We start from the raw sequence: 72,089 nt of genomic DNA, 5'->3' as shown, positions 1-72,089 counted from the left end.
TCACTGCCCACACAAACGCCACTGAATACTTTGATTACTTGCCAAAAAATGCATTATTCCTGACATGCCCGAAGAAACAGAACAAGTTTACCCATATGAACATAATGCTTACTTTTCATGGAAAATATGCAGCCAGACAATAGACATAACATTTTCTTTCTAAAAATTCACTCTATTTTAAATGAATTAAATACAATGTATGTAATTTTTGTACACGTTCAAACTAAACTATCAGAGAATAAAAAAAGTGTAGAGCATCCTGTTTTAGGCTGTTCAGGAAACAGTAAACAGTACACACATTAAAATTTAAATTTAAGTAGTACATGTACCCGGTTACAACTAGATGAATAACGAATCCTTCATTTTAACAAAAATATTGGTATTTATTACTAGCAATGTACATGGTGTAGTGATACTTTATCTAATGTTCACACGGTTACATCTAGTGAAAAACGATGTTATGTACATATGTAAGATTACTGCCCTTTGTCAAAGGGCTTTGATTACAAGTGTTGATAAAATGTGATCAGCAGTGAATAACATGTAGTACATGTAAGAAAAACCATCAATGCTCCAATCTTAATGCTGTACACTGTGTAATTAAACAATAAAACTGATATACTGGTAGCAATTTAATGTTCCTAAGCAACTGAGTTTATCCTCAGTTAATACTGGCAGTTCCTGCAAAAAGGATACTGTTAAAAAGTCTTTTTTTGTTTGAGAAGAGAGATAATACTGTATATTTATTTGCAGGTCTCAAATTTCAGATGAAAATCTACCAAAGTTCGGGGCTGGTAGCTCAAAACATTTACAAGAAACATTTACAATACTCATTTTCAGTTTGAATTAAACCAGTGCTTTTAAAATTCAGTTTAAACGCCAGTAATGAACATTCTTGTTCGTTGTTAGAAATTGTAATTGGGAGACAAAGATGTTAACAGCCTCAACTGTAAGGGCCTACACTGTAATTCAATGTACAGTTTTTATGTACATTATGTCTGTATGCGGGCCTGCATTCACTTTTTGTGATTTGCACATACATGTATAATGCAGAGATGAACAAAACACCTACGGTACTACAAGTACTGTATACATACATTTAGTACATCATTTGTCATTTGTGCATTTTTTTCGTTTGAAATTAAGCAACAAACGTGCTCAAAATGTAAAGAAGGGTGCTTAACGACTGTCCTGATGAAGTTTTAGCTCAGTAAATGCTGTACATGTAGGCCCTAAATCTCGAGAAAACAATTTTCTAGGATCTCAATTTAATTCAAAAGTTGCCGAGTCATTTTTTGAATTGAGCCGGAAATCAGCGTCTGGGACACGTTCTCATTCAGCCGATTGCAGCTACATGTACATGTACGCGATATCAAGCACTGAACCAAAGAATTGTAACAACCGCACGCAAATGTGCTTCATGTTAACGCTTGTGCGCACCAGTCGCAGAATTGAAAATGAATTACATGTACTAGTAAATGGTAAAACGGAAATTTCCAAAAATGCGTCTTTCCAAAAAAAGACGGATCTTTGGAAATGACCTTTTTTATGGTTTTCTTCAAAATGACAGCATGCCAGAAAGAATAATTTCACAGGGAGTTAAGTGACACTACTATCTTTACACCAAGTAAGCTTTTCAACAATGATTTTCTCATTTACTTTTTGGATAGCTGCATTCTATGATGTCCTCTACCTTTAAAACAACAACTGAATCCATTTACTGTATTATGATCTAAAATAATTAAATTCTATTAAATCTTACTTTAAAAATTGTACCGGTACCTGCTCCAATTTGGTCATTGCTGACTTGTTTTTTTAGCAACAAAGATAAGTAATCTCGAATTGATGAGACTATCAGTTTACTTTGTACATACGCTACTGGTAGGACACTACAGGCTCTCTGGCATAACTCATTAATCTAAAATGGTTGGATTGATCGATGGGAAAGTGCAAGGGTACTGTGGTGCCAGTAACTGCATCATTCCATGCATTCAGGCCATACATGGAATTGAAGTGCCTGCAAAATCATCCACAAAAACTGTACTAACATCACCGATATCGGTCATTCCACCGGGTTGGGGAACAATGTGTGACATAAGACCATATTAACAAAAGCATAAATGCTTTGCTAGCAGTTGCGCTACATAATATTTGTTGTTGGGTGTTTCACGACTGCAGAAAGTTTGAAATGATTTCAATGTATTTTGCCAAAAATATGAGCAAAAAATGTCATTTTGGATGTAACATTGACACCGTGTCAGTGTTACCGGTACGTCCAAATGTGACATTTGTACCTTTTTTTTAAATTTCTGCTAAACATCACCCAAATTCACTTTGCTTACTTCTTACTATACATGCAACGCAATAAAAAAAGCTTTTGTTACGGTAGTCAGGTATCAAATGGAGCAGAAATGATAGCTTGGTTGTGTGGACGTAACATTGACACGGTGTAAAACCCAATGTCACACTTCCATTGAGTGATTTTACACTGTTACATCCACACTAGAGGTATTGTTTCTGCTATATTTGAACTCTGACTATACCAAAACAAAAGCTTTTCTCGGTGCTTAGGTGTCCAGTTGTAAATATGCAATGTCAGTTTCGGTAATATTTACATATGTGTAAAAAATGGCAAAAAAATAACATTTGGATGTAACATTGACACGGTGTCAATGTTACATCCGAATTAATACATTTTTGCTCATATTTTTGTCAAAGTACAACATGAAGTACTTTCAAATGATTTCAAACTTTCTCAAGTATTGAAACACCTTAAGACAAATATTATGTTGAGCAATTGTTTAGAATGCATTGATACTTTTAACCAAATATATGGATGTAACATGCACTGCTTCCCAACCCGGTGGAATGACCCATATGCATACAATTATTACAACACGTTCTATGTTACATATTATGGCATAATGATGGTACATGTAATTCGGTATGTGTCCAAACAGTTTTACCCGCTGATCATCACACAAATGAACACTGAATTTTATAAGCAGACTGAAGATTACAATAGGTCAACGTATGTTGTACACGAGCACTGAAACACATGTACTACATTTACATGTATAGTAAAATTTTGCTGTGATTTTTTTTTAAATTAATGCATCTCAGGCATACAGTAATTGTATTGCTCATGAAATGTCTTTCACCACTGGGAAAAACACATGAATACATGTATGTAAGTTTGTATGAATTACCGTATGATTTTTTCTTCATGGCAATCAATGTTATGTACAAATTTGCATAATAATTTTGGCATCATCCTTTCAACATACATGTAATTTACTTTAAATACTAAAATAGATTTTTTTTTGGCCACTTAATGAATCTAAGGTTTCATGAAAATATCAAAGGATTTATCCTGTACATTGGACATATAGATGTACATTTAACATTACATTGTAGCCCGCAAACCAGGAAAAACTTAGCCTTGGTCAATGCTCTCGTCGTTATTCGTCCCGTACGCGGTCAATCGTCGGCATTAATCCTCACGCGCTATGTATGCATGTAAAAATACAGCGCGAACAGCGACCTCACACGGCCACTATTTTTATATGCAAATCAGTTGGGGACGATCGAGAGCCTTGGTTCAATCGTCCATGTGAGGTTTTGGGGGTGGTGCTCATTATGTTAATAGCCTTAGCTGACCTTAAATGTCGTTTTCTTATTGGTCGATCGTTGCGTGGAAACTTGCATAGTGAAACGTGGCACCGTACATAATCCATACACGTACACGTTGTGTGTCTCTGCACACGGCACCAATGCACAAAAACTGTGGTTCCTGTCATGTCCGCAAAAGGCGAATAGCTGCAAATAATTTGATGACGTCCGGATTTACTAAGGTGTGATTGGACACTCCACATATTAGCCCCGCCTACACTTATCTGTATTCGCATACGAGGTCGTGCGCTAGAAATCCAGCGCAAAATAAAGAAAAACATAAGCTTTTGCCGACGATTGAACCAAGGCTCTCGATCGTCCCCAACTGATTTGCATAAAAAATAGTGGCCGCATGAGGTCGCTGTTCGCGCTGTATTTTTACATGCATGTGCATAGCGCGTGAGGATATATGCCGACGATTGACCGCGTACGGGACGAATAACGACGAGAGCATTGACCAAGGCTAGGAAAAACTTGGAGAAAGATGACGATGAAGAGATGGTCGCTTTGTTAACAATAACAATGCATGTTAATGTTTTTGTATCAACTCAGTTGGTTGTGCACACTGTTTAGAGCTGTTCTGATAAATCTTCTTTGTTGAGTGATCCGGCACAAGTCGACCGCTGTTTGAATCGTTACGATAATTCTTTGTCGAGTGGTCAAAAAGTGATTTTGTTTGAATACTGGGTATGACCATTTTCTGTCATTTAGGCCTACACAATGTAAAACTCATGAACAAAATAAACGATCACGTTCATAATTTGTGATCTGGTGCACCATACCTTGACAAGCATTTTTATTTTGAAAGAAAAGTCGTCCGACCTTTCCTTCCAGGGCTGCTGGAAGGTCAAAGTGGTGAATTCGAAATACCGGTATGTGACCCGCTCCACGAAAACTTCCAATGTACTGGTAGAATGTATATTATGCAAGTGTTCAAATCCAAATGCATTGCCTACTAAAGTGTGTAAATAATGTAATGTACATTGGTGTCATTCAGAAGTTGATGCACATTTTAAGATGTACATGTACAATCGACGAAAGTTACTAATATTTTAACATATTTAAATACATGTACCAAAAGACCACAATGATTAGTCTACGGTATGATGCAGTTAAATCAAATGTACACATATGTATAGTACCGGTTTCAAACTTTACATGCTACAATGTTTAAATTAGAATCCTCAATGCTGATTGGTTAATCCATAGCAACACACCATGCTACATTATCCCATGGTAAGCACGATCCAAACCGTACTCCGCATATCGCGCTATTCTGAGATGCCCACGCAATTCCTGCTCTACACACTTTTAATAGGCACGGAGCGTCAAGTTTGCTTGAGTATACCGGTAGGCCTACATTTCCAAATCCCACTCGCACTCGTGAAAAACAACGAAATTAGTACATGACGTATCGTATACACCTGACACAGACGCACTACTGGTACATTATTCCATGTTCCGCTGCAGGTGCTCACAGGATACAATGTACACGTATGTACCAGGTATGTACCGTACCGGTAACTTACCGGAAATGGTACTTTCATGTATCAACATTCATTAAGGAATTCAATGAACATGATGAACATACAATGTACATTTGTAGTTTCCATTACATGTAATTGATTTTATTTCAAATCAGAGTACTACATCCATCAGGCATGCAACTTTTCCTCGGATCTGCTGATTTCCTCTTTTTTCACTTCCAATGTGTGCCATTGAAAACAGAAAAACACTGTACTACATGTAAGTCTTGGAAAGATTTGAATTTCCTCTGTTTTTGTGACTTCCCAGTTGCATACCTGATCCATGATTCTTACCGATAGTCAAGATTGCAGATTTACTCTCTACAATGCACATGTCAGGGGGGTCAGGTTGGCGTAGTGGTATTTCCTCGCCTTCCACCACTGTGACCCGGGTTCGAATCCCGCCCGGGCAGATAAGTGGATTGGGTTTTCAGTCCCTACCGGTACCTGATTCCGTGGGTTTTCCTCAGAATATTCCTCTGGGTTTTTCCTCCCACCTCTAAAACTGTAATTTCTTCTCATTGTCTTCTCTCTATCCATCCTGTTATTGGCACTCGCGCTTTTGGATGTAGCTGAAATAAAATAAAATGTACCGGTAGCTCCTAAAGGGCCATATAAAATTTACAATTTCCCCTTCAACATGTGTTCAAGTAACCATCGTAGCAGTTGTAGATGTGCATAGTGGCCATTGTAGCTGTTGTTGCTATACTATGCATATAGGTTGCAGTCATAGTCATACATTGTAATAGTCATCATAGCTCATAGTCGTTGTAGCCATAACAGATGTTGTCGCAGTCATTGATGTCATAGCCGTTTGTTCCTGTCATAGTCGTCATAGTCATTGTAGCTGTCATCGCAGTCATACTCATGGCAACCATCATAGCGGTCTTTTTTGTCATCAAACCCATAGTACTTGTCGTACATGTAGTCATATTCCTCATAGCAATCATACCGGTAGCTGTCATAGTCGTCATTGTCATAGTCGTCATGGCCATCATAGCAGTCATTCCTGTTGTCGTCGCTGTCATAGTCGTCATCGCAGTCATAATCGCCATAGCCATCATAGCAGTCATTGCTATCATAGTCATCATAATCATAGTCCCTGTCATCGGAGTCATACTCATAGCTGTTGTCGTCATCACTATTGTCATAGCTGCTGTCACTGTCACCATCGACCGGTGACGTCGGCACATGCCGTCGGTTGGCAAAATCATGTAAGACCAGTGATCGGGAAGAAGCTGCTGGCAGTGAACTGTAGCGAGGCTGAGATGAGCTGCTCAAACGATCATCAACGTTGTTCCGGTGGTGTGCACCAGGCTGAATCCGGTCAACCGATGAACCAGAATGTTGAAGTGGGATTCGGTTGTTTCGGTCCTGGGAGATGACGCATGATCTACTAGCTGGCTGAACCGCCAACTTTTTGTAAAGCTGGATCAGGACTTCGCAGCTACTCATTGGTTTGTAATTTAGATCGCGACAGTACCTTTTCACGGTGCTGGAATACTGTCCAAAAGGTAAGGTGGATTTGCCTCGGAATTCAAACACCTTACCCAGTCCAATTGGAGATGCAAAGTCTTGCTCGAACTGTGTGTCACTATTGTGTTGATTGTCAATGAACAGCACAAAGCAGCCCGGCTTTAATTCATGAAGAAATGATCGAAGGAGGTCGCCACACCCTGGTTCATCTCGGAAGAAAGCAGATACTGTGGAGAAGAACTTCACCATGGTTAGCATGTCGGCATCTCGGATGAATCGACGAGTAGAAATGGACGTAAGAGCGGTATCTCTGACAATATCGCATCTTTTGTATTGTACTCCAAAACGCTCGGGAATACGCTTGTATATCATGTCCCAGGTGTCTTTCCAGTTGGGATATAGATCCAAGACCAGGCATTCCAACAAGGGCGGGAAGATTCCTTTCTTACGGAGGAAGGTTGTCAAGCCAACCAGGTCTGACCCAGGCCCGCCTCCGATGCTGCAAATCTTCAAGTTACTCTTGTTTTGCCAACTGTTCAAGATCTTTGATGTGTACTGAAGTGAGGAGAACACGAGATGACAGTGCTGCATCAAGTACAGGAAGACGTAGGCGCAGCGGTTTGCTGGGTCACTCCAGTCGGAACGACACTGGCTAGAAGCGTTTGAAAGTCCCCCTTTGTACATCTGGGAGATCTTTCGCAACGCTTTTTTGACCTTTTCAATCTTCGTTAAACCACCAACCTGATCCATAAGATCATCTAAGACCTCTGTCAGTACATGACGATAGAAGTCAGCGGGAGATTCCATAGTTATCCTGTGAAGCAAAAGTTTTGAACTTTCAATACCAGCACGACATGAATTTACACAAATGTACTTGTACATGTATGTGGGTCATTCCCCTGGGTTGGGGAACAATGTGTGACATACCGGTATGACCATATGAAGAAAAGCATGAATGCCTTGCTACATGTACATGTACATACATCAGTCGCTCTACATAATATTTGTTATTGGGTGTTTCACTGCAGAAAGTTTTAAATAATTTCAATGTATTTCATGTGTATTTTGCAAAATATATGAGCAAAAATGTCATTTCGGACGCAACATGGACACCGTGTCAATGTTACATGTACATTGTACGTCCAAATATGACATTTGTCTGTGAAACATGACATATCTGTGAAACATTACCCAAATTCACTTTACGTACTTCTAACTATACAATGTACATTGTACCGGTACATGTACATGTATGCAACACAATAAGACAAGCTTTTAGTCAGGTATCAAATGTCGGGTTGACCAGGCCAAACCGACCCAAAACATTAGAGATACAGGTATAATCCGAACCGAAACCAATCTTAACTCCCTCAAACCGATCTGATCCGACCCGACAAAAAAGGTAAAACCAACCCGAACCGACCCGACCCGAAAAAAAAAGCGAACAAAACAAAATATCTGACTTGGACAAAGTGATCACTTTTTTTGTGCCTGCCCTTAGCCACGTGGCATGAATTCTTTTGTAAAACCATGGTCTCTCTCGGTCATACTCAGTGGGTTGATTGAGAGTACTCCACTCGATATGAGTGAAAATTCACTCCCAATGACTGAAATTATAGTGGACCATGGGTGATCTATTTTATATATTTCCCTAGAAAACGTCTGGTCAACAAGTACATGTATTCAATCTGAAATTGGAGTGATTTTTACTCTAAATTCTCTAGTCCCTACATGTAGGTTCATTGGAAATTGGAGTGATTAAGACTTTATTCAACTCACCTGAAAAGTTGCTTACTTGTTTCAAGATACCGTATATATCCTGACCAACTTTATTATGGAATATATAGACCTCACATAGTAGTTCCTGTTTTACTTGAGGGAAGCCACTGTACCAAGATAGTCCAACAGGGCGTTGTGTACAGTATTCCAGGAGAAGCAGAAACCAAAATGTTCTTTTTAGCTCAGTACTTGTAACAGTGCCATTCAGTTATTGTGCAACATTCCCTGAAAAAATGTGGGGAAATCCCGATGGTGAACTTTTAATTATTAATGCGGGGATCTGGTGATTTTTCAGTCAGGCAGGCCTAACCTTTGAGCTTTATCTGCATAACATTAAAGTACCGGTGTAGCGTGAATATCCGACTCCATGAAATGTGGACTCATTGGTACAATGTAGTACTGCGCACGCGTGAGTACGATACTATGCTATTTTTAGGATAGTTTCGGGAGAGTGACCTGTCACGTGCGAGGGATCAACCAATAATAGGGAAATAGGGGTCCGATTTTCATAGGAGTCGGATTTTCATGTGACACCGGTATGTTCGAGGGACTTAATACAAAAAAAAAAAAACCACACAAAATTTAGTTATAATTATGACTTCTTTTTTTTTTCTTTGGTTGCTTTCTTCAGTTTGGTCCCTCTTACAAACAAAACTGCATCAGTTTCAATCAATAGCCTAAACACTTCAGAAAGATTTTGATAGTGCCACATGAAGTAAAAAAAATACCCTTTTCTGAATATGTCCGAAACCGAGTGGTTTTTCGGACCTATCTTGGTTATCAAGAATGATTTTGCAAATAAATTTTTAAGAACTACACTTCTACCAGGGATGCTTGAAAACCATGTGTTTCAACTTGACAGCATTAACACAGGAAAAATTACAAGCCCCCAAAATGTCTAAAACGTACGTCCGAATTTCCGGCATTATTTCACATTGATGAGAGAGTTGTGTGATCGAGGTGATTAACCTTTGGTTTTCTATGCCCTCTAAAACACTCTTGTCATGCTCGTTAAAAGTTGAAATAAATCAGATGTTCGACTGTAATTCCACACCTTGTGGTCATATAATGACAGTGGTGAAGAGCAAATCCAATATAAAAGAGTATACAAATATTGAATGCTTCGAGCCTCCCGAGGTGATCCATGGACTTCCTGAGGCGAAGCCGAGGGAAAATAGAATGGTCCATGGATCACCGAGGGAGGCTAGTTTTACTTTACCACGAGATAAAGCATTCAATATTTGTTTTATAACACTTCACCCACAGATTCTGCTTGATTTTAATATTTTAAATTATTTAAATCTGAACACAGTTGAAATAAACTTCAATTTCAATACAAAATTGGTGGAAAATATATTTCTCTCTTCCAAACTACCCCTTCACGAAATGTATGAACCCAGAAGACTGCGGCGCGCTCTCTTTGGAACAATACGCGCAACGCGCACACCAGCATCCATTTGCACACAAATACCGCGCCATGGAAATAGTACTTTGGTTGCTAATGGTATAGTACTTTTGACCGTGCACAGAAAGATAGCAAAATTAGAAAGTAACATGTGACTCGCTCTCGGCCAATCAAGACACAGAATCTGTGGGTGAGGTGTTATAATACAGTTTATTGTTTAGGTTTGTGCTAATTTGGAACCTTAATATTATAGACATTTCTTTTTTTTAGATTGCTCTTTTTTTAGCAATACAATTTAGGTTACTTCTCTTTTGAATTAGACATGTTAGATGTGGACCAAAAAAAAAAAGACCTACATTTAGTTATAAATGAAATTATTACTTCACAAATATTAAATTATATGCGGTATTGCAGATTGGTTTGCACCATAATAAAAGCTCCTTTTCAGAGGATTACATTCATGTATATGCCCAAAGTAGAAAAGTATATTTTTATTTGTTCCGGTTAAAAATGAAACATAAAAGATTTAGATTTGAGTAGAGAAAAAAAGAATTGCTTGTTCTAAAGAGCGTGGAGAGTACCGTACCGGAACCTTTTTAGCCCTAACGTTTCCAACTCCATCCAAACCCATCCCCCATTTTGGTGGTTTGGTTTTGTGGGAATTGGTCCTGCAGGCTTGGTTTGACTTAATGTTAATTGAGTATGATGGACTTGGGCCTGGAAGCCTAAAGCAAAGTACAGGGTATGCATTGAAAGCATTGTGATTGATGGATTTGGCAGACATGTATATTTGTCCAGTACTAATACTAGGGTAAGACAGTAGGGAGTTTTAAATTAAGAGTGCATGTATAGTACATGTACCTGTATACACAAAATTGGCATACATAAAAAAAAAAAAACCTGAACTACCAATTCCGTACTTGATTGTACTGTAAGTCTCAAGCACCCTGTGAAACTATGGCTCCTGGCGTGCTTTCATTTTGTGGATTTTTTTTTAAATTTCCAATGATGGTTGGTCAACCATCGTTGGGGAAAAAACTGAGGTTTTTTTCCAAATATTGCCCCAAATGACAAATTTAGTTTGTCCACATTTTGTTCGCAACTGGTTACACATCCGTGAACGGGTGCATGCCAGCAAGTCTGGTACCCGTACCTGATAATTCCCCGACCTCCATAAATTGCTCTGTTTTGTCTGAAGTAGGGTCGGGGAACAAGGCTGCAAGAAGAATTTTTTTAACTTGGTTTTTCCAGCATCTATGGACTCGAAACTTTAAACATGCTAGTGTAACAATATTTGCGATGCAATCAAGCAAAATGAGTCGTTTGTTGACCCTGGTAATCTTTTTTTATACCGGTAGATTTGAAGCACAATCTTGAGCAGCGTTATTAGGGTACATGTACCTGTAGGCCTACTGCTGTGAAGACCGCATGCTAATACCATCTTTAGTTCAAAAATTATGGAAGTCGAAACACCAAGAGATGTGATGAAGTGATGTGATGAAGTGGCCCTATTTTGGGCCTGGACTAATTTTCAATGTCCAAATGAAAATTCCTGACAAATGACTCATTTAGCTTGACCCCATCACATTTGCCACAAAAAAAACACTACATGTTACCACCAAATCCATATTTTCTGAAAATTACAGCAAAATTAAGGATTTTGTTTACGTATGTAGACCTATTGCCTTTAAAATTAACATTTCTCAAGCAAAGCTACTGGTACAGTATAATAATTTCAACACCCCCCCTTAAAAAATGTATGTCTTGATTTTGTACGGTAGCATCTCGTTGGGTCCAAATTAAATAAGGATTGTTAGCAGAGGCTTGACCTTCAATGATGCATCAGCTGCATAGAGCAATTTTACTTACACATGTACATGTAGCATCAGAAGTGGCTGAGTGACTGGGCGATGATGTGAGGCTTCATTAGATATTACACCACTGGAGATTACATGTAATTGAATAGAGATACGGTACCTCAGCAACCTACATTTAACCACACAGTTTAAATACAACAAACAGTTCTGTACTGAACATTTTGCCCCTGAATTTTATGTTACATGATTATTATACATGTATGGACGGGGTCTACCCGATGTTTCAGAATACCTACATGTACATGTATGTTCCCCAAAATCCTTAGGGTTAGGGTTAAGGTTTAGGGTTGGATGTTAGGGTTTAGGGTTGGGGAATATAGGTATTGGGGAACATAGGTACCGGTACATGTACAATGTACAATTGTACCCCCAGAACATTGGTGGTTAAAAATCGCTATAACAAATTACTGCTGTACATGTGGCAGGGCCCAAAATGTAACGAAGAAAAACGGTTCACTAAAGAAAATATCTGTAAAGGCCTGGTTCAAATTGATAAGTCGCGAAAAATTTAATAGCAAACTGGGACCAATTTTTTAAAAAAGAAAGAAACAGACTGAATTGGGATGGAACTTTACCCCCCCAAAAAATTTAATCCAGGATTAACTGCAAGTTTTACATTCACAAAAAAAAACTTGAAATGTGACCAAAACAAAAAAAATTCCTTTTGGGAAAACAAAACCAGAAATTAATAAATTTGGAAAATTAAATCAAATTGGAAACAAAAAGTAATTGGAAATGAAAAGTAAATAAACCCAACCAAAAAAACTAAAGAAGACCAAAACCAACATAAAGGGGGGGGGGGGGAATCTTGAGTAACTAAAATGATTTCTTTTTCATGATGGGAGCTACCGGTACTCCTATTTAATACACTATACATTGAATACATGAAAATAAACAACTAAAACTGGGCCCTGCCACATACATACCAAACAATTTTTGTGAAACATTTTGTTGTTATCTAAAACATTATCTAAAGCAGCATCTTAATTATGGAACACTTGCTCCATCTTGTGATGCATAAGACAGTGTAATGCACCCTTGTCAACATGAAACTAGTTATAATGACTGTGCATCTTGCACATTAAGTGCATAATTTTAACATGTACAAACAAAATGTACCACCTACGTACGTGCTTGTACATGTACTGTAAATGTGATTCTAAATATTATGCTTACAATGTACATTCTGATGTTCATGTATTTCCCTGAAATTTACAAAACATTGCTGAAAATATTCAAGTTTGATAAGGCCAAAAAAAAAAGGCTCCGGTTTCTGGTATGCACGCGCGTCGCTGTAGCCATGCGCGTCGGCAAAAGGAAAAAGTGTTTTTCAATGAAAGATGATGTCTCAAAACCGCCAAACTCACTGGTTTGACTGGAATCCTGCTGCTGCACAATTTTAACGTGTTTTTAGATTGGGTTATGGGTGAGAATAAGTTTTATGTGGCCTCTCTGGACTCCCATATATTTGCACTAAGTTTAGTCGGGCACCATTTGCAGTCATCAGCCGACATTTGAAGCAAAAAAATCGGGTAAAAAAAAAAAAAAAGCCGCGTCGCCGCACCACTTTTTGGGCAAGCTCCATACCAGAAACCGGAGACTTTTTTTTTTGGCCTAATCCATGTCCATTTCAATGAATTGCTGCAGGCATTTCTTCATAAAATTTAAAGAACTGTATGCACGTGTACATACATGTAGATGTATACGTTTTTGAAACAGATACTGGTAAATGAGCAGTACCTGAAGCTTTCAGTTGTCATTCGTCATTGTCCATGTCCATCTGTCAGGCAGTCTTCTAGTTTGCATTATTGATGTCCATGTATCAATTCAATTTTTAATAGAAATATGAATATTGTGGTTTAGAAGTATTTTCATGTGGCATTGTTGCTGACTGCTTACAGATGTTTCTGTCCCTAGTCCTGTTTTTACCACACCACGAAAATACTCTAAAATTTACAGTTTTCTTTGTTAACAAAATGTGTAAAGCATTTTTCTATTTCTAAAACTACATGTATGTGCATGTATTTGGTCTTCCATAACGAGCAGTGTAAATTGACCTCCATTCGTGTACATGTTCATTTGGGGTGTGGCACCTTGAAAAATAGTTTTTCAAATTGAATTGATAATTTTCTAGCAGTACATTTCATTGTGAGCTTTCCAGTGAGACATCGCACGAAAAAAATCAGCCCACAACACGTAATAAATTAATTAATTTCAACTTTTGAATTAAGAGCGGGACTCTCCTAATTCATTCTGAATACTTACCAGTACATGTATGTGCGCAAATTCTGAACTGGAGCGCGCCATTTATAACCACTTTTCAGAACTGTATGAAGGCCTGCAAAAATAAACAAGCAAATTTATTTGTTGCATGACATTATGTTCCTTTAAACTTCGTTTGGAAAGAAAATCGAAATTTTGAAAAAGCACTCACATACCACCTTTAATATTGTTATGTTTCATTTTCCTCTTGCTATGGAAAGTTATTTACCCATGTATGTCTCTTGAATAGACTTTGTCTTTGTTTTCAAATTAACTTTTTATGCCTGACTGTTTTTTTTTTTTTTCAGGAGGAGTTTGAAAATTACAGAGATAAAAGCGGAGATACCCTGGTTGTGGTGGACTTCTACGCTGAGTGGTGTGGGCCATGCAAAGCCATCAAACCAACTTTTGTGGTAAACAGTCTTTTGGATTTGACAATCTGAAGAAAACGTGCCTCTTTCTAGGGCTGTGCGTTTTGGAATAACTCACTAGTCGATTATTCAAACTCTGTTGAATATGTGAAGACTTCATTTCCAAAATGCGATTCACGCCACATTGTTCCCTTTCAGAATCCTGCTGTCTCCTGGCTACCCAAAAGCAATATTGACGGTTGTTTTATACTTAACCCTAAAAGGGCCGGGGTATTTTGACCATCTCTCAGCCAAAGGGTTTTGGAATTATGGCTAATTAATTGTTCATATGTACGAATGGCAATTCTGCTCTGTGTACACGACGTATATATGCAAACATTCAGTTTTCACGGAAAAATTTTCGCTACGCGGCAGCCCGTGGTCCGATTTTTATGTTTTTGGTATCAAAAGATGCGCAAAGCTCGAGGCTAAAAAGTCATCACAGCTCGAGTCGCGAAAAAACTTTTTTAGAGGCTATCGCGTAAAATGTTGGGGTCAAGTACCAAATACCACAGAATACTACATTTGTTGTGCACGCTTGTATGGAAAGAATACTACAGGTTACTCATTAGTATTTTGTAGCATTGGGGGCAGTTAGGGTTAAAGTTTCAAAACCCCGCAAAAAGTTCACCATTTTCAAATGGATATATATCGCGTGTTGGAAATAAACTCTTCATTTGTTCGAGTATGTTCTAACCTCAGACTAAGGGATGTAGTGCAGAATGACTGATTCTGAGGCGTTTGATGATTGACATCCTCCAGAAGCTCTCTCTGTCTGTCTGTCTTTGTAAATACCGGTATGTGAGGGGTACATGTGCACGGAGTCTTCCATTTACATTGTATCATTGAGTTAACATGCAGGGAGTGGGACAACTGAAGACAAGTCTCCAAATTATGGTCAACTAATTTTAAGGTATTGTTTTCCTCTTGACTTCCAGGAGCTTGCCAAAGAACATAAAGATGTGTGCTTCATCCAGGTCAACGTCGACGAGCAAGAAGTAAGTTCAGAAGCTTTAAGTGTGCCTGTTGTTGCATATTGACAAGCAAGAAAAATAAATCCAACAAAGGAGACAAAATCTAAATTTTCAAATATGCTCAATTCTATTCATTCACAATTCCAATACATCAAAATGCAATCAAATCAACCAAACTGCATGAAAGTACGACACACATCACTTAATTCACATTACAGTACACCATCAAAATCAAACTTATACAATCATAATTTAGTACTTAAGTCTTGCCTGACCAGCAGCAGCAACGTCATGACAACGTCCCAATTCGTGGCATCCTACGAGGAGTGAAACGGGAGTAAAATGCAGGTCGGCCCGCCGACACGGAAACGAAAAGTTCGGTTACAGTCTCATCACGAGACGGGTAGCGGACCCGCCGAAAGTTCTAGCGTTAGGACGGCAGCTCACCAACAACCAGTCATGCCAGTAGGACAGCAGTACGGCATCCAGTCGAGTCAGTATTACACCAGCACGCCGACACGACGTCTGCCCGACGACAGGTGAAGCCACCATCAGCGCTCAGCACAGAACACACACGTCCGACAGGTAGAGAAACTGCACGGCTCTTGACAAACGATATGGCTCGATGTACATGTAAATGGACCAGCCCTCCAGCGTAGCGTCAACGAAATGTGCTGCAGTCAGGACAATTAACGTGGTTTTAACCCTTTTATATAATCAAATAACAATGTAACAATAAATATCCCTGGATCGCACCACTTGGGCACGTCTGCACGAACTACAGGCTTACGTAATGATTATAAAAGAAACAATAACATTCTAAAAATTGTGCGGCTGGAAGCCTGAGACTCTATAAGACACGTCTATTTCAACTGAAGGGGTGAATAAATCAATATAATTACAGAAACCGTAACACTGTGCAGTGTGAACTTCACATCGTGCCTGGATGTACAACTTTCTTGTGCCTTTTTACTGACTCGCGCTGTCCGCACTGGACTATTAGACCAGTAGTTTTTATTTTTTAATGGGGCAAACTTTAGCTGGTAAAAGTAACCATGTGAAACCAACTGTGGGACCTTGCTGCATTGAGCCATCAACACCAGTGCATCCAGTTTAGAGACAACGGGAGCTAGCTAGTCACATTGACAAATGCCACTGTTGTATCCTTCTGCATTTGGCAATCACAGACAATAAGGCGGTTTGGTCTTGGAAACTTTGACCTCTTTGGTCTTGTTACACTGGGCAGGTTTCTCTTTTTGTGGTTTATTTGATAATTTTGAAAGCTGTGTGCTCTCTGAGTGATCCCTGTTTGCTATTTCCAAGGTTTGCAGCATTGCTAATGTTGCCAGCATTGTGACATGCCATTTATTTAATGGGTTTATAATTATAATTTGGGAGGCTAATCATCCTTACTGGCAGTTGGGATGCTGAATTTGCGAAGGACGCGGCTTGCTACGGCTACAACGTGGTCAGGCTGCTGGCACGTAAAGGCGCCTATGGCTGCCGGCCACATCAACCCATATGATCATGGAGCACAGCCTGAGATCGAAAGTGTTTGATTTTTCCGGAGGGAGGAAAACCGGAGTGCCCAGAGAAAAACCCTCGTGGCACAGGAAAGAACCAAAGCACAACTCTACTCACATTTGATCCACGGCCGGGATTCGAACCGGGGTCACCTTGGTGAGAGGCGAGCGCTGTACGCACAAGCCACCCATGCCACCTTGGACAAAGATGCTGACAAATTGTGATAACTGTCATCATAGTGCTGGATAGCTTAGTTGGTACAGGGTGTCCTGAAAATAATAAACATGTAAACCCCGCCATTTTCACAAATTTACAACCGGAATTTCCTGCAAATGTGTACACGATCTTCAAGGTTACAGATTTAGCTTGAGAATACTGTTTGTTTAATTAAGATTGCTTTTGTAAATCCAGAGATATTTTTGGATAACGGCAAAGCCAAAAAAAAACATTCTGTGCCAATTTTAGGAAGCGAGTGCTTCAAAGATCAGACAACGCCAGTGTGGCTCTTTTGATAAGATTATCCCTATGGGTGTAAGACGAACATTCTATTCACACGACAATATAGGGTTCTTCTTTAAAACTTCAATGAAAGAGTTCAATTAATTATGAATAAATATTGCACACTCTGCTTATAAATGTTAAAATCACTAACGGCAAAGTGATTTGGTTTTAGACTAGGACTATACTGATTTTAACTGCTTCACAGAAAGTGGCACAAAATGGGTTTCTTGGCTTTGCCGTTATTCAAACATTTCTTTGGATTTACAAAAGCAATCTCAATGAAACAAACGGTATTCTCAAGCTAAATCTATTACCTTGAAGATGGTGTAAACATCCCCAGAAAATTTTGGTTGTAAATTAGCAAAAATGGGGTTTACATGTACCATTTTTTTTCAGGATGCCGAAATGGTAATCCGGAGGTCACAGGTTCAAATCCCCGTTCCAGTCATTTTTTACAATTAGTATGTGTTTGCAATTTGTAGTTTCCCTTTGTGTTTTACCCGATTATTTTTAATTAAAAATCTTTGTTTTTCCCAATCCAGGAGATTGCTGCTGAGTGTAAGGTGGAGTGCATGCCAACCTTCTGTTTCTACAAAAATGGAAAAGTGAGTTTACGTGTCAATAGAAATCCTTTACTGTAATAGTATACAAATAATGAATGTTTATGAGTGCAATGGTAAGAATAATTTCATGAGGTGACAGATGGAATGTTCCATTCCATGAGGCGAAGAATGGAACATTTCATCCGTCACCGAATGAAATTATTCTTTCCATTGCACGAACGTGAAACATTTATTATTTGTTTTATATAACACCTGAATAAATCCTTGTCATCTGATTGGTTGACTTTAAATAGCCAATTTATTCAGGTTAAAAACTGTTTAAAAGTTCAACAAGTTCATCATATTTAATTTATGCAAACTGTCCAACAGGTTGAGATCAATCATATTCAATTTATCTCGATTTAAAACAGCGCCACCACCAGCAGCAGTGAAACCGTGCAATGGAAGTTCTATTCACCATGCAATAGAACTTCCATTGCACTGTGCGCTGCGCGCCGTGTGTTGGGACAAATAATTCAATGACATGTGATCAATGATCCACCAATCAGATGACGGGGATTTATTCAGGTGTTGTAAAATCTGCAATATGGAGTTCTGCGTGGTGCCGGAAAGGTACCAAAAATGGAAATAAAGTGGCTTTCTCCTGGGAATGGCAAAGGGTACTTGAAACAAGGAGAGAGCAGTTCTCAAAACTGGTTCTTTTCACTGCCACAGTTTTTCACAAAAGAGACTTTGGTGTATTATGTATTGTGTGGGGTGCTGTGGTCCAATGGTTACGGTCTTCGACTCGTGTGCAGTGGTACATGGGTCCGAATCCTGACGAGGAACACGGTGATTAAAAAATAATCATACAATCTCTAGAGGGATATATTTGTAACTCACGTAACAGTGTGTCTGCCCATCTTTGGTACAAGTTTAAACATTTAAGAAACCCCTTTTGGTATAGAATATGAACCTGAACATGTTTCTCCTCCTTAAAGCTACAGTCCATCATTTGCAGCTATCCAAAAAGAAACTGACGTAATTATTGTTGAAAAACATACTTGGTTGACAGATAGTAAGGGAACTAAACTCCCTGTGAAATTAGTTTTTCTGGCAAGCTGTCATTTTGAAGAAATCAAGAAAGAAGGCTTTTCCAACGATGCGCTTAAAGACGCATCAGTTTGTTTTTTTATTTGGCGAAGCGAGCGCAAGCATTGACACGATGCACACGTATGCGCGGTTGCTATAATTCATCGGATCAGTGCGCGACATCGCGTAGCTGAAATCGGCTCAATGAGAACGTGTCTTTGACACTGAATTCAGGCCCAATTCAAAACATGATTCAGCAACTTTTGATTTGAAATCAAGATCCTAGAATGTTGTTTTTCTCGAAATATACAGCTGAAGCTGTGCTGATTAGTTGTTAGTTGTTCAACACCCTTCTTTAGATTTTGAGCACTTTTGTTGCTTCAATCGAACAAAATGCACAAATTACAAATGATGGACTAAAACAAAAAACAAAAGCTCACAATAACACTTGCATTTTGCCTGATTGCTTGAATTTTGTATTCACTTTTTTTAATTTTTTTAATGGAGTTCCAGAGGGTATGCGGTAAAAGGAATTATTAATTTTTTTCTTGGGGTTGGGAGCCCAAAATAGGGTCGGTCAGAAATGAGAACTAAAGAAATAAAAAGGGGACACCCCAAGATGAATTTCATTGAAATTTGTTCTGTTTTACCGGCCAAGCAGAAATCAGCGTCCCTAAATGTTGCCACTCTAGTCTTACAATTAGTCATTCGGATTATCACCGCTAATAATTTCCCCTCTTTCTATTTCCAGCAACTGAAGACCTTCTCCGGTGCCAATCAAGAAACACTGAAGTCGGGAGTGAAGGAGTATAAGAAGAAAGATGCTAAGTAGACGCCCTGTCATCCTGGTTTGTGGGAATAGCCTCTTAGAAAAATGTATCTGAACTGATTTACACAGGTGATTCGGAAAGATGGGTACCCAATTTCAAAAAGATGTTAAAAGTAATTTTTGAAGACGGGGTTGAAAATAGTACATCATTAGAAACCCCTGTTGTACAAACACGAAACGACAACATTTCTGAAAGTTACAATGTTCGGCAAAAATAGGGGGAAAACAAAATTGTCCACGGAATACCTAATATGCAAAGATGTGTCGGTTTTTGACCTGTCGGTTAGGCGTGATTGACATGTGCCCATAAACGGAACCCTGAGTTATTCTCAGTCATGTGAATTGAATGACAAAATGAGACGGAAATGATTTCAAAAAACTGTATTCATGTCAAACGTTTGTAGTTTATCAGCTCTGCAATAATCAGAAACATTGTTGAATAAACAATACGATAAGTAAAGAAACAAAATTGGACAGTTTAGCCTGATTCAGTGATCCGTGGACAAAATTGATTTTCATGAATTTTTTTGCAAAAATCTGTATCTCCTGAACCACAAAAGCAAAATTGATGAAACCAAAATCAGGCGATTGCTTACACTTTGTAGTTTGTGTTTCTTTCTTTAAATTGCTTTATACTTGTCTTTAAGTTAACGAAAAAATTCCTTTTTACAGGGTACCAATCTGTCTGACTCGCCCCGTAGTAGGCCTGTTCCTTTGTTCTCTGCCAGTGAGCCACGTCTTTCTCTCATGATGTTAATTCATGGATGGAAATGGTAATCAACATATAATGCATTATAACACCTCACCCACAGATTCTGTGTCTTGATTGGCCGAGAGCGAGTCACATGTTACTTTCTAATTTTGCTATCTTTCTGTGCACGGCCAAAAGTACTATACCCGTAGCAACCAAAGTACTATACCATTGGCAACCAAAGTACTATTTCCACAGCGCGGTATTTGTGTGCAAATGCATGCTGGTGTGCGCGTTGCGCGTAGCGCGTATTGTTTCAAAGAGAGCGCGCCGCAGACTTGGGTTCAAACATTTCGTGAAGGGGTAGTTTGGAAGAGAGAAATACATTTCCCACCAATTTTGTATTGAAATGGAAGTTTATTTCAACTGTGTTCAGATTTAAATAATTTAAAATATTAAAATCAAGCAGAATCTGTGGGTGAAGTGTTATAAAACAAATATTGAATGCTTTATCTCGTGGTGAAGTAAAACTAGCCTCCCTCGGTGATCCATGGACCATTCTATTTTCCCTCGGCTTCGACTCGGGAAAATAGAATGTCCATGGATCACCTCAGGAGGCTAGTTTTAGACACCACTCGAAGCATTCAATATTTGTATACTACATTGAGGCACTAGATGCAATTTCATTCACACAATGCAAGATCCAAAGTTTGTCAGCATTACTGTATAGTCATGACAGTAGTATAACATGGTTTGAGGGTTGTTACTGATGTTAGCTTTCCAAGGTTTTGAAAGTTGACAAACTGGTTCCCAAAGCAAAGTGGAGGGAACTAGTTTAACTTCCAATACCGAGGGGAGCTAATATCCAGTATCCACCCGAAATATACCATGTTGTATTTGTGTTACCATACCTCATATATATTCACCAAAAAGCATCATCCTGGCAAAACATTGGTGTGCGTGTGCCGCCATCTTTTCTTGTAGCTAGGGCGAGCTCGTGCTTACTAAAGAGCATGCGTAGTAGACTAGTGCATGTGTAACCCCTGTTATAGCCTACATGCGTATTCAACATGTGCGTGAATCCTGGCGAGCACGCTTGGTAAACAGCAAAACTGGCAGCCGACACGTGACGGTGAATGGACCAGTGAGAATTTGGCTCTCGATCATGAATATGTATGAGGTGTAGTCATATTCCTTATGAGTTATCTGACCAAAAATGCATTTGCTGTAAATGGCGAAACTGTTTTTTAAAACGTGTTTATTTTGGATTTTAATATGAAACACTTGATCAATGAACTATTGTACTGATACATGTGTATGTGTTTGTAGAGATAGACATGCATTCATGCTTAGTGCATTCGTGAAATCTCAGCGTGGTGGACTAAAGCACCGTTATTCTTATTCAGACTGTGGTTCGTGAAAGAGCACTTTTTTTTTTTTCAAGAACAGCAAAAAAAAAGGGTGCAAACTGTGCCTACGGTACATGCACACATGTAAAAGTGTTAAAAGTGTCAATTCACATGTAATATCAGTACAAAACCTCCCAAATATGGACCTGCTGGATAACCAATTCCTTTTGTAGTTTCAAATTCGGAAATAGCGTTGAATGCAAGGCTTTGTATGTGTTGTATTAGCGTGCGCGCATTGCTGGCCATAGCTAACCTGGCCAGCTCCACATTCGGGGAGAAACCCGATCCCTCGCATGCACAGAGCCTGCAGTGCATACTGTACGTATAAACTGTACTGCACACCCATGCCTGTACTGCACACCCATCATTACCATTTCACACCCATGCGAGAGTCCAGGCCAGCGTACACTTTGGTGTACATACATAATGTACGTGTACATGTACACGTACATGTATGCTTTACGATTTGAGGACAGAGTCACACAAAGGGAGAACAAAGGATCCTTTCAGTCCTCGAAAGTGGGGTCTTTTGTTGTAAATGGTCTTTGATCATACAGTTATGTGCTTAGTCTTTGGGAGAGTGTTATATGACAGGGACAAAGGAAAAAACAAAGCATTGTCCTCGGGCGTATAGAAATTCGCAACTGTGTGTGTGAGTCACTTTGGAGCACGGGCTGTGACTCCACATGGGGCAGTACTGGCTGTGCATGTTCAGTACAGTGGGCACTGTAGGCTTCATGTGTACTGTACGATTGATCGAGGTTTCGCCATGTGTAAGTGGACGTGGAGCCCAGTAAGCTACACGCTGATACAGCACATAAACAGCCTTGCACGGAAGGCTAATTCGGAAATGGATCATGAAGTAATTGACATTACTATGCCTCATACATATAATGATCGAGAGCCGAACATTCACTGGTCAATTCACCATCACGTGCCAGATGTTATTTTTGCTGTTTACCAAGCGCACGCGCGAGGATTCACGCACAGGGTAAATACGCATGCGAAGTAGACTCAGTCTACTGTGCATGCGCTTTATAAAGCAATCATGGAACTGTCGCAGGGGTGTAGTACGCACGCGTGAACATCGCCCAAACGAGCTACACACGAAGAGATGGTTGCATGGCGCGTTATTTTCCCGAGCTCAATGATGCCGAACTAGAGAATATTTATGGACAATAAAGATGCCTCCTGTACAAAAGAATGTTGTACACAAACTACTGTATAATTTACAGCTGCGCTGTATTGCAAACAAACTGAACTAGTGAAGTTGAGCAATACGATTCTTTTGGTGAACTGGACAAGTTTTTCAAAAAAAATTGTTTGTAGGTGCATACTGCAATGAAAAAAAAAAAAAAATTGGCGCTGAATATGTATGAGGTATAGTAAAACAAATATAACATGGTTTATTTCGGGTGGACAGTCGATATTAGCTCCCCTCGTTATTGGAAGTTGTCCATCCTCAAACCATGTTATATTTGTATATTAAGTGATTTTTTTCTCCATCAGATATAATATTTCTATCAACTGAGTTATATTACTTATTTTAGTGTTTTTATTAAGTTACTTTCTACTGTGTAATAGGAACATTGTGTATTTATTTAGGTCACAAGACTAGTGCAAGTGTATTGAATATAGTATATTTATGTCGGCAACAAAAACAGTAAAAATGTGTATAAAAAGAAGCAGTCTTGATTTAAAATGCCAGGTTTTTTTTTGTGAATCACAAAAAGCTGAATTCCCCCAAAAGTGGACCGTTTCATTTTATCAACTCATCAACCTTGCTTCAGCCAAATATGTGCAACAGACAGAGTTTATTACTCGTAAGTTACATGAGTAAGACGATGAAAACTTATACAATTTTTATTTGATATTTATGAAAATTCTATTAAATGTTTATTGTTGACCTATTCTTAGGTCCTTTTAAGTAAATATTTATTTATTTCTTAATTTGTGTTTAGTATGATTTTTATTGTTTTTAATGCTGCATCCAAATTTATGTTAAAATTTATAAAGTTTACAAACCGTCTTTTGATCTTTTTGTTTTTATTACTTGATTTTGCCTCGTCTGATATAGACCTTTATATGCGTTGCAGTTACTCTGAGGATATTGTTTGTTTTAATTTATTAATGATGAATGCACAGGTTTGCTCATGCTTATCGAAACCGTAAGAAACCATTGCCCTCTAACAACGCTTTATTGCATAAGGTCTATAAGACCAAGTAAAAAAAAAAACATGTTTAGTGTCCTGCCTTTTTGAAAACAAGGAAGGATGCCCTTTCTTTTATTTTTCCTTCCAAAATGGCCGCCCGACCCGGCTATTTTTCAAGACGGCGGCCAGCTTTTTTTTAAATGGCCGCCACTTGGACTCAGGAAATGACATACCAGCTTTATATGGGCTAAAATGCAACAGAAAAAGAGGCCAAAATGATGTCACTGTTTAAAATTTATCATTTTGGGGGTTTAAAACAAAAGAAAAAAAGGAGGGACCTCCAAAAAGGAAGGGGGCGGGGATGCTAAACATGTTTTGTTTTTTATTTGGCCTAAGGAATAATATCTTTTCACTGGTAAATGAATTCAACAATGCATTACAAAGTCTCTGAAAAGTTTGCAGGATATCTTTGAAAAATTGTAAATGCAACTCCATATGAAAATTCCATCCAAATAAGGTTGGAAGTTATTTTTTAAGTTAAAAGTTTGTAAATGCAATTTCTTATGAACACTTTATCCTTTTTAAAATTCTATCAAACATTTTCAGCAAGACATTTTTAAAGTTAAAATCTGTTAATGCAACTCACATTATATTGTTTGAAATGATTCTTAATATTTTTTTTATTTGTTTATTTTTGGTGTCTGTTTCTGTTTTTTTTTTTTTTTTTTACTCCTTATCTTGGAATGCAATGTGATATTCACCACCTATGTACTGTAAGTTGAAAAATTCAATTTTTGATATTGGGAAAGAGTATGCAGTTTCTTATGGAAATGTTATCCTTTTCTTATGGAAATGTTATCCTTTTTAAAATTCTATCAAACATTTCAACAAGACATTTTTAAAGTTAAAATCTGTTAATGCAACTCATGTTATATTGTTTGAAATGATTCTTAATATTTTTTACCTGTTTATTTTTGGTGTCTGTTTATGTTTGTTGATTTTTTTTTACCCCTTATCTTGGAATGCAATGTGATATTCACCACTTATGTACTGTAAGTTGAAAAATTCATTTTTGATATTGGGAAAGAGAAAGAGTACATCAGCTTTTAAATGTTGCTAAACTACGGGGGGAATCAAATTCGATGAACTACTAACTAAATACATGTGTGTAAACAGATTTTAAACCTACTGATGTAATTATTTTTTGAAATTAGAAAATCAAACAAAGAAATTGAGGGGGGTTTGAACCTCTGAGCCCCGGAATACGATTCCAATGGTCTACCAACTAAACTATCCAGCCCTGTGTTGGCGGTTCCCCCTTTTCTTAATTTCTGTAATCACTCATTTTTTTTTCAGAAATGATTTCTGCCGGATGTTTGGGCATCTCCTGCAGTTTTAGTTCAAAATCGACGGCTTTCAATTAAGGCCAAAAAAAAAAAGTCTCCGGTTTCTGGTATGCGCGCGCGTCGCCGTAGCCATGCGCGTCGGCGAAATGAAAAAGTTTTTTTTTCAATGAAAGATGATGTCTTAAAACCGCCAGACTCACTGGTTTGACTGGAATCCTGCTGCTGCACATTTTTAACGTGTTTTTCGATGGGGTTATGATCGAGAATAAGCTTTTTGTGGCCTCTCTGGACTCCCATATATTTGCACTAAGTTTAGTCGGGCACCATTTGCAGTCATCAGCCGACATTTGAGGTAAAACAAATCAGGTAAAAAAAAAAAAGCCGCGTCGCCGCACCACTTTTTGGGCAAGCTCCATACCAGAAAAAACCGGAGACTTTTTTTTGGCCTAATAGACCGTAGTTGGTGGACTGCTACACATTATGAGAAGTCTGTTAATAGTGTTTTCTGTGGAAGTGTATTTTGTGTTAGCTTCACTTACTTGATTCGTCAATAAATTTAAGAAAGTACTTAGTGGATGAAGAACTTGTGTTTGGATTGTGTTTATTGCAAGGTTATCTTTTCAAAATCATATTCTTCAAAGCTTTTTGGTGACTTTTGATAAGTAATTATAGCCAAAAATGTTTCGGCTGCTGCTTTTAAATTGGATTGGGAATTTGCCCTTCCTTCACCCAGTTTAACATTTTTTTTTCAAAAATGCGTAAGGGCAATGTGAAAGGGGAGTTTTTATAGTTTGATCAAAAATATGTAAAATTTGTCAACCATTTCCCTCATTAAAGCATGGATCCTGGTTTTTCTTTTTTTTGCAATTGAAATATTTATTTAATGATGAGCCTATACTTCGATTTCTTTTTAACGGAGAAAGAATTTTTGGACGTCTGCAATGCCGGGCTTTCGTGTTACGCCCAAATGACGCCCCCCCCCCCTCTCGGCCCCAGCGAGAGCCGAATTATTGCCAAGCCGCAACTGATTCGAAATGTATTAATTTAAGAAATAATTCAATAAACGAAATCTGTGGAATTTTTTTTTTGGTCGATCGATGTTTTCATTAAAGTGAGTATATTTAATGTTGCTAGGAAAATAACAATATATTTTGAAGAAAAAAAAAATATTTTCTCAGAGTGAAACTCGAAATTGCACGGTGAATGCATCTTTTTAAGTTTGTGGGGGAAAGGAGATACCGCTATGGGAAATCAACTTGCCGTGCTTGTATGATTTCACGAGCTTTTGCATATCCCCGCCCCCTTTTCCTTTTTTAATTATTGCCAAAATAAACCAAAGAAACGCATCATGATGAAAAAAAAGTGGGCGGGTCTTATCCGCTGCAATGAAAAGCTAGTCAAATGAGGGCGCCACACACACTTTACGGTCTGTAAATAAACCAGTAGACTGGTCCCTCAATAGAGCAACTCTACAGTGAAAGTAATTCGTGGAGACTGGGTTTCAGGCCAAGACACGCTTCTTGGAAAGCAAGCAACGATCACGCGATCCGACCATGATGATTGTATCGAACGAAGTGTCTGAAGTGTGGTGGGCCGGCGATCTGGGCTGACCCGTACCATACCATTAATCTTCGACTTTGTACGGGTGCCGGGCTAAGTAAACTCTGAGGTTTGGGATGGAAAGCTGACTGGTGGTTTAGTCATTTCGTTTGAGGGTATTCCGGTTGCAGGTCGCGGCGTTGAAGTTGTGGAACGAACGTTACGCCTTACGCTGCACTGAAGTCTGTAGTCGTGTAGCGACACATTGACATCATCATTGAGCAGTGGCCAGTGAGCAGGTGAGTAAACTAGTTCTAATTCTACCTCCATGGTTTAGTGCAGTCATGACAGTAACCTCCATACATCATGTACATGTAGTTTAGAAGTCCATTAAAATTATAGGGAAAGCAGTATCCAGACGCCACTTCAGTGGTTGTGAACAACGTCTGGATACAAGAATATTTTCAAAGTAGCCTACAGGGTAGGCCTATTTTCGGAAAAATTCTGCCAACCGGACACCACTTTTTTCAATAAATTTTCTAGCGCCAAAAATTACCCCTTTTATGGTTATTCCCTCCACTTTCCCTCCTCTACTCTTACCCCCTCCTTTCCTTAATTTCTATTTATCAATCAGTCGCTCACTTCTTCGAGTTTCGAACCTCGAACGCTTGCTTGATACACGAGTCTCTTAACCGCTAGGCCGCGCACGATCGCTGTTGCAATGATCAATCTTTGGACGTATTTGAAGTATTCATTGAAATAAACTAAATATTCATGAGAAAATAAATATTCATAATGACGTATTGCACTATCATTGGCCGGCTCATGCGACGTCTCATGCGACGTCATGGTTATCGATGTCATGCGTACAACGTACCGCTGTTCCAGACACTTCAATCAGTTTTGACTGGCTGCTTCAACTCAGATCTGCACTACATGTGCATGCAAAATGTGCTCCAAAAACACATTTTTACCAATTTTTTTTCGCATGTCCACTCTTTCCTGGATTCCTCTTGGTTGAAATCACAAGGTGAGGTGAAAATTTGGATGTTTGGCGGCAGGTAAGTGGAGTCCGGTTGGCAGAATTTTTCCCTATTTTCTAACAAAATTTGATGTTTCGATTTAACATTTCAACATTTTTTTAATGGCTCGCCTTCTTTAGCCCCACTTGTCGGGATGCAACATTCTTTTCAATGTCCAAGCATATTTGGACAAAACGTTGCAACCTGACGCCACTTTGCGGTAGTGTACAAAGTCTATGGAGAGTCAAGAAATTTTATGGAGTATTTCCTAACAAAATTGGAAATGTTTCTCAGTCCTAGATTCATGTCTCATCATTTTTGCAATGACTGGCCTTCATTGAGATATGAAGAAAAAAGTGGCCTCAGATTGCAACATTTTTTCCAATTTTCTATTTCATAACAAAATTGGAAACATTTACCAGTCCCAGATTCATGTCTTACTCTTATCATTTTTGCAATGACTGGCCTTCATTGAGATGATACCTGAAGAAAAAGTGGCGTCAGGTTGCAACTTTTCTTCCTTATATTTTCACCCATGGTAGTTTCTTTGAAAAGAATACCATATACAGACGTCACTAATTTTCCCTGCTATGACTCATCAGCTATTAGAAGTGAAAACATGTCCTAAAAAGTCAAATTTAGCAGGGAAAGTATTATTAACCCTTACTCTCTGAGGGTAGTTTACTGCATGTCAGTTGGTTATGCCAATGCCCTCCAGCTGCAGTTTATTGGCAGATAAACTATCTTGACAGTGAAGGCTCCAATTGGCAGGAGTTGGAGGCCCTGGAGGGTGCCTGATACTGACCAGCTGGGGGCACTCACTTTGTTATCAGAGGACTCTCATTGTTCTCTGTGGCATGTATTGGAGTGCCTGTCCAGTTACCCTTGAAATGACATGGCAGATATTGGAGGGCCATGCAAAAAACATAGGAGATTTTCTTGAGGCACATATTGGCATGCGTTGGAGGGTCTAGTAGGGTAAGGGTTAAAGCATTTAGTGAGAAAACACCATTTTTCAGACCAGTCTCATAGGGTTTGTACACAGGGTGCCAAGTGACGTCCTTCTAGGAATTCCTTCCATTTCTTTAAATTGTATTGTATACTTATTTTGCAGAGATTAAAATTGCTGAACATTCCGTATTGAGAAAGCAAACAATGCCAAGTCCCAACGCCATGAGGAACACAGACGGGCGCTGGCCTGACGATGTCGGCATCATCGCGACTGAAATCTACTTCCCCTCCCAGTATGTGGACCAGGAGCACTTGGAAGTCTTTGACGGGATACCGGCGGGCAAGTACACCATCGGCCTGGGCCAGAGCAAGATGGGTTTCTGTACGGACTGCGAGGACATCAACTCGCTGTGTCTGACGGCGGTGCAGAACCTGATGGAGAGGAACCAGATCTCTTACACCGACGTTGGGCGACTGGAGGTGAGATAAATAGGGTGTCTTGCAATGCTACTCGTCTTTAGGGCTGTCTCATGTATACACACACAACTGTGATGTTATTTTATTGTAAAGTTGCGGCGTTTTATTGTCAGTTGCTACTTTTTTTTGGACAGTAATGCGCCTATCAAATGCCCCCCCCCCCCCCCTGCTACCCCAGGTCTGATATCAAGATTTGTTCACGTTTTCATGCACCAGGGTAGAGATTTTGGTCACTCAAACTACATTGTTAACATTGGCATACTAATGGAAAGGCAATCACTAGTGCGCCCCCTGTATGTAAGTCGGGGCATGGTCGGGGATTGTCACTTAAATTTTGCCCGAGGGGTGGGGATTTTGTCACTTCAAAAGTGACAGTCCCCACGTCTTGGGTGGGGCAGCCCGGGAGGGGAGGGGTAGGGAAAACAATTGATAAGCGCATAACTGTTAGATGCAGTAAAAACAACCAAAACATTTTAGCATCCTCGCCCGCTTCCCTTTTGGCGGCCGCTTGGATTTTTAAAAAAAAAATTGGCAAAAAATGCCAAAATGTCGACCGATCCATCGTAAACCGGTACTTGCAAGTCGGAACTTCTAATTCTAGACTCTATTGGTCACTTCCCCACATCATGCATTCGACCCTGCGATCTCCAAACCAGCCTCGACGTGGACAAGAATGCCGGCGCAGCAGTGTTTTTTTATTCTTGTAAAACGGTGCTAGAAAACTATTAAAAACACTGTAAATAATATGTTTAATTCTCCTGTCCAGCATGTCGGTTTCATTTTTTGTATCTTTGAGCAGTGTAAAAATCAACGGTTGTTGGCTATCTTGGGGAAAATTTTTTTTTTTTTTTTTAAAAACCCTGTCTCCTTTTTTCTCAAAAATCCAGAAGCTAAACATGTTTTTTTTAAATAAAAATGGATAAAATGAAGGCCTTTATCAGAAGGCAAGCCAGAACTCTTTCACTAAATGTCCAAGGTATTTTTTCCCAGTGGATGTGTTGTCCACAAATTTGAACTTCAATGAATGAATACCAAAGAAAATGAATACATACAGTATTCTGATTTTTTTGGTCTGGGTGTATTCACCATGTTCACAGCTAAAAAATATAAAGCTTTTTGATATTGTTGCATTCTCATCTTGTGAGTATTATGTTGTCGCAATTTTGGTTGCACCCCTAGGTGGGCACGGAGACCATCGTTGACAAGTCGAAGAGCGTCAAGACAGTCCTGATGCAGCTCTTCAGAGACTCCGGCAACACCAGCGTGGAAGGAATCGACACGACAAACGCGTGCTACGGGGGAACGGCAGCGCTGTTCAACGCAGCAGCGTGGGTTGAATCCAGCGCATGGGATGGTACGTAAACTCAAACTGTTCTTCTTATAGTGTACGACTTTCCAATTTGAAGGCATTTTGTCAGTATTTTAAAAGATACAGTCCATCATTTGCAGCTATCCAAAAAGTAACGGATGTAATAATTGTTGAAAAGCATACTTGGTTTAAAGATAGTAATGGGACTAAACTCCCTGTGAAATTAATCTTTCTGGCAAGCTGTCGTTTTGAAGAAATCATGATCTGGGTCTAAAGACGCATCATTGGAAATCTCAAGTAGTAGTTTGTTTGTTTATTCGGCGAAGCGCGCTCAAGTGTTGGCACAACGCACACGCGCGCGCAGTTGCTATAATTCGTTGGTTCAGTGCGCAACACCGCGTAGCTGCAATCGGCTTAGTGAGAATGTGTTTTGGACTCTATATTCATGCATGCTTAATTCAAAACATGAAATTGAGATCCTGTTTTGGGGTAAAGATTGTTAAAAAGTAGAATATACACACGTACAGCATTCACTGAGCTGAAACTTTATCAGGTTTGTTGTTCAGCACCATTCTTTAGATTTCAAGCTTTTTGTTGCTTCAAAGGAACTAATGCACAATTACAAATGATGGACGCTACCTTTAAATGTAGGAAGGCAAGTTAACGCATGTGTCTAGGACAGTTTTGAGTATTGATCTGGTATAATCTTTTGGCGTGTTTATAATCTGTATATCAAGTATGTGAAATAAACATTTTCATTTCTTTGATGAGTTAGTTTTTAAAAATGTTTTCAAAAATCAATCCAAGTCATTTCACAATACATTACTTCCACCTCTTCCTGGCTATTTACATAATGTGCTGGCCACTTCTTTGTCTCTCGCCTACATGTGTATGCAGGTCGTTACGCTCTGGTTGTCGCTGGCGACATCGCGGTTTACGCCACCGGAAATGCCCGCCCAACCGGAGGTGCTGGCGCCATCGCAATGCTCATAGGACCTGACGCTCCACTGGTTTTAGAACGAGGTATGAATTATAAAAATAATCCCACGCAGTGATAAGAGGAGAAAATCTGTCATAGAACCCAAAACTTGTGAGGGTATGTGTTTATGCAGGCGGGTGTGCATTCATGTGCCCTCATCTTAAAACATGGATTTTTCATAATCCAAACAAAAGGTTGCATGTCACGGTAAAGAGTAATGGTAAAGAGTAAGGCCAAAAAAAGTAATAGTTCTGCTTCCGGTTTCCCTACCTACCCTATTCTGACAGCCCCTACCCTATTTTTTTCATCGGCAAAATGAGGAAAAAACACCCAAAACCATCAATTTCTAAAGTAGTATATGGTTGTTTACACAACACCACCTTTGGGAATTTGCGGTTTTCTTGTAATCACTGCGCGAAGGAATTTTGAAAACAACTGCAAAAGCAGATGCTGTATGATTATTTCGTTGCCAAAGTGGCTTGTAGAATAAATACGTGTACAAAACCTATGGGGAAAAGTGGAAAAAGAAAAAGAAAAAAAAAAAAAAAGGAAAAACAAAAACTTTAACAAAAACAAGAGCTGTTCCCAATTGAAATTGGAAACAGCTAATAATCAAGTAATATGAATATATGGACGGTGCTTAGTACCCAGTAGTGTCTACATTGCCAGGGTTGCACTGGGTTAAAGTGAAGTCTACGTATGCCCCCCAAAATTGGTCACTTTGAATTCGAATTTGAATCGGAACTCAACTACATGTACATGTAAGTATTTGATAGATCTGTTTTTAAGGTAAAAAAAAATGGTACTACCAAAAGGGGTCTGATTTCCAGATCCTGGTAGAATCTTGCTGCTTGGATAAGAAAACAAGAGTTGCTATCTAGCATGATCACTGTGTACACGAGGCTGCCTTCAATGGAGAAACCATTGTACACGCTATTATGCAAAGCAAGGGATTATCTGAACAATAGCTAGCACAATGCTTTCGCCATTGAAGGTGGTCTTTGTGATAGAATTGACAGCCTGCCCGAGTTGGTCTATACATGTAACTCACATTTGTTATTTTTCAGGACAATCACTGAGTTTAAATTCAAGCAAGCAGCCTATTACTTGTTGCAATTTTTAAAAAATCTTCAGTTATAAACTAGTGCCTATAAGTTCACACATATCATCATCATATCTTTCAGTCCTTCTGATTTGAGGCGTGCGATCGCACCCCCACGCCATCACACGCCTAAAAGCTTCCCGAGAAGTGCGAATAATCGCACGCCTGAACACCTCTGTACTGCACACCTCGGCATACATTTATGGCATAATTAAACTTCATAATTTGTGAAAAATAACGTACGTCAGCGAAGAGAAAACGGCTTTATTGTAAACCAAGATGAGTACATGGATTATAAAAAAAAATACTAGATTGTTCAGTCCCAGCTTGGAGCACAGAATCACACGTCTAGAAAAATCAAACTCCCAGAAAAATCACAAGCCTAGAAAATTCCATGTGTGCCTTTTCCAACACGCCTGTGATTTTCAAATCAGAAGGACTGATCTTTAGAAGTTGTTCTCCGGTTAGGGAGACAGGTGCATCGTTGCTCGCGTTCGCAGTTAGCGAGGCCTGAGGGATCAGACTATTCCCCGACCCCTTTCCACCACAAATTTTCCCATTTCCTCTTCCAGGACTAAGACACACCCACATGGAGCATGTCTACGATTTCTACAAGCCGGACATGTCGTCGGAGTACCCGCGAGTGGACGGCAAACTGTCCATTCAGTGCTACTTGGGGGCGCTAGACAAGTGCTACCAGGGCTACTGCGCTAAGGCCGAGGCCCTGATGCAGAAAGGTACATTATGCAACGTCACACAAGAGCATTCTGAGTCTATAACATTTTTTTTTTTCAATTTTTTTTTTCCTTTAAAGGATCTATAACCATAAGTACCGGTATAACATGTACATGTACATGTATGTCAGATCAGTTTGGAGTTATTTTTCTCCAACCCTGTGACAAGTGTTTTGCTTGTTTTGGTGGGGTTTTTTTTTGGGGGGGGGGGTATTGTTTCCGAAATTCACATGTTCTTGCATGACTTAATTACTAAGCCTTTAACATTCAAATCATTAAAGTATTAAATTAAAATATTTATGCCAAGGACCCCCCCCCCCCCCATAATTGGCTGTTTGGGCTATTGCCGAAACAGCCTTTGTTTTTGTTAAGATTTTTTTGTAGCTTGATATGTACTAGACTGTGATGTGCTACTGATGAACTTTTAAGTGACGTCACGATGACGTAATCACACATCATGTGACATCACATTAAATGTACATTTTTCTATGGCCTATATCTGCAGTACTATACTAGGTCCGATTTGGTTGTATGTACCTCAGCTGGGATGTGTTACAGATGAAAATTGAAGTGACGTCATGATGATGTCATCACATGAAATGTAATGTCACATTCAAGGTGCATTTTTATAAGCCTAGCTACCGAACTATTGGCATTGATCACTATGCAACTTTCTTCTGCACATCTATGTCCTATCAGTCTATAAGACGACATAAAAATACAACAACAAATTGCCGAAGCAGCCATGTGTTTGTCCACAAACATCTAGTTATATGCTAGATTTTCCCTGAAAGTCCCTGCATCAAAAGAATTTTCAAATTCACCATGTCAACGTCGAAGTGGTGTGTGGGCTAATAATTCATTTTGCATTACAAATTTTATATTTTGTACCAGCAGAAAAAAAAAGAATTTTTTTTTCACTGACATTTTTATTGCAAGTACTGTACAATCAACAGGTTTGGCCATGAAATACCAAACGGTGAATTTCTGAAAAATAAAAATTAAGTGTCGTTCAATTCAGGCATTGTTACGTTGGTGGCCTGTTACTTAATTTAGACACATCATCCCACTAGTCAGTTATATTTAAATCATTTATAAATTTATATAGCCTCAGGATTATACTCTAAATAGCTCTCAACCAACAATAGTTGAATCACTAATTCTATTTGTGGAGTCAAGATTGGAGATAAAAAACAGAGTTGTTTGTTCTGAAGCCTGGGGAATTCTTAGCAAACAATGGCCTGACATTTTTTTTGGGGGGGGGGGAATTCATTTTTTGATTTTCCATGGTGGCATACATCATGTAGCCCCAAAGGTTAGTAAAAAAAAACACTCGAACCCTCCTTTTGTCTGAACAGTCACAGACAGTCAAAAATATCAATCCTTCTCCCTACCATACCTTGTACACAGGCTAATCACCAACAGTCAGATCATATTTCCAGACATGAGATTTCACAGACTTTTGTCTGAAATCAGATTTTTGAATCTGAGAGAAAGTCATTATTATTATAGAAAAATACGTTATCTTTCTATTCTTTGAGACCTTTCATTCAATTTTCAGATTTTTTTTAAGCTGGCTTATCAATCACCAACATGCACATAAATGTACATGTACAGTCAAACTCAAAGTATAGCTGTATGAAAGTAACATACCGGTAAGCAGTCACAGCAACTGCTTTATGTATGCTGGGAGCTCTTAACTGTTGAAAACAGTCACTGGACTGATTTTGACTGAAAGGACAACTTTGCACAGAGTGCATGTTTGCATAGGAGGGTTAATGTGTCTTATTTCGGAACGAAACAGTCTAAAGTTTCGTGAAAAGTTTAATGAAGAGTAACATTTGGAATTTAATTCAATCTTCATTTACATGTATCTCTACTCACTATCCTGTTTAGTTTTACATTGTGACAAGAATGTTCAATATAATCCAGCCAGTGTGTTCAAAACAAAAAGTGCTAATTTGAACATTCTATTTGTGCAATTATGTTTTTGGGATTCAAAATAGGTAGGCCTACCGTATGTACTCGTTTGTATTCTCTTTGATCAAACAATTGAATGAATTAACCACAATTCCCAAGCATGATTTACTTGGAACCACCCATCCTGACAAATTCCAACACCATATGGGAAACTGTACACACATATTTCTGACTTTGATTCTGGAGGTGTGCCAAGCCAATGTCAAAGACTGTCAGTTTAGGGGTACTGTACCCATCCTGACAGATTCCAACAAAACATGCTGTTGGGGTTTGATGGGTTGAGTTCTATTAGGGTTAAGGATAGAGGTCAAAGAAAAGTAACATTTGAAAGGTAAATGTACAGTGAAATTTAACATTTTGTGAGGTGTTTACTTTTACATTGCGCAAGACACCAAAATTGCAATGAAACGGTCACAAGAGTGCGCCTTAAAATATTTTTCTCAAGATATGTAATTTGTCATTTTTATCTAATCGTGCATTATCCGTCTTGAGGCAAGACAATGCAACAATCGTTCAAAATAACCCAACTCTGGCCTCAAATAGAATGCAAGTTGCCCCAAATAATTCCACAGCCCTGCAAATAGTAACCCCTATCAACTGAGGAGTGTGGTGACAAAGTTCAAGTTGAGATCAAAATAAACTTGAATGGGCTGCGCTGACCCAGTTCTAAGTTGGGAACTGATCCATGAAGATAAGCATTTAATTGTTGGTCCACTGTACTGACTGACAAAAGTACTGTAGTGTGTTTCCTGTGGTATATGTAGAAATGGGTTGGGTCTAGCAGAATTGCAGTCACTTATCGCACAATGAGGCATGCAATTTTTCCTTGCATCAGGTGATATCCTTATTTACACTAACCAGTCCTAAATTTGGTATGACCGTAGTTTGTCTACAGATTGAAGGTCAAAGGTCATCTAGGGGCCATTTGAAGTCGTGTTTTAACAATGTACAAAATTTGACCTCTTTTTTTAAAGGGAATGTACATCATTGGCTTTTGCTGTAATTTTCAGAAATGAACTATTTGAGGGGTTAGTATAATGGATCAAAATATTGTTACACTGACATGTTTGAAGTTTTGTGTTCGGAAATGCTGGAAAAACCGAGAAAAACAAAAATGTTCAAGAAGTCTGGTTCCTTGACTCCACTGAAGATAAAATGGATCAATTTATAGATGCCAGAAAATTGTAAGGTAAGGGAACTAGTCTAGCTGGCCTGCACCGGTTCATGAACATGTAACCAATAGCAAACAAAATTTGGACTGAAAAAAGTGTAAAGTTGGAGCAGTAGCTGAAAAATAGTTAAGTTTTTCCAACGGTGGTCGGCCGACCGCCGTTGGAAATGTATACAAAAATACCATTTTCTTGAAAATGACTTCACACCAGGTGCCATAGTTTTACAGGATGCTTTAGACTGTCATTTACCAACATTCTAGTAAGGTATTTCGTAAAAACTTGGTAGTTTTATTTTTCGATGTTTGCAAATGTTGTATATTCCCTTTAAGAAAACAAAAACATACAGGGATCAACTGCGCAAAAGGTGACACAAGCGGTCCGCCAACCACTTGTACTTCATGCAGGAAATGTGGGGGTTCACATGTATCCCCCCCAACCACCTTCCCCCCCCCCCCCCCTTGCATCTACACCTGCAGGTCAGTGTGACGTCTGATTGTCAGGCTGCACCAACTGTAGGGATTTTAGTGACCCAACCCCTATAAAATGAGTTTTGCATAACCTGCGTTACGTACTTTTGAGCAATGCGCATTTAAAAAAATAAATGTTTCACATGTCCACATTAATACCAGGATGTCAAACCGAGTGATGTAGGCCTATCAAAATCAAAAGCTATGTTTGATCTTTCTTACGAAAACGAAAAAACGGGCAAGGGAAAAAAATTATTTTGTAAGGTTGAATTTGTGGCATTTGTTCAAAACACATGTCTTGTGATTTTCTTTTGTCAACAGAGGGCGACACCACCCGCTGCAGCTTGGACAAGTTTGATGCCGTTTGTTTCCACAGTCCGTTCTGCAAGCTGGTCCAGAAGTCTCTGGCTCGCCTGGTTCTCAACGATTTCTTGAGAGATCCTCACCCCAACACGGAGGAAGGCGGACGCTACGCAGGCCTGAATGGCTACAAGTAAGCAGTGTTATTAAGTCACTGAATTTTGTGACTCGAGTCGAGTAGAGTCATTCTAAGGCAGTGACTTGCTTCGAGTTGAGTCATTATGTCAGAATTTTTGCACGTTAATTTTCCTATTTAAAGCTATAGTCCATCATTTGTAATTAGTGCATTTTGTTCGTTTGAAGCAACAAACGTGTTCAAAATCTAATGAAGGATACTGAACAACTTACTTGATGAAGTTTCAGCTCAGCTTCAGCTGTATATTCCGAGAAAAACAGCATTCTAAGATCTCAATTTCAAATCAAAGTTACTGAATCATGTTTTGAATTGTTTTGAATTGCAGCTATACGCGATGTCGCGCACTGATCCGACGAATTATAACAACCGCGCACTACTAATTTAAATAACAACAAAACGAACTACTAATTTAAATTTTCCTACGGTGCTTCTTAAGAATCACCATTGGGAATGCCTTCTTTCGTTGATTACTTCAAAATGACAGCTTCCCAGAAAGAATAATTTCACAGGGAGTTTAGTCCCCTTACTATCTTTCAACCAAGTTTGTTTTTCAACAATAATTACGCCAGTTACTTTTTGGATGGCTGCAAATGATGGACTCTAGCTTTAAGGGATTTGGAAGCGCACCACCAGGGGTGAACTTCCAGGCTGTATTGCCACTTTCCACCCAGGAGTTTACAATCTACATGGGCACCCGTGAGGGTAGAGAACAGATTGCGACTGATGTAATAGCTAAGAAAAAGACTGCTTGGTTGAATTGAATCAGCCCAATCCATCTTCAGCTGTCATGTGAAGAGTGTGGAATTCTTTCACTATTACATCTTATTCTTACATACATGTACTTCACATGAAAGTGAAGTGAAATGACTTTCATTATGATGTTTCCTGTTACCCTAAAGCCCGGTTCATGCTACACGCGAAAGCAAGTGCGAAGCAAAATTCATGTCGTCAACAAATATATGGTGGACGCAACAATGGTCAACGTATTGTTGATGTCACGAATTACGCTTCGCTTTCGCGTGAAGTATGAACCGGGCTTAACAAAGTGTGAATGGGCCTTTATCTAGAATGCTCTTGCGGACTGCATATTTTTGACATATATGGTAAACATATTTAATTTTTAAAATTTTGTTTGTCTGTTTTACTTCTTTTGCCAGGGATCTGAAACTGGAAGAGACGTTCTTTGATCGAGACGTTGAGAAAGCCTTCATGAATTGCAGCAAAGAGATCTTTGCTGCCAAGACCAAACCGTCCCTCCTCGTTGCAAACCAAGTAGGCAACATGTACACCCCCTCGCTGTATGGTGGACTGGTCTCGTATTTGGCCAGGTGAGCTTTGAAATAATCAAATACTAAATAAGGTCGTGACAGTTACAGGAAAACATGTTTGGTTTAGAAAGGGTTAGGGGCCTAGTTGCAGATAATGGCCGGTTGTAGCCGGTACTCGGTTGTAGCCGGTACTCGGTTGTAGCCGGTACTCGGTTGTAGCCGGTACTCGGTTGTAGCCGGTATTCGGTTGTAGCCGGTACTCGGTTGTAGCCGGTACTCGGTTGTAGCCGGTACTCGGTTGTAGCCGGTACTCGGTTGTAGCCGGTACTCGGTTGTAGCCGGTACTCGGTTGTAGCCGGTACTCGGTTGTAGCCGGTACTCGGTTGTAGCCGGTACTCGGTTGTAGCCGGCACTCAGTTGTAGCTGTTACTCGTGTGCATGATGCGTGGAGCACGGGGTCTCAAGACACTGCTGTTAAAACACCGAGCAGTCTTTAAATGGTGGTTTAAGACCACCCACCATTGCCCACATGATAAGCTCTGAACCAGTAACAGTAAGGTAACATTCCCGGGTGTTTATGAGTAGTGACTTTAATAATATTCGGGCATGCAACTTTTCTTCAGATCCACTGATTTTTCCGCTTTTTCCCCGCCCGTGAATGCCATTACAAATTACAAAATAATGTACAAAGTCTTGTGTGGTTTGGAGTTTCCTTGGTTTTTTTTTAAATTTCCAGTTGCATGCCTGAATATTAGGAGCCTAACCTTCCCAAATCTTTCAAAATCATCCTCACACAAGTGGAGGATTTTGAATGATGTTGAAAGCTGTTTGGCAAAAATGTGTCAGTTGATTTTGGAGGATGCATTGTGCCAATGTCTAGGTTGTACTTTGTGTTTTGTTTATGCTTAGCCGTGCATAAATTTAGGTCTTGATAATATTTGAAATCACCCGCAATGCTTTTGGATATAATCAGTACTGCCTCAGCACTGCCTCAACACATTAACAGTGATTGTTGGAGGATTTTGCAGGATTGAGGCATTGGTCACCCCTCCAATGAAAAAAAAAATCAAGAAATAATGGAAGATTTTAGAGGATTGAGGCTGTATGCAATTTATGGAGGCAGTTGCAGGATTTTGAGGGGTTGAGGGTGCATCCTAGTAAAAAGGCCTAGGGGGTTAGGGTTAATTTGAATATGATGAATTTTGTTTGTCCCTTACAAAGTATCCTTGTCCCATACTAAAAAATGAGGCAGAAAGTTGAGGTTTAGCGATTTATATACATTGTATTTTTGCTGTAGCTTCAGTGTAGAACTTTTTTTTCAGAAAAAGAAAGTCTGATATTCAAAAAATTGATAGATTAGAAAACCTGTAACCAGACACCCGGTTTTGTAACATTTCAATGTTCATCACAGCTGAATTTGTTTCCTTTACCCATATCCAGTTGTAGTCTCGAGGAGTTGCCCGGCAAAAGAATCGGGCTGTTCTCTTACGGGTCCGGTCTTGCTGCGTCTCTTTTCTCCCTTCGCGTCCGCGGCGACGTGTCCCCCGGATCGCTCCTGTGGAAACTCCGAGCCAGTCTGGACGACCTGAAATTCCGGTTGGATTCCCGGAAATGCGTGGAGCCAGCTGTGTTCGCTGACGCCATGAAGTTGAGGGAGAACACGCATCATCTAGGTGAGTGTGTCAATTGTTATTAATCCTGTCATGTGACGCAAAAAATGCCTTTCCGTAAGTTATTACTACTATTACTGTAATAGGGCGACAGGTTTTGCGAACTCCATCCACAATAGGGCGATACACCTTATTGAGGCGACAAAATAACTGTTGCCCTTTTATGAAAACGACCCTTAGGACATTTTGCTGTCGCTAACCATCTAGATCGATTCCTCATGGTCCAATTAGTATAAATACTAAATTGCGTGGAAAAAACATAAGGTAAACTTGGGTTAGGTGACAGTTTAGGTTTGTGCACAAGTCTATGGGAAAGTCACCCTATTGGGGCGAAAAGAGTAATTATTATTATTATTGTTATTAATTTCTGGGAATGAAACCCAGGATTCCTCAAAAGCGCCCTAGGCACTGTAGCTCGCAAGCCTGAAGAAACCTGTAGAGAGGAGACAATCAGAAGAAATTACGGTTTTAGAGGAGGGAGGAAAACCCCACAAGAATATTCTTGGGAAAACCCAGGGAATCGGGCAGGCACTAAAAAAACCCAATCCACATATTGGGGCGAGTCACAGAGGTGGAAGGCGAGGAAAGTACAGCTGCGCCAACCTGACTCTATGTACATCAATTGCTATTTTTTTGTAAGATGGAAGTTGGCATCGTGGAGATTCAATATTGTAAATTCAATATTCAAATTTTGTAAATTCAATACTTGGGATTTGCTGTCTAAGAGCTTGCAAGAAGAAACTCACAAACTCACTCAGGTGGGTGTTGAACCCTTGTCCTCCCACTTACTAGTGCAGACATCTAACCACTCAACTGCTAAGCTTGTTAGGGTCGGATGGCTGGTTTGAATCTGATTTAGTTACTGGCAGAATTGAGTAATGGCAGACACAGACTTGAGTTTTCTGTTGGCTATTTCAATATTTGCCTTAAAGTTCATAGGATCTACAGATTTAACCACAGAAACTTTGCTCAAATTGAAGATATGACTGGTTTCAAATACCCTGTGAAATAGCTGCCCCTGAAATGCTATCGTTTAGAAGAAAACTAACATTGAAGGTGGTTTCAAAATTGTGTGCCCGTAGGCACACTTGTTATGTGCAATAGCAACGGAATAGGAGACCAACAAAATTGTGCATACATTTTCTCGGTTTTCTCAAAATTTATTGTACGCACTGAGCTGAAAGTTTAACAGGTTAGTTGTCATGCAACTACTTAAGAAATCGTTCCTGCGACCTGGAAAAGTCATGCAGCTGTATTTTCAATTTCCAGGCCTGAAAAAGTCATGTAAATTTGTTAAAATTACTTAAGTCATACAATTTTGTGAGGATCAATTTATTTTAAATTTTAATTTTTGTATATTCATAATTTAGCATCGGAAACTTGATTTTTTTTTTGATACCCGATAAAATGCGACAAATTTCACTGATGCAAGCATTTTAGTTTTAAGGACAGTTTTGTTGTTTTCTGTTTTCTACCAAATCATTTTGAAATACCTTGCTGGACTGTTAGTGAATGACAGTGTAAAGCATCCTGTAAAATCATGGCACCTGGTATACTGTCATTTTCAAGAAAAGTGGTATTTTTGTATCAATTTCCAACGCTGATCGGCCGACCAGCGTTGGAAAAAACTAGCGTTTTTTTTCAAATACTGGCCCCAGTTGACCATCGCACTTGTTTGCAATCGATTACACACCTATGAACGGGTACAAGCCAGCTAGACTGGTTCCCTGACCTTACAATTCCCCAATGTATGTAAACTGCTCTGTTTCTTCTTATATGGAGTCAGGGAACCAGACTACAGGAAAATGATTGTTTTTCTTGGTTTTTATAGCATTTTCGAACCCAAAACCTCAAAAAAGTCAGTGTAACTATATTTGCTATATATTTCCAACCCCCAATTCCATCCATTTCTGAAAATTACAGCAAAAGCAAATGATGTATATTCCCTTTAAATTTTTGTCGCCTCCAGCTAAGTATGCTCCAGTTGGTTCTGTCGATGACCTCTTCCCTGGTACCTGGTACTTGACCTTTGTCGATGAGATGCACAGAAGGAAGTATTCCCGCAAGCCGCTGTCGGACCTCCCCTCACCCATGGTTGACTCCGCCCCTGTGTCTTCCCCAATCGAGACTTTGGTGAGTTAAAAAAATAACAGTTCCAGCCACTGTTCCCTGACTCTGCTTACTATGAAACAGACAGATTCATTTAGCCCCTCCCCCCATGATGTTTAGCCTTGATTTCAGCTGCTCTTCTTTTGGAGTTTCTCTCCGAAAAAGACACTTCTTATTAGGGGTGTGCATGAGAACTGAGTATCCAACCGCCGATGTCAGTAACCGGTTCAAGATAATGGGATCGGGTACCCGTACTGAATTTTACAAATTACTAAGCAACTTCTAAAAAGACAATGTAAAAGAGAGATTTTGAATGCTATTTGTGGAGAATTCTCAAAATGAACACCAGGCTACATGGAAACCAATACAGATTTCATGTTTATATTCATTTTAAGGCACGACAGACAACACTCGTGAAAGTTGCAGTTTAAACCACATAGCTGTAAAGTCCTTCAGACAACTTCCGGGATTTGAATTTTTGGCTTATCCGTCACTTCAATAGGGTATCTGGTACCCAGACTACCCGTAAATTCACACCACTGCTTCTTAGGCCCCCCAAAAAAAGTCTCTCTGGTTTCTGGTATGCGCGCGCGTCGCCGTAGCCATGCGCGTCGGCAAAATGAAAAAGTTTTTTTTTCAATGAAAGATGATGTCTCAAAACCGCCAAACTCACTGGTTTGACTGGAATCCTGCTGCTGCACAATTTTAATGTGTTTTTAGATTGGGTTATGATCGAGAATAAGCTTTATGTGGCCTCTCTGGACTCCCATATATTTGCAAAAAAAATCAGGTAAAAAAAAAAAAGCCCCGTCGCCGCACCACTTTTTGGGCAAGCTCCATACCAGAAACCAGAGACTTTTTTTTTTTTGGCCTTATGTAACAATGACCCAAAGACACGTCACAGCTTTTAGCGTGTTTTGAACTGTTGTCAAGAATAAGATCCGACATGTTCCGCATCTCATCCAGGGGTCGCTTTAGAGGGGTTTTACATGTAACTTTGGCTCTGTGCATGTAAAATTGTGCCTGTGCATGCACAATTGTCTGTTTTTCAGCCCATTTTCAAGGAAAAATCTCAATTGCGCATGTAAGTTTTATTTTTTAAATAGTCAACCCCTGATCTCTTCCCGAGTTACAGTGCGTCACAGCGTTTCATGAAACAGGATGCTGCTTTCATTGGGAAGGACGTTTTCCGACCCGCACTAATAATGTTGGTGTGTCCTGGTATCACATCAGAACAGGACAGATTCTTTTCATAAAACTCCCTTGTCGGTAACCTTAGATATTAATCTATTTGCTGGCAGTTTCTTGAGCAAGAGCTCAACTGACACGAATTATTCTCTATCTGTTGGAGGAAAAAAGTGCTTTGATTGATATTTAATTTGCTTTTCCACTCCTTCTTTTGATCTCTAGAAGTCTGCTGTTCCCCCAAGAAAAGAACAGAAGAGGCAAAGACCAGTGCAGCAGTCATCAATTAGAGGCGGGGCAACCTTTCAGAGCAGTCCCCAGCACAAAACAGTGCGTACCCTTGGCCCCCCTCCCCCCCTCAGATTTCGTCCATTGAGTGATGAAAAAATATGGTGCATGCATAGAACAACTGAATATGAACATACCAAAGAAATTTCAGGACTATAGGTTAAAGGGTTTTGGAATTATGGCTTATTAATTCTTCATATGCACCAATGGTAATTCTGCTTTGTGCCAGGCATGCAATTTTTTCTCGGATCAGCTGATTTCCTCTTTTTTTACTTCCCATGTGTGCCATTGAAAATAGAAAAACACTGTACAAAGTCTGGGAAAAATTTGAATTTCCTCTTTTTGTGATTTCCCAGTTGCATGCCTGTTTGTGCTCACTACATATTGGGAAAAATTCAGTTTGCGCCGAAATTATTTTCGCTGCGCGGTAACCCATGGTCGGAATTTTATGTTTTTGGTATCAAATTTTTTTCACAAGGGTATCACAGATAAGGTTGAGGGGGGCCGCCCCTGTGTAATAGGGTTAATACTTTAACCATTTTGGACTAGAATAATCCCAACGTTTACGACGTCTGAAATGTTCATGTGCTTGCATGAGATTTCATGTATAGCCATGTCCAAAGCTTTCATTTGTGGCTGTGGCCACTGTGCTGCAGTGCATATCTCCAGGTAGCCATAGACACAAATACCGGTTTTAGGGCACTGGCTTCCAGTAACTTCTACTGCTGATACTGCAGGCAGATTTTCTTTCAATTAAAGATGTATTTTCCTACGCTCTTCAACAAATTCAGTTGGTTTTTTTTCTCTTCTGACAAATTTTAACTCTTGAATTTTTACCCCTCAGCCGAGAGGCTCGAGGGGTATTGTCATCGCCTAGGGCGTCCGTCCGTCCGGATGTATGTATGTCTGTCCGTCCGTCCGTCCGTCCGTCCGTCCGGGCAGCTTAGTTTCCGGATGATAACTTGAGTTAGAAATGTTGTTTGGGGTTGTAACTTCGGTAGGGGGTTGCCCTTGGGAGTAGGCAAGTTGGGATTGGTTTTGAGGTCAAAAGGTCAAAGGTCAAGGTCACCGTGGTGAGTTAAATGTAAATGGTTTCCGGATGATAACTTGAGTTAGAAATGAGATTTTGGTGTCTAACTTTGGTAGGGGGTTGCCCTTGGGAGTAGGCAAGTTGGGATTGGTTTTGGGGTCAAAAGGTCAAAGGTCAAGGTCACCGTGGTGAGTTAAATGTAAATGGTTTCCGGATGATAACTTGAGTTAGAAATGAGATTTTGGTGTCTAACTTTGGTAGGGGGTTGCCCTTGGGAGTAGGCAAGTTGGGATTGGTTTTGGGGTCAAAAAGTCAAAGGTCAAGGTCACCGTGGTGAGTTAAATGTAAATGGTTTCCGGATGATAACTTGAGTTAGAAATGAGATTTTGGTGTCTAACTTTGGTAGGGGGTTGCCCTTGGGAGTAGGCAAGTTGGGATTGGTTTTGAGGTCAAAAGGTCAAAGGTCAAGGTCACCGTGGTGAGTTAAATGTAAATGGTTTCCGGATGATAACTTGAGTTAGAAATGAGATTTTGGTGTCTAACTTTGGTAGGGGGTTGCCCTTGGGAGTAGGCAAGTTGGGATTGGTTTTGAGGTCAAAAGGTCAAAGGTCAAGGTCACCGTGGTGAGTTAAATGTAAATGGTTTCCGGATGATAACTTGAGTTAGAAGTGAGATTTTGGTGTCTAACTTTGGTAGGGGGTTGCCCTTGGGAGTAGGCAAGTTGGGATTGGGTTTGGGGTCAAAAGGGCAAAGGTCAAGGTCACCGTGGTGAGTTAAATGTAAATGGTTTCCGGATGATAACTTGAGTTAGAAATGAGATTTTGGTGTCTAACTTTGGTAGAGGGTTGCCCTTGGGAGTAGGCAAGTTGGGATTGGGTTTTGGGTCAAAAGGTCAAAGGTCAAGGTCACCATTGTGAGTTAAAGGTAAATGGTTTCCGGATGATAACTTGAGTTAGAAATGCAATTTTGGTGTCTAACTTTGGAAGAGGGTTCCCCTTGGGAGAAGGCAAGTTGGGATTGGTTTGGGGGTCAAAAGGTCAAAGGTCAAGGTCAGCATGGTGAGTTAAAGGTAAATGGTTTCCGGATGATCACTTGAGTTAGAAATGAGATTTTGGTGTCTGACTGAGGTAGGGGTTTGCCCTTGGGTACAGGCAAGTTGGGATTGGTTTTGGGGTCAAAAGGTCAAAGGTCAAGGTCACCGTGGTGAGTTCAATGTAAATGGTTCCGAATGATAACTTGAGTTAGAAATGAAATGTTGGTGTCTAACTTCGGTAGGGGGTTTCCCATTGGTACAGGCATGTTGGGACTGGTTCTGGGGTCAAAGGCCAAAGGTCAAGGTCACCACGTGAGTTAAAGGTTAATGGTTTCCGGATGATAACTTGACTCTGGCTGAGGGGTTTCAACAGCAACGCTGTTATTTTTCTATCTGGGATTATATTTATGGTTGCTTTTTGCACACTAACAGATCCACGGGAATAGACTGTTTTCCAGTCCCGTCACTATCGATTCTGATAAGGGGCAGGAACCAGTCTACTCTGTGAAAATTGTTTTTGTTTTTTTGATTATTTTTGGGTCAATCTGGAAATAATTCAAAGTTGTCCAGTAATTAACATTGGCTGATCGTTGTTTGAAGTCTCGTTCCAAAGTGAATAACTTATCATTTTGTATGGCTAGAAAAATAGCAATTGAAAAGAAAATTGTATTATTTGGGGGTGAAACGCAATAATGGTATGCACAGTGCACCTTTCAATCCATACGAAAGTATCGTAAGTTATCAGCGATTTCAATTTGTTTTAACGATTACGGTAGAGTCTACCTTCAATTCTAGAAAGTAGTGGGCTTAATAATACGCACATTCTCACTTTTAAATGTCAACTGTGGACATTGTAATAGGTAACTACACGTTTTATGCCTAAATATCTGAAATCAGGAAAATATTAATCCTAATTGCTCTAAACTGTGAAGTTGTGCCCTCAAAACATAACCTGAAGACTCGAGTGGATGGCCATCTTGAGCATGACGGTTTGGGACCACACGAGGGCGCTGTTAACAATTAGTGTATTGTACATTTACAGTTGTGACTTTATGTCGAAATCAGTTATTCTTGTTCAAGACACAATGATGATGTGTGGGTTTTGAGAGGACATTTTTCCTTCTTGTGGTTGAGTCCATCAAAAGTCTAGTCCCAAGTATGGAGAATTCAAAAATCCTTCATAAGTTCAGTAACAGGAGTTGAACAATAACAAAGGAATACTTCTGTTGCAGTTCATTTGAATAAACCTTTTCACAATTTCAATGCGCATGCCCACATCGTGATTCACGCCTTGGTTTCGATAGATCAACAATTTGACACACGCTTGCAAATTCATAGCGAGGTACCAACAAAATCAAAGAAAAATTCTGGTTTTGAAGTGTAAAAAATTCAAAATTTTGATGATTTTTTTTTACAGCACAGTGGTTGCAGATGTTTTGTATGCGACAACTTTTGAACGAAGAAATGTTTCCATCTTATTTTGTGCAGCTTTCTACTTCTCTGAAATGTGTAAAAACTATTTGACATCCCTTTTTGTTTGTTTTTATTGAAAAGTGCACTTCCTTAAAAATATAAAATTGTCAATGCTTTTCCGGGCAACTGAGGGTGCTGTTGCTGTGATGTCATTTCAGGAAGACACTGTTCAGTTTAGAAGTTTTCTATTCAAATTGAGAACCCAAACATTTGCTCATTGAAAACATCTGTGAGAAAACTTTGCTCATTGGGTTACTGCCATGTGCTGACACAACAACGAATCGCCATACAAAAATCTACGAAATGAAAATATCCAAAATACTGGCAACTTTTTGTGCTGTAAAAGCTGTGGCATAGAGGTTTCTGCCTGAAATGACGTCACACTTTTGCTCATGAATATGAAAATCGGCATTAGCATAAAAACAAAAAAAAAACCACCAAACTACACTTGTAAAGGGCAAAACAAAAATTGAAAATAAGGTTAAATGGGACACAAAGTTGCATTTTCAAGGATTGCGCGCTAAAAAAATTACATTGAAATTCAAATTGTTTCTAAGGCAACTTACATGCACTTGCTGTGACAATTTCTGGTTGTTTCCTTCATTTTCCTGCTTCTGATTTAAACTTTTGCTCTTCAAAACAGAAATTGCCAAAGTTTTTTTTTTTAATTCCATGTACAAACACACCTTCACATTCAGGGACAATTTAAATTGTGACATTTGATATATTCTAGTACTAATTTTTTTGGGGAGATACATTTAACTGCGTTGAAACATAGCTGTGTTTGTCACTGTGATGTGAGCTTCATAACATTCCAGTATTAATAGCAAGATATGATTTTGACATGAAAAATATACATATCTCAGACATGTCGCCACAGTTATGCACATAAATGGTATTAATTTTAATTTTAGCGCCTTGAGCACCTCAAGGGTGGATATGTTTGTGCTTTATAAATGTCCAATATTATTATTATTATCATTATTAATTTTGAATGAATATTTTAATTTGTACATTATTTTGAACTATACATTTACATATAAAGGGAAGATACAACATTTGCAAACACGAACAAATGAAATGATCAAATTATCACGAAATACCTTGCTGGATTGATAGGGAATGACAGTCTAAAGCATCCTGTAAAATCGTGGCTCCTGGTGTGCTTGTCACTTAAAACAAAAATTGTATTTTTCCAACAATTGTATACGACCGACCAGCGTTGGAGAAAACTGGCTTTTTTTTCAAAGACTGCTCCTATTTTTTCATATTTAGGTATTCCGCATTTCCGTTGTAATTGATTACACACCTGTGAAGGGGTACAAGCCTGCTAGACTGATTCTCTGAGCCTACAATTCCCCAAAGTCTATAAATTGCTCCCAGCGTTTTATCTCAAGTGGGGTCAGGAAACCAGCTTTCAAAAACATGATTGCATTTCTTGGTTTTTCCAGCACCTGCAAGCCCAAAACGTGAAACAAGTCAGTTTAACAGTATTTTCTACAACATACTAGCCCTCCGAATCCATTTATTTCTGAAAACTGCAACAAAAGCAAATGTTGTACATTCCCTTTAACACCATATATACATTTAAAACTTGCACTGAAAATACTGTTTTATTATGAAACCATACACAAATATAGTACATTTAGTCACATCAGTTATGTAAATGTAGGACCGTGTTACATATGTAACTGGCAATAAACGTTATCGTGCACCATCATGCCTAGAGCTTGTATTTTTTCACATTGAACGTTATTTTTCTTGTGTAAAACTTTGAAAGACTCTGTGAGTTTAATACTGGTATGCCATCGTAGACCAAATAGTCTGGTGCCTATTATGTTGTAATGTCCATACAATAATTTTACCATGGTTTTATGGAGCCAGACAAGGATTGCCAAAATATGTATTTATTTGTGGTTCTGGCGTGCCTCCACACCCTGAAAAGAATTTGTGGAGTTTTAATTAATAAATAATAACTTATTAGCCATAAACCTCCAAAGACCCCCAAACCTTGTTTTAAGTGTGTAATATAGATTTATTGTGTACACCCCAGCAACTGATGTTTTGGGGTTAAAAATGCATTTTTAAAGTGCACATAACATGAATTTTACTTGGGAACATATTTTGAGCAACCTTCTACTCCTCTTAAATGTATGAAAACTATTTGAAATTCTTTTTGGTTAATATTATTGAAAAGTGCACTTCTTCAAACATTACAACATTGTCCATGCTTTTCCTTAATACAAATGAGGGCGCTGTTGCTATGATGTCATTTCAGGAGACGCTTCAGTTTAGGGGTTTTCTGTTCAAATTGTGACAACGCAAAATTTGCTCATAGACAATATTTGTGAGAAAACTTTGCTCATTGGCCTACTGTCATGTATTCAAACAATAGCTAATCACCAAAGAAAAGAAAATTTACCACAGCGAAATGTCCAAAATTCTGGCAAATTTTAGTGCTGAAATAGCTGTAACATTGAGGTTTCGGCCTGAAATGACATCATATTTATGCAATGAATATGCAAATTGCATTTACATTACAAAAAACCCCAAAAGGCACAAAAATGGCCTTAGAAATGACAAAATGAAATTGAGAGTAAGGTTAAAATGGGGCAAAGGTGCATTTACAAGGTTTGCATTTACAAAAGTACATTACACAGGCCCTTAAGTTAAGAAGTGTGCGGTGTTTGATTTCGACAGATGCGAAAACAGTTGGCAAAAAAAAACCAAACGAATTAATAACGGAGGAGTTTTACATAAAATGAATCACTTAGAAAATGCGGTAATATCTCGTTTTTGACAACATGGACCCTTTTACGAATAACTGTGAGACCGGAAATGTGAAGCAAATGTATATTTTGCACTGCATTGTGGGACAGTTACCATAATCAAAAATCTCCACAATTAGCGCAAACTGTCCCATGATGCAACGTAGAATAAAACTTTGAATGGAATAACATGAATAGATGTCCATTATTAATGGATAATAAGGTTTGAAATGGCCATAACTTATTCAATCAAATATGTGTAGGTTCTGTTTCACAAAGAAGACTGTTTCCAAATGTAAAAAAAGAACCGACAAAAACTTCTTGAAGTTCGGTTTCATGTGTAAAGTAATAATACCCAACGGATATAAACGACAGGATATTTTCGCGGTCCATCACAAGTTAACCACACGTAACAGGGGATGGACAATCTTAGAACAATTACTTTTGTTTTTTTGTCGAATCTCATTTGAGGAACTTCTGACTTGACTTGGGAATGGAAAACTTGTGCTTGACTTATATTATGAAGACTTGTACAACTGCAGTAATTTTCTGCCGTATAAAGTATTTAACTTGTTAAATAATTTAGTGACCCCATAATAAATAGGAGAAAATCTAAATATTAAGCGGAAAATTGCTACCAGTTTAGTTGAAACACAACATTCAAGTCTTACTACGCGGCGAGTAACGGCGTGAGAATGGTATTTTTGTGGGCGGTGCTACAGAACTTCGTTTGGCAAAGGTAAATACAGTCGACTCTCGTTAATACAATCACTGTTGATACAAATTCTGGTAATAGCAAACATAAAGTCTTGGTCCGGGCCGACTGTGCATTATTTATGTGCAAAAGGAAAGGGACGGGCACTCCACTTAATACAAAATTCACATATCTCAAACATCTTAGCTAGGTGTAGATTTAGTTTATATTATATACGGGTTTTTTTCCCCCAAAAAGTTTGGATCGCCCCTTAATTTTGACTGGTGTCGACAGAACTTCAAACTGTCCATTTTGTAAATATCCCAAATGATACTATTTTCAACATAAACTGCTTTGATATTTCCATTAAAATATGACAATAATTACGAAAATCAACACCCGTTCCTTAATGACGTTGCAGAGGTGGGCCGAACCAAACGACCCAACTGTCAACCTGTCGACGCTGTCGCTCCTATAACGAGTTTAAATGTCTAATTTACATTTACTTATTTCAGGCCTTCCGAATAATTTCATTCGTTACGACTCTGGAACATCAGTGAAACGGGTGTATTACATTATTAAGTGTTAAACACTTAAAGTGTTTAACACGTTCATATTTCCAAGTTTATAAATAAGGTGATCAAAGGCCGAACATTCGAATGGCCTTTGTCAAACTAGAACCAGTGAAAATGAAACTTGGAAAACAGGTTTTTTAGCAATAACATTTAGGTAAATACGTTTCTTAAAGGCCTTTTACCAATATCAATGCTTTGCTTATTTGTAATCTGCATTATTATTTCAAGAATAAAGGGATCAAGAGATTTCTCTCGAGTTCCCGAGTTGTAGTCAAGTTCTATAACAAAGTCATTCAGTCTCTATAGTTACTTCACAAGCTAATGAACTGTAAAAAAAATAAAATTCTTTTGCCCGTTCTTTCCTGTTGCTAATGACCGAGTTGACTTGTGATGAACTTGACTACAATTCTTGCAAGTTTATGGAAATGGCTAAGTTGTTAAGGCAATATTTTATGATTCTTTTTAGTTGAGGCCTGTCCTGGCTTTATCGCTCTGTAGCGGTGACCAGACACCTGGTTTGCCAGCTTTCCTACGCGGGCCTGAATGCTTGGATCAGGGCTGTTTTCTGCAGTGAGATGGTACGCCGCATGTTGCTGTCTTGGTAGTACGTGAATCGGAGGATGACTTGAAAAGATAGTCCGGGATTGTTTGTAGACAGGCGCCTGTGCCGGACGGGGGACGCGCAGAGGTTCTCCACGCAGGCTGTTCTTGAGAAGCCGTGGCCGTTGAGGGCGCCCCACGTCTTGGATTTCTGCATCCAGATCGAGGCTGGATGAACAGCTGTGGGTCGGCTCCTGCTCTGGGTCGAAGTCGCGTGAGGACTCCGTCGAAGCCGAATTATATGCTCTCATATCCCTGGGGTAGTTAGTCGTGGCACTGTTTGTCTCACCACTCATCGCATCTTGAGGCCTGTGTTGCTTCCTGACCGATTTCCCCGTCGTTTCTCTGTTGGTCTTGTCATTCAAGATGGCTGACACAAGTTCCTCTAGAGTGGTTTCTTCGTCCAAGGTAACCCAATCAGGAATGAGTGACCTGTACTTTCGTCCCCTCCTCCTGCTGTCAAGCCTCTCGATGTCTTCCTGGACGGATTTTATCCTCTTCTCCAAGTCCGTGCGTCGCCGCCGCATAGCGGACTCAGCCTCCCTGCTTGACCGGAAGAACCGTCGACCGGACCGGGAGGACTGCGCTGGTGATTGTGATACCGACGGAGTTGGAAGATGACCCAGTTGGTGCACGTGTGGCACCCCGTGGTTTGGAGTCTCGACTTTGAGTGGCGTGAGTTTGGTTTGCCTTTTCCCGCTAACAGTCGATTCGTGTTTGTCTTTGTCGGCTGTACGCATCTTGGCATGACCTCTCCTGCGATTGCTTATAGGCCCTTTGGAGCGTGATGAACGTTTCTGGTCGGGTCGCGGTCCGTTGCTCTTCCCAGAGACCAGTAAAGACTCAATGGCTTGGTCCAGGGTATTGAGCGAGGGCTCGCTCTTGGTACGACGGATCAGGGAAGCATGGCTCCCGTCGTGTTTGATGGTTGGGTCTGTCTCTGATCTGTCGAAGGCCAAAGCGTGCGCAAACAGACCGGGAAGGTCACTGGCCAAGCTGTGAAGGGAATTGGCACTGCCTATGAAATCATGTGTCATCCCTGGTCCATTAAACGGCGCTAAGTAGGTCCCACCTTGGACTGGCGATTCTGGGATGTCAGACATGCTGTGATTGAAAGATGAAGATCGCTTTGCTTGTCTTCCTAGGTTGACATCTTCTTTGCCTTCCAGTGTGAGCAATCGTCTGGAACCTCTGGCCTCATTTCCATCTGTGTCTAGTATCACAGCCGGCACTGACTTGACCTGTTCCAACGGCTTGTCTATTACCAGAGTCGGCACTGCCCTGCCTCCTTTATTCGGCGTTTTATCAGCTAAGTCCGCGTCAGAGACAGACGCGCGTCTCGATGATGAAGAACGACTTCGATTGGTCAGAACGGAACCCCGGCGACCTTTGCAAGGTAGCTTGAGTGTGGAAGATCGTTGGCGATTATTTTTGTCATCCTCGCCAACAAAGGGCGTTGGTGGCGGCGGTGCCTTAGCAGGTCGGCGGTAAGCCGAACTGGCGGAAAGTTGCACCTCTGAGATCCTGAAGATATCTGAGATATTGGTTCGTCTTGGAAGGACTGACAAATTCCAGCCAGGTTTCGATCTAATCACAGAGCCAGAGTGTCCTATCAGGTTTGACGAGTCGGCAGTAACACTAACAGTCTTGGGTCGTCTCTTTCCTGTGGTCGGGCCCGGGGCGTTGATGTTGGCGCTGCTGCCAACAGAAAGTTGTTCCGAGTAAGGCCTGCCGTGTTTCACACGCCAGTCCCCCGTGCTCCTGCTCACTTTCACGGCAGCGTTCGCCCATTTTGGAGCGCTGCGGAAGTCGACGCCACCTCGCCTGGTGAATAAAGCATCGGAGGAAACCGGTAACAAGGTGAGGACGGCGGAGGAGTTGCCTCGTTTAGCTGCCACCTGGAGAGGCGTCTCGCCCCGGCTGTTGCGCTCAGTCATCTCAGCGAACAAGTTATTGGCCGCGTAGGCTCTGAGCAAGAGACCTACAATGTCGGGATTATCGGTCCGGGAAGCGAGATGCAGAGCCGTGTTGCCATCTCGATCCCTCTTCCGCAGATCGAACTGAAATTGGTTAGGGTAGTCCTCCAGAAACATCTTGACTAGCTTGGCTCTGCTGTTCTGGCATGCCCAGCAGAAGGCGTCTTTGCCTCGCCTGTCCGAATGACTAATCTTGGCTCCCTTACTCAGCAGTATGGCAGCACAGGTTACGGCTTCGTCCTCCTTGTCCGTCAGGGAGCAGGTTATCAGCGGGGTCCTGAGGTTCTGGTCTCGGGCGTTCGGGTCGTGTTTCCTCCGCTCCAGGAGGTAAAGAACCTCGGTGGGCCGGCCTGCAAGAATCGCTCTGTGTAGGGCGTTCATTGTTCACATAAATCACGCAATAAAGAACAGAGGATCAATTTATATCCAGTTCCGCGGACCCGGTTCTCCACAAGTTCATTTTTGAACTTTCTGATAAGAACTTCACATATATTTTTTTCTCCAGTAGCTGTATTGCCACTTGTGCGCCGGTTAAATATCATTAGACACTTCTGTGGGTCACAGTTTATCAACGTAGCACGCCCAGAGTTCACATTCGGATAAGGTAATTTACATTGTCAAGTGCGAACATTGCTCGTTGACGCCTGCAACTACACCGTTATCAGTGCCAAGTGTTACCAATACGTGTATAGCTGATAAATGGCACACATAAATTTTGTTTTGACTACAATGCTAATTGCTCGGTATTTTTTTTAAAGAAAACAGTGTGGGTTTCAGTTCGATGACTACACAAAGTTCGGGTTAGGCGAACTCTCATGGCGCACAAAATAACACTTATCTTCGAAGTCGTATCCGATATTCCATAAAGCAATGATAACGGAATAATCAGTGCGTTGCACATCATAATTAGTCGATTCCTTTCAGCTCGAAACTCGATAATCGGTTTAGTCTCCCTCAATCACAGTCACACGTACGTAATGCAAAGTGTCGATTCCCGTTTTCCGCTGTCTCGAAAATGCCAGGTTTTCGGTTCTCCGTTCATTAACTAGTACAAGAGCGCTGCCACAATCAGGTGAGGCCGCGCCGCTATCTCCCTAATTAAATCCAATCATATAAATAGCCGACCCTCCATCGAACAAAGTCACCACTCGACGCAGCCTTCATACACGGTGATGTGAAAAATTAATATCTGTCATCGCGGTCAATAAGGCGTTACATAGTACGTGTTCACTCTGAGGGTACAAACAGTGTACCATGGATACACTGCCGTCTGTTGCAACTCTAATAATTATGTCCAACACGCGAACGGTATTTTGTTGTTCGTATTTAACGCTGTATCCAGCACAATATTGTCAACTGCATCATGTGGTTGAGAAAATGTTGACCATGTGACAGTTAAATCATTGAAGTGTCCAGTGTTTGCTCCTTCATAACCGATTAACAAACTTCTGACATGTCTGAGGCATCAATTTTTTTGTACTGGTATCTCCTCTCTTTTGTATTAGAAGTAAGGGGCTATCAAATGGGCCCTAAGTTGTGTTGTCAGTTCAACTCCACGACCTCCAGCTGCTAAAATCATCCGCTGTCATTCGTAAAAACTACCGAGCAATTAATGCAGCTTTTGCAAGACATAAGCTCGGATGGTATTTTGTGCATGTCCAAGCTGTGTTGCGATGAGCTCCGTGTCAAAGGTCACGCAGTATTCGGTACAGAGTTGAGCAGCACGTGCACATGTACATGTACATGTACATCTGCCTACGATAGGAGAGTATAGTCTCGACATAGAGGAAGGAAAACCACTTTCAAACTGTTGTGCTCACATAGACTAATGCAGAACTTTCCCAATTGAACTCGTGTCATGCTGCTCAGACTTCGTGCTGACTGTGCGATGCCTATTAATCTGACTACTAAAGAATGTTGTGTTTGCTTTCATGCAAGTAGTACAAAGTAGACATGCAGCATTTCTTGAAACCGAGAGTATTTTCTCCGCACACCCACACATGAAGTTAATTGGGCGGCACGTGCCCATGAGACTGATTTCCAGCTTGGTAATGAAGTAGCATTAGTCTGTGGTAATGATGATGTTACACGAGCTGAAATCCCCAACCGGAGTCCACACGATCCCAAAGGATGATGATGGATGATGTAGTCTCGCGATAACAAGTCCCCCAAGATGCCAAGAGGAAGAAACGGAAATGCCGTCTCCCTCTCGATCGTTGTTGTTACCATGGATCCTATAACGAGCGGGGGAAAGACTCCAAAGTGGCCCTGGTACATGTGTCATTGAACGGTATCAGCCTGGTGACTGTGGGGCCCGCGTGCTGTGCGCGTGCACAGCTAGAAAAAAACACGTCAGTCATTAAAGGAAATGCCATTATTGTATCGTAATAAAAACAAATTTCGGATATGAATTAATGTGCTTGACATTTCAAACAAGCATTATTCACGTGTCGATCAGTATCATTCGACTGAGCCACCTGCGTTGAAGTTTGGTGATGTAGCCCAGCCCATACAGAAATGTTTGAACAGATTGTTAATATGAAAAAAAATATTATTTTTATTATTAAATAAAAATTCTATGTCTAGGAAAGTCTTCGTATATATTTGTTCACTGTGAAGCTTAAAAAAAAATCAAACGCAAAGTATTAGGGCGTCCCTTTTGATTTATATGATCCTCATAATTATTTTTGTGCCTCTGAAGTTGGGTCCGTCGGTAAATAAAAATGTTAAGGAAGAAAATGCAGTTGCGCCCGTATAGATGGCTAAATTAAATGATGCATAGTGCGTATTGATTCTAGTTTTGTTTATAGCAATTAATTTATCATGACTTGACATCACTGAATAAAATATTGGCAAGATGTAATTGACGTACGTTCTATCAGCACAGCCCAGCTCACTAACGTGCATTGGCTGTGCAGACATGACATACCAGTACCAGTAAAATCTGGTTTTAATTTTCAATAGCTTTTCAAAATAACAAAGAGCCTGATGGCCTGAATTTTGTATTCGTTATTTTTGTTTTTCATTCACTATTTGTTTTTGGCTAATGGGTTCCGGTCAGGGTCGGCGGTAATATTTTTTTCTTGGGTCTGGAGCCCTAAATAGGGTCGCGTCGGTTGGAAATAAAGAAATGAGAAAGGGATGGCCTCAGAAAAAGAAGTCGTGAGCTCCTTTGCTAATAAATGCAGGCCAGATCTAGCTATGATCACTTTTTAACACACACAAAATATGAAAATGCTCTTATTCTAAAACTCCGACAGCAATTGAATTTACAAGAATCAATATCACTGCGGCTAGTATGTACAATGCACCTTTCCATGGATGGAAACGAGTAGGAATAATTTCCATCCCACCGAATGGATGCCATTCCGATTGGCGGTTACTCCCGGCCTAGCATACCAGTTTTAGGGGTGGATCCAAGTTTGGCTCAAGAGGGGGTTCAGCTGTCAGAGGGGTGGGGAGGGGAGGAGGTAATTAGCAGGAATTTTTGTCTGCATGATTTTCAAAAAAACAAAAACAATTCGGCTCAAGGGGAAGGGTTAGAAACACCCCCCCCCCCCTTAGGGCCGCAACTGAGTATTCTTGCTCCAAGGTTGAGAGGCATATTGGGGTATAGCGGCCTGCCCAAGGACACAAAATAAAGGCCAACAGCTGAATTCGAACTTCTACTCTTAATGATAATGAGTCACAAACACCAGACACTGCATTTATCAGTCATTTTTAAAGGAGTGTTGTTATTGCAATTCAGTAATAAAGAATGCACAAGAGATTCACAACAGGACAAGACACGGCCAGACTATGAATGCGAAGGATCTATAGAATTTGATCCTCCCCCACCTCAGACTGCAACTTTAAGGTGACCCCCAAAAGCCCAAGCAAAGTTTACTTACATCAACTCTCATATCACATCTCGTATAACCGTCGTGAGGTCAAATCTTCTCTGGAACTGGTCGTAACAAAACGGGTTCCAAAATAAATTCCAGAGATTCCGAGTTGAATGCCCGAAGCACACCAGTATAAAATGTGCCTCGCCTGTGTAAATAACTAGCTATATTTTTGCTGGCGTTTTTATGTGTTACTGAATTATTGCAGTCTGCAAATGAATGAATATCTCGACAATGCAATGTCTAGTCTGACTGGACATTATTATTGTGCATTGTGTAGATTGGGACAATGAATGTTTAAGGTTATGAGGCTGCATGTATCAAAACAATGATGTTCGATAGCAATGCCATTGGCAGAGTTGTAACGAGTCACTGAATTCTGTAACTCAATCGAGTCGATCGTCGTTTCAAGGAAGTGACTCGACTGAGTTGTTGAGTCGAGTCATTGGGTGAAAACTCTGTGCTTGGGGATATGGCAAAAGCTTCTTCCATATAAATGTGGATTTGATGGCTTTTAATAAAAAATTACTGTGAAGATCTTCTATTCCACTGAAAAACCATACGATCTTCATTCAAGGAACTGTATGACCATGCAGCCGAAAACTGAAATGGTTCGTGAGTAAATGCATGCAGATGTTCCCTCCGTGCACTGTGGTGCAGCAATTGGTCGAGAGAAATGATGAGGAAATCGCATGAGCAAGTGACTTTTGTCCACGGCCTCCATCCATTCTCAAGCCATAAAATCGCTGATATCCGCCGCCCTATCCTAGATCTAGTATGGAATATCTCCTTGCACAGCAAGAGTCCATAATATGCAAGCAGATTCGGCGATTAATTAATTATGTAAAACAAGACTGCGTCTTGACCTTGAGATTCTGACCATTCAGCGGGCGCCTTATATCGGATATTCCGTAACCATGTTGTATTACCAAAACATGTCAGCCAAATTGACCAATCAACAGCTTAGTCCAGATTCTAATCGAAATGACGTCACAATTTCTGAAGTCGACTCCGATTAGCTGGCGCGCGGGGTCGCATAAAATTTGCATTGCTCATATAAACTATAGACGTTGGTTAGGCCAAAAAGATAAAGTCGTAGGTTTCTGGTATGGAGCTTGCCCCAAACGTGGTGCGGCGACATGGCTTTTTTTTAACTTGTTTTTTCTTCAAATGTCGGCTGATGACTGCCAATGATGCCCGACTAAATTTATTGCAAAACGTATGGGAGCCCAGAGAGGCCACATAAAGCTTAAACTCGATCGTAACCCCATCTAAAAACACGTTAAAATTTATTTTTTGAGACATCATCTTACATTACGGTTTTGAGACATCATCTTACATTGGAAAAACAACTTTTTAATTTTGCCGACGCGCATGGCTACGGCGACGAGCGCGCATACCAGAAACCGGAGCTCTTTTTTGGGCCTTACGGAGAGGGCTCCGTTGAACAACGGGTGATACTCAGACTACCTTACCCAGGAGCGCTGGTAAACTCTAATAGTACTTATTTGTGCTCTCATTTGATAAATTATAAATATCTGCATGGTGAACCTAATGGGTTCAAAACTTCCCACGCACGTGCGCGCGCCCGGCGCGTATAGTCACAGGATGTACCTGCAACGGATAGGTATATAAACTACCCATAATGAATTGTGTGTGTCCGCAACAAAATGTTGAGAAGGAGATGAGATAACCAGCGCCTTTGAGCGATGATGAGAAAAGAAAAGCCAATAGCATAATTTGATGACCACAATCAAGGCAACATTAATGATGTGGTACATCGCTAATTCCTCGCAGTTTCGAAGAAGTTGCTAAATTTTAGATACGCATGCTTTAATAATTATTCATAAATACCTAAGGCAGTTTACCCATTCCTATTGGTCGAGAGCCCGTCACGTGGCCGGTCTTAAACAGATGATAAAGACACATGGCTAGCTGGTCTTAAACACTTTTCCAGTGTCACATGAAATTTGGACTTCTAAAAATCCAGTGCCTCTTACCATTTTATTGATTGAACGTTCATAATATTTCAGTATTTTATAGTCCTAAATTCTCAACGCAACGCCCCAGGTGCATTCTGCGTGATGTCGCGCAGTACGTGCGACGCGCGCGTCAATCTCCTTATTAGGTAAGGAATTGTAGAGGGAGATTCCATATTATATTCAGAGGGGTGTATGATACAACATGAAGTAAAATTGTTGAGCAAAAAAAGTTAGCAATGTCTAGTTTTTGACTTGTTTTGATTTTTTTTACCGAAAAGGTATTTATGAATGGGAATAAATGTGTGTTCGGTCGGTATAAACACTCTGTTTAATACCGGTTTGAGTCTGGATGGGCGATAATTACCCTCGGCTTCGCCTCGGGTAATTATCGCCCATCCACTCAAACCGGTCTTAAACAGAGTGTTACAATAGTACCTCCCAAACACACATTTATTCTCTTATTTGAACCCCATTGGTCGGTAGATTGTTGCGATGGTGCTTGGAAACGATCTGCGCGTGAGCGCACATGATGTGGTGCCACCTATAATTACGGTCGATTTTTGATTAGTCAACAGGCCACTAACGTGGTGAAAACAGATCGAAGGTTTCCACCTCGGTGACTGTTGATATTCACAATTCTCACGAACTGCTGTAAGACCGTTGCCTCGGGCAATCCCCCTGTAAGTGAATATCGGACATAACAGTGACTGTTCCATGTTACCATGGAGACCGTCGTCGTTTCCTGTTGTCGTTTCTATCGTTCACGATGATCTTTAAATGATTGGGATGATTGGAATCACTTCCAAGCTCCAATTGGTGGTAAAGGTTTTGGCGGGTAAGCATGAACATTTCATGTCCTTTGATTTATTTTCAACATCCAAACTGCAGGGTTGGTTTTACAATGAAAATGTAACTCTCCGGTATGATAAATTATGGATAAATGCAATTATTCCGTTGGTTATAGTAAAAGCTAATTCCACTTAAATTGCGGATGTAATGACTTCTTCTTTTTCTGGGATGATCTACTCTTCCATTGTCATAATCGTTTTTCAAATAAGCGGTATAAAAACAGAATTATATACTTATTGAATATTTCGTTTACAAATCCTTGATGGCTGAAAATACACAAATTATATAAATGGTTGCATTTATGTTTGCTGATTTGAAATGGTTACACCTTTTGTGGTGTGACTAGTGTACTTCCCGGTGAAGTCACTTCCCGGTGAAGATCACTCAATCAAATTGAATTAATAGAAAAGATTGGCCAATCGTGGCTCGTAAGAATTTCGCTGTTGAACCTTCTCTGTTTTCGCCCCCCCCCACACACACACACACCCACCCACACACAAGTGTGTATTTGCCTGCAATCGGGGACCCCTATTGTCCCTCTTTTGTTTGTACTCTTAACTTTTTAGGAAGACCTCTCATAATGTTTTGCACACATCGTCAAATTGGGGACCCTTCGGGAATTGGGGACCCTATTTTCCTCTATTGTCCAATGTCCCCTATTGAATGCAGAAACAAACTCACACACACAAATGAAATCCCTATAGGGTCTAAACACGAAAGAAATATTCACGCCACAGCCCCATCCAAATGTTTACCCCATTCGCTTTCACGGTCAAAATAAATATTGGAGATAGTCTGAGGCACTGATGGACCTCGATTGGAGAGAGAACGACCAAAAAAGTACGGCGTTGAGGAGAAAACGAAGCGCGTCGAGCCGTAAGTGACAGGCCGGAACTCGCCTCTGAACACGGCCATCTGCTCCGTCTACATCGCTGCTCACGTTGCCGTGGAAACCGTTGCTTTTACTGAGTCAACATCATCGAACGGGTTTCGTTTTTCGTATATTATTTTTTACTCTTCACCCTCCGTGTACTTTCCCGGAACGATTGGGCTCAAGTTCAGCCTACTTTTCTCCAAGGATTGGTAGTAATGTAATTTGCTGGGCATTGAGTCGAACGCATTGCTGGATCGAGATGTCGCTTGCTTGTTGCTGTCGTGGAGATAATGTATCACTGGTCCCATGTTCATATTTTTTTCGTGCAGTAGAAAGCGCATAATTTACTCTTTATTTTGAATATATCATCAGTTTGACACCTTAATACGTACAGATATTGTGTGAAAATGTTGACTGATTGTTTAACACTTCATCAACAGAATGTATCTCTTGATTGGCTGAGACTGCGTCACGTGCATGGTATGTGCTATTTCACCATCTTTCACCATGCACGGCCAAAAAAAGGAACATATGCAACGGCTGCCTCGCTCTAAAAAAAGTACTGTAGAAAACAACGCAGCAACTGGAGGTCTTTGTGTACATGCATACAGGTGTTGCGTATATTGTTCGCACGAGCCACAGAGTTGGGTTCAAGATTCTTAACAAGAAAAGGCAAAGCTTGGCCCAGGCCAGTCTAAATCAGGGCGAGTCAGAGCAAATTCTATTGAATTGATCCAGTGAATGGCTCTGATACATACACTGGAAGTCTTTTCATGCATTTGGTCTACACAATGGCGTTACGGGGTAATCCTATACGATAGCACTGCCCTAGTTCTCTTCATAAGCCTACAGCCAGTCTAAGTCGAAATTGACAGCCAGTCAGTCAGTCAGTCGGAGAGTCGGTAGGTCGGTCGGTCGTGAAGGCTCGGAAAGCACAAATAGTCTGGCACCATCCCATTCAACAGTTTACAATTTATAAAATACATTCAGGGAACACGATCAAAAATGGCTTCCTCATGAATTGTTGAATAAGATATATACAGGCTTCCATTGCTCCAGTCAGATCATCATTGCCTAGGCTTACGTGTGTATCCGTACATACATGCGCGGGTACCAATTTCAAATCACATGCAGTGACCATTAATCTTCTAACTCCGTTATCACGGGCACCAGTATACTTGCCTCAGACTCGGAGCAATGCCGAAATTGACTTTGAACACCATCCAAAAAGCCTCTGCAAGCGATAATGATCGAGATTTTGCGTGTTTTCTTCGGGTCACCAGCGAAAGCACAGCGTATTATGGCATGTATTCTTTTCAATGGCCCGCGCGATTACCCAGTGAGATATTTAAGGAAGCACAATGTAAAGCGTTTGTTTAGAATCAGCTCTATACGTTGTACTTTTGGCCGATTGAAACTGAAGCCGGCTTACACATGTCCCTGCAGCTTTAAATTCTCCCAAGGCAAATTAACCTCATGCACTGAAACATCGAGGAATAGTGCACAGCGTTTTAGACGACACACTATCCCTTCAAGTGAAATCCATCAGCTTACAAACAATTATCTCTCCCGTCGCGCGCACACGTACCGTCGGTGTCCTTCTGCAAGATGCTGGAGTGGACGTGTGGGACGCGGGAGCTCTCTTGAAGGAGTTGGGCGGAATATATACTCGAGAGGTTCAATCTCCGGATTCGTTAGAGTCGCAAGCCACGTCGAATAACCACGGCGTGTTTGCACTGCCAGCTGACATGCTATTCGTGGGATCTTCCTCTGAGGAGCTTGATTTACCCCCAATTGAAAAAAAAGAGTCCGACGACTGTTTGAGGTGCATGGTTCGCAGAGGTGGAATTTCTGTCATTCTTTTTTTGTTTTACAAGGAAAGGGAGCTCGAATCGGGGATATTTAAAGGGTCCTACTCCCTTTTACTCGAATTTGTCACCAATACGATAATGTTGTTGTTGTTGTTTTTTTTTTGGGGGGGGGAATGAATATTGCCCATATTTATGAAATAATGGTATCAGTTACTTGGTAATAATGTTAGCAATGTATAGGCGAATAAAAGTATTTTATCAACATTTTTGTGTTCCTTTTGGAATGAGAAACATTTTACGCATAACAATTTCCAACACTTAAGCCCTGGCCCCTTCCCTTGAAAAGCCCCGGACGGAACACCTCACTGTGAGTGTGAGCCCCCCAACCACTACACTCCCCCCCCCCCCTCTCCATCCGCCCACCCCACCCCTATTTTTTTTTTACAGCAAAATAAGCGCATCGTTTGTTTAAATGACATTTTGAGGGGTGGGAAGCGAGACGGAAATTGCTTAAATTTATTTAAAGGGAATGTACAACATTTGCTTTTGCTGCAGCTTTCAAAAATAAATGGATTTGGAGGATTAGGCCCAAAAAAAAAAGTCTCCGGTTTCTGGTATGGAGCTTGTTCAAAAAGTGGTGCGGCGACGCGGCTTTTTTTTTTTTTTACCTGACTTTTTTGCTTCAAATGTCGGCTGATGACTGCAAATGGTGCCCGACTAAACTTAGTGAAAATATATGGGAGTCCAGAGAGGCCACATAAAGCTTATTCTCGATCATAAACCCATCTAAAAACACGTTAAAATTGTGCAGGAGCAGGATTCCAGTCAAACCAGTGAGTTTGGCGGTTTTGAGACATCATCTTTCATTGAAAAAAAACTTTTTCATTTTGCCGACGCGCATGGCTACGGCGACGCGCGCGCACACCAGAAACCGGAGACTTTTTTTTTGGCCTTAGTATGTTATAGCAAATATTATTGTTTAACTCACTTGTTTTACATTTTGGCTTGTAGATGGTGGAAAAACCAAGAAAACCAATCATGCTCTTGTAGTGTGGTTCCCCGATCCCACTTAAGATGAAACGGAGCAATTTATAGACTGGGGGGAATTGCAAGGTCAAAGAATCAGTCTAGCAGGCTTGTACACCTTCACAGGCGTGTAATCAATTGCAAAGAAAATGCGGAATAAGTAAATATTAAAAACTAGGAGCAGTTTTTGAAGAAAAAAAAAACATTTTTTTTCCAACGCTGGTCGGCCGACTAAATATACAGTTTTTCTTGAAAATGTCAGCACACCAAAAGCCACGATTTTTCAGGATGCTTTAGACTATCATTCCCTAACAATCCAGTAGGCCTAAGGTATTTCGTGATAATCTGATCATTTCGTTTTTTGATGATTGCAAATGTTATATCTTCCCTTTAAGACGAGCTACTCTCGTTTCACTACCGAACTAGTTACATACATTTCAGTCGATGTCGCCCTCATACGACAAATCTGTGTGCCGCATAATATCGCCGAATATCCCGTAATCTACCATGCTATAGGAGAGTACTTCGGAAATGACTATTTAAGGGTGTCCTAGGATTGTCTTTGTTGCCGTCTGAGACTTTTAAGTAACCTCCTTACGACTGCTAGAAACAAGATCGCACAAGATTTCTATTATCCGCATTCTGCAGTTGTTGCGAAGAGGTTGTTGAAGACCTGTCATTTCCAGTGGTAAGCATCATGGAACAGCCGTCAAACGCAATAAATTGACTCTCGGCATTTGCTTCAGCTGGCTATCTCCACCCCACGCGCCCTACTTCACATCTAGGTTAATTTCTGCCTGTGTCCCCATTGCCCGTCAGCTGAACTCGTCGTACCGCCCCTGGTACACAACAGGCACCGCTGGTACACACCCCTAAACATACACACACACACAGACCGTCCCCTCCCCTGGCCATGGCTTTCTTTCTCAGCAAGAAATTAATTTTCCGTGTTGACTTTTCGGGCTGGTGAGTTCTCCTCAAGCACTTGCAAGCCACGATGTATAAAGCACGGTGGGCGTGTTTTTATGCGAGCCAAACAACCACCAAACGGCCGGCCTGATGCCGCGCGGTGACGGCACGGCACGAGTTGTCCGCTCCCCCTTCGGGCCTGCTTCCGGAAACCACGGAAGCGACCCCCAAAATATGGGTTAAAAATGTCCAGGGAACTTTACCGGGCGGTAACCACACACTGCGGCGGACGCAGGCACGCAGAGGTAGAGAGAGCGGCTCGCGCGGTCCCGGTAGCCTGCTTTAAAAAGATCCGTACCACAGGTCGCCACACACTGCCCGCGGGGTTCGTTTTGTAGATGGCACGGATTTGTTGACGTTCTGGAAAGTGTCCACGCAATTAAGAGGCAGGAATCTAATTTGATTCGAGAGACAGAGAGACAAAAAGAGTCCAGCTTGTTATTGTAACTTTTCTGCGTCGATGGCGCGCAAAATGACACCCCTGCAGGCCAATTGTAAGTTCATTTTACTCCGGCGCTAAAGAGCGCGCTCGCCGATAGACAGACCGAGAGAGAAAAGACGAGAGAAAGACAAGAGTCAGATGAAAAGGAGGATGTTGTTTCTGAGGACACGACACGCACGCAGAGCGACATCTAAATTTGATCGCTATGTCAACAGCTCACTTCCCACTCGCAAGTCCCTTCTGGTTGCACGGCCCGCTCTCTGATTGCAGGGCAGAGAGTGCGGAGTGCAGCACTTTTTGCTCCCCATTCGTCGCCAAACACTTCACACGAGCGGGTTTATTAAGAAAATAGAATTTGCCGTGATTTAATGGGATCGGTTGTGTGTAATGCCGTGCTACTGGGGTGTGAGCAAATGATGACGGGGAGCATGCGAGGAACGAGGCCTCGCTAATTGGAGCAAGGCGCACACTACATGGCGACAATGTACTTTCACGCGCTCGCGCCACAGAAACAATGATGGGCGCCGGTCTTTGCGTAAAATAGTACACAATCATTTTAAAGTGCAGTCGGGGATAACTTTAGTTCAGCATGACCGACTTTTATATTTGTCTTGCCCACTTTCTGTTTTTGTTCTTCCAACTGGTAGTCACAAAATGTCTACCATTATAGCCTGCGTGCCTGTTAGGTGATTTTTGTTCTATAGATATTCAACGGCATACTCAATTTACGGCACTAACCATTTACTTTTCAAAATTGGTTTTCTTCATTAAAATCGCTTGCCTAACTTCGGGTTCAACATTTCTCCGATTAACTTACACTCACAAAACAAATAAACCGTGCTATCTTGGCAATGTCTTAATTCAGTCAAAAAGTATACGGATTTTCACGTTCTAAGGGTCAACAGACAGAAAAACGATTTAAGCTTTACAAGAAAGGAAATACCGGTGGTGAATCTGAGGGGGAGGGGCACAGAGGGCACACCCACTCCTGTCCCTCCCCCACTCAGAATATGGGGAATACAAAAAAGAGCGTTTTAGAGTTAAAACCCATTAAGAGTCCCCTCAAGTAAATGAGCATCATAAGTGCCACCCTGCAAAGCGGACCACAAATAACGCCATTGGAAAGCATTAGAAAAAATTATATAAAGCAGGGTTCCACCGTAACTTTTTGTTCACTAGCCAGCCTGTTCATTAGACGTCCCAGCAAAATGTATTCAGTGGAGAAACAAAGTACAAAAGCTTTTTGTACAAATGTAAGCGCGAGTATACATATTTGATAAAGAGCGTCCCAGTATAATGTGGTGTCCAGCCCCCCCCCCTTCCCTTTTCGAATGTCCACGGCTGGGCAATTCGGGCGTAATTTGAAAAACTGAGACCGTAATTTGAAAAACTGACTCTCCATGGCAAACTCTTGGTGGCGCACTGCATTGTGAATCGCCCGAATTTTATGATTTTGGTCATCCCCCCTCCCACTCGCCAGCACAGATTTACGCCACTGCACTGGCCGTCATTGCACTCGCTTGGTCACGATTAATCATGCCACCGGCTGACGTTAATGTGACATTGTATTTTGTCTTCAAGCAAACTTGTATCCTCGATCCTGATTGGTCTATCCATGGCAACAGCAGTGTGATATGAGGCTGTATTGCACGGCTCATATAATGGAATCATTCCCTAGACTTAGCGTAAAAAGTACAAGAAAAGATGCATTTTCCCAAGCTAGCTATGGCAACTGAATTAGAATCAGACAAACACAATTCCCTCGTAAAAAATTGTAAACGGGTCAGTAGTTTGATATAAATATAGGGGAAACTTGCTAGAATTTCTCTCACTCATAGCGACATGTCAGTACCGGCCGAAAGATGCGCGACGCGAAACAATAATTGACGAGACAGAATAAGGACGAGCTTGGTAAGGTTAATTGCTCGTAGTGACTCTGAATAGTCAACTGCTCGGTACATTAGAATGATTGTAGAAAAGAGTTACGTAACAGCATTCATGTGTATAGCACGATGCTGAGGCATCTTTCGTGCAGCTATGAAACACAAAGTAACTCTCCCACTGCGGAAATAAGGATTATGTTTTAAACGCAAAGAGAAAAGCACCTACTGAAACAGCCTAGTTGTTAAGCTGTCTGACAGCGGACTCAGGGTTAGGGGTTCGAACCCGCTTGTTGTCATTTTTTGATTTTCGATGCCCGCGGTTCTGTCATTTAAGAGTATTAATTTCCCGTCGTCATTTACCAACAGCAGTTAGCTCGGTCGGTCGGTAAGCTGACTCACAAGTTGGGACTGTCTGCGAAGTCCAGGTTGGCATCTGCGTATAGGTACGGGGTTCTTTTGCTGACTCGGCAGCAAGGCTTAGGGTGCCACCACGTTTCCTCCCTTTATGGTGCCTGACTTTCGAGTTACATGGATGGACAGGGAAGGAGGTGTGGTGGGCCGGGTACCGAGTCCCGGAAGAGTTCTATATGGAAGTCGGTAAGGGGCTCATTGAGTTAGGGTCATAAGTCCGACTCCTGAAGACTTGGCCATCGCCACATAACTTTTTGTTTTATTTTCCTTCTTTTCTATCGGAGGACAATTGCAAGTATGATTAATTTGTTATATTGAGAGCTTTTACTGTATTCGTTCGAAATCAATTTTTAAAATTGCTCGAAAATACAAAATTCAATCCAGCTATAATGTTTTTGTTTCATTGTCGCAAAACTGCATGTACATGCTCAGTACCTTTGTGCATACCTTGTTCAGGCCTGTTCCCTGATGCCAGACTGCAGGGGGGGGGTCTTTAAATCCTATAGTGGAATTTTTTATATTTTTCTATTTTTTATATGCAGAGCTGCAGCTGTCAACCCCCGTATTTGAAGCGACTTCGCGCGGCAGCTTGTGCCGACTTGACAGAATGTACAATCTTTTGACATGGGTTTCAGAACCTGATTTTGAGCATTTTTCGTTGCTTCAAATGAAAACAAACGCACAAAAAGCAAATGATCCTCTGCATCTTTAACGAGTAAGTTGGTATAGGGTGACACGGGAAAGTAATCTTCCTCGCACCTTTTGAAACAGTTGCACCTTCATATCTGCTTTCCCCCTCTCGCTCCGGGCATGGGAACCCTATATCGCCGGGGAGAGACGCAATCGAATTGGAACACAACCCTTTTCTATAAACTCGACAGTATGTGGTACCGATAAACAAACATAATGTGGGTTTAAAGGTGCACTGAACTAATTCAAGTGAGAATTTTTACGCAAGTCATTAGTATAACAAGTGCCCCACAACTTCTTGTGAAAACGGAGACCGTTTGGCTTTTAAAACGGTGGAATTGTGTAAATATACCCAAGAATCAACTCCCTGGTTTTTGGGCTTCCATCTGAGGGAAGGCTTAATAAAATTACGGATGAAAAAATGGGTCATTTTTTTGCCTGTGAAAGTGGAAGGATGCCATTTGTATAATGGCTTGGGAACTATCACTTTTCGAGAGGTGATTTTGTTTGGGTGTGAATATTTAAAAATGTAATTGGCTAATATACCTAAACTGGAAAAGAAATGAAAAGATGAAAGACAAGACAATAATTTAATTTTTGTTTGAGAAACTCCAGTGATGTCGGCTTGCATGTTATTTGGCCCTGAACTTTGTTGATTTTACACTGTTTTCAATGGGGCTTGAATTAGTTCAGTGGACCCTTTAAGTGTCGACTGCAGTCACGCTATATAGAACCTTTTAATTCTGAAGGCAAGGAGACGGTTAGTTAAAGATATTATATTCGTGTTATTTTCGAATTTCGCCCCGAAGAAAAAATGTTATGTTCAAACTGCTATTATTATTTTTTTCAAACAATACAAAACTTTTTACTTTTGAATGAGGCATCGAACGAAAATATTCAGCCAGCGTCTACGTCTAATGATGGAATATCACTTAACAAATTTAGAATTATTTGAAGTCAATAACTAAGTCAAGTCTTGTAGGGTGGACTGGTTCTCGCCCCTATCAGCATCGATAATGTAGGGGAACCAGTCTACTTATAGAGCGGATATGTAAAGGGTTGCTGGCATTCGCCAAAAAAAATAGAAAATATAGAAATGTAGTTTTTTTATTGATATAAAAAATTGAAAATATTGAAAACTCGTTAGGAGAAAACAATTAAATTTGTTGAAGATCGCGGACAGTACATCTTGAAAATCTCAAAATCAAAATCATGTTGTGCACCACAATACAGGGCGAGTAATCCGTGGACAGAACTTTAAAACGGTGTTTGCATTCAACATTCCGTAACTTGCAAAGTACATGAGTGATTTCAATGATTCTTGTATTAAAAGAAAGCTTATTAATTGGGCTTTCACATCCTAGATTTTGAAAGTGTTACATGCAGAACTTCATTACAAATATGGTCCTGACATTTGGGTTTCCTTTTTTGTACTCACCCTGTATACCGAAATAATAATAATGTTTACCCCGGCACAACATTCAATTCAGCGAAGTTTGTTGTGACAATCGATTTCTCTGCCGCAGTTCAACCGTTCTTTAATCTATAGGCTCCAAGACATATCTCAGGCATTCCAGGGCCCCAGTGACACGAGTCGGGTAAACCCAATACGGAAATTGCCTCAAAACACCTGTTTTCTGTCGATTCGATTCACTCCGGGGGAACCTCGCCTCATCGGAAACCGTTCCACCTGTCTTATTGTCAAGAAGTTGTATTTATAGAAGTGGGCCTGGCAACAATTTCATAAATAGACAAGGCGTTGTGGCCTACGTCACTGAATTGGTACCTTTTGTGGAAAGAGATGTTAATGTTATCCCGTTCTTAATTTTGAACAATTTCAACTCGGATGAGATTATCGTCTATCGTTTGTATGGACCCAACCTCGTCCCCAGGGTGTCGAGCAGTACGCGCCCGTCACTACCTGCTCTCTCACCCTGGTATTTTGATCATTTGCATGTGCAAGATTTTTGAACACGTATGCAAATGAGGAATAGTCTGGTGCCTGCATGTTATGTGCGTTACATTAGCGTCTGTTTTTGTATGCGGTGTCTGGGGTAAAAACAGAGTCAATTCGTCGCAGCGCGAGCATGGCATGAGTTACGAAAACACGATTTAAAAAAAATTAAACTGTTACGATCTTATCGAGACAACATACAGTATCACTTTTCATATTAATATGAACAAATTGGGAAGGAAATGAGTATTTTTCGAGAAGGCGTGGACGAATGATCGCGAAAACACGTACTGCGCGTTGTGAATAACAACACCGAGTACACGATATAAATCCATAACGGTATCGAATCAGGATACAGGAAGACAGTTTCCTATCCAGGGCTTACTATTGGAAAAGCGGTTGGAAATAAAGTAAGCACTGGGGACGAGGTTGGTATGGGCCTTATTCGGGAGTTGGCCATTTTTGTAGAGTTCCCTGAATGTATTTCATTAATTGTTAATTGTCGAATCGGATGGCGCCAGACTAAGTTATGCAGGCAAAATGCAGCCTTATTTTACTGTCATTTTTTTAAAATATGGCTTTAAACATTAGGAAATGTTTAATTACAAATTCTAATTATTCATTGAAGCAGACTGGAATTTATTATAGGGCCTAAATTGCTTTCATTTCTCTTCGCAAGTTCCAAAAGTTAAGATTTTACCTAACTTTCAATTCAATATGGCCGACTCATGAATAGGCCCAGAGCCTGAGCCTGAAAGTGAAAGGTCACGCGGTGAGCTTCCGGAACCCTCGATCGAGCGGCCCGCCTATGGGTATTTTACATAGGGTTGCCCTTCACCTGCTATAATTTTTGGCAGAATGATTTCTAACCGTAACCACCCAAAGAAATTTTACTTGGTATTGCCCACTAGAATTGAGGAAAAATCACTTGGAGATGGGTAAAAACGAA

At 40.4% G+C, this 72,089-nt stretch overlaps 4 protein-coding genes across 5 annotated transcripts; 2 read left to right on the top strand and 2 right to left on the bottom strand.

Moving 5' to 3' along the window:
* Positions 1-6,002: 6,002 nt before the first annotated feature.
* LOC119727901 lies at positions 6,003-7,481 on the bottom strand. The gene has a single exon (XM_038199979.1). It carries the CDS (start codon positions 7,479-7,481, stop codon positions 6,003-6,005), a length of 1,479 nt encoding a protein of 492 aa, XP_038055907.1.
* Positions 7,482-11,172: 3,691 nt separating this feature from the next.
* Positions 11,173-20,084, top strand: LOC119727900 (thioredoxin-like). The gene is made up of 5 exons (XM_038199978.1): positions 11,173-11,193; positions 14,306-14,410; positions 15,346-15,405; positions 17,949-18,011; positions 19,792-20,084. The coding sequence occupies exons 1-5, from the start codon at positions 11,173-11,175 to the stop codon at positions 19,870-19,872; spliced, it is 330 nt and encodes a 109-aa protein (XP_038055906.1). The 3' UTR covers positions 19,873-20,084.
* Positions 20,085-27,002: 6,918 nt separating this feature from the next.
* On the top strand, positions 27,003-42,791 carry LOC119728172 (hydroxymethylglutaryl-CoA synthase 1-like). 2 transcript variants are annotated; one of them, XM_038200259.1, is made up of 9 exons: positions 27,003-27,291; positions 29,144-29,460; positions 30,637-30,811; positions 31,664-31,789; positions 33,420-33,584; positions 37,522-37,693; positions 38,854-39,024; positions 40,405-40,637; positions 42,604-42,791. In XM_038200259.1, the coding sequence occupies exons 2-9, from the start codon at positions 29,185-29,187 to the stop codon at positions 42,774-42,776; spliced, it is 1,491 nt and encodes a 496-aa protein (XP_038056187.1). In that variant the 5' UTR covers positions 27,003-27,291; positions 29,144-29,184; the 3' UTR covers positions 42,777-42,791. The 2 variants fall into 2 exon arrangements, with proteins under 2 accessions (XP_038056187.1, XP_038056186.1); XM_038200258.1 differs by having other exon boundaries at positions 27,021-27,298.
* An 8,674-nt stretch (positions 42,792-51,465) lies between these two features.
* LOC119728171 lies at positions 51,466-56,578 on the bottom strand. Its single transcript, XM_038200257.1, has one exon. It carries the CDS (start codon positions 54,744-54,746, stop codon positions 52,227-52,229), a length of 2,520 nt encoding a protein of 839 aa, XP_038056185.1. The 5' UTR covers positions 54,747-56,578; the 3' UTR covers positions 51,466-52,226.
* Between the last annotated feature and the right edge of the window lie 15,511 nt (positions 56,579-72,089).

The sequence above is a fragment of the Patiria miniata genome, unplaced genomic scaffold (assembly GCF_015706575.1).
Source record: "Patiria miniata isolate m_02_andy unplaced genomic scaffold, ASM1570657v1 HiC_scaffold_20, whole genome shotgun sequence".
NCBI lineage: Eukaryota > Metazoa > Echinodermata > Asteroidea > Valvatida > Asterinidae > Patiria > Patiria miniata.
The sequence above is the reverse complement of the archived record's forward strand: the minus strand, read 5'-3'. Positions and strand labels throughout refer to the sequence as shown.

Coding starts and splice junctions, on each gene's coding strand:
- LOC119727900 (XM_038199978.1), top strand. CDS start 11,173: ATGAGTCGTTTGTTGACCCTG. Junction 11,194..14,305: donor TGAGTCGTTTGTTGACCCTG/GTAATCTTTTTT, acceptor TTTTTTTTTCAG/GAGGAGTTTGAAAATTACAG. Junction 15,406..17,948: donor TCAACGTCGACGAGCAAGAA/GTAAGTTCAGAA, acceptor TTCCCAATCCAG/GAGATTGCTGCTGAGTGTAA.
- LOC119728171 (XM_038200257.1), bottom strand. CDS start 54,746: ATGAACGCCCTACACAGAGCGATTCTTGCAGGCCGGCCCACCGAGGTT.
- LOC119727901 (XM_038199979.1), bottom strand. CDS start 7,481: ATGGAATCTCCCGCTGACTTCTATCGTCATGTACTGACAGAGGTCTTA.
- LOC119728172 (XM_038200259.1), top strand. CDS start 29,185: ATGCCAAGTCCCAACGCCATGAGGAACACAGACGGGCGCTGGCCTGAC. Junction 29,461..30,636: donor CCGACGTTGGGCGACTGGAG/GTGAGATAAATA, acceptor TTGCACCCCTAG/GTGGGCACGGAGACCATCGT. Junction 37,694..38,853: donor GCAGGCCTGAATGGCTACAA/GTAAGCAGTGTT, acceptor TTCTTTTGCCAG/GGATCTGAAACTGGAAGAGA.